This window comes from Asterias rubens, chromosome 4 (genome assembly GCF_902459465.1).
Source record: "Asterias rubens chromosome 4, eAstRub1.3, whole genome shotgun sequence".
NCBI lineage: Eukaryota > Metazoa > Echinodermata > Asteroidea > Forcipulatida > Asteriidae > Asterias > Asterias rubens.
This window is the reverse complement of record NC_047065.1, coordinates 18250001-18322089: the sequence shown is the minus strand read 5'-3', so window position 1 is coordinate 18322089 and position 72089 is coordinate 18250001. Positions and strand designations below refer to the sequence as shown.

At 39.0% G+C, this 72089-nt stretch overlaps 2 protein-coding genes across 3 annotated transcripts; both read left to right on the top strand.

Moving 5' to 3' along the window:
- The first annotated feature begins 17965 nt into the window (after window positions 1–17965).
- On the top strand, window positions 17966–34344 carry LOC117289753. Its single transcript, XM_033771018.1, has 6 exons — window positions 17966–18016; window positions 20974–21076; window positions 30389–30560; window positions 32663–32789; window positions 33277–33396; window positions 33563–34344. Exons 2-6 carry the CDS (start codon window positions 21005–21007, stop codon window positions 33891–33893), a joined length of 822 nt encoding a protein of 273 aa, XP_033626909.1. The 5' UTR covers window positions 17966–18016; window positions 20974–21004; the 3' UTR covers window positions 33894–34344.
- An 11648-nt stretch (window positions 34345–45992) lies between these two features.
- LOC117289443 (zinc finger CCHC domain-containing protein 14-like) lies at window positions 45993–69803 on the top strand. Of its 2 annotated transcripts, XM_033770574.1 has the most exons (14): window positions 45993–46563; window positions 48413–48620; window positions 52862–52935; window positions 54090–54161; window positions 56413–56479; window positions 57747–57822; window positions 58287–58429; window positions 59699–60682; window positions 61159–61228; window positions 62252–62555; window positions 63072–63160; window positions 64604–64815; window positions 65708–67312; window positions 67940–69803. In XM_033770574.1, exons 1-14 carry the CDS (start codon window positions 46066–46068, stop codon window positions 67984–67986), a joined length of 4449 nt encoding a protein of 1482 aa, XP_033626465.1. In that variant the 5' UTR covers window positions 45993–46065; the 3' UTR covers window positions 67987–69803. The 2 variants fall into 2 exon arrangements, with proteins under 2 accessions (XP_033626465.1, XP_033626466.1); XM_033770575.1 differs by lacking the exons at window positions 45993–46563; window positions 48413–48620 and adding an exon at window positions 52549–52619.
- Window positions 69804–72089: the final 2286 nt, after the last annotated feature.

The following is a 72089-nucleotide window of genomic DNA, read 5'->3' as shown; positions in this document are numbered from 1 at the left end:
TCTCGGACAAATTAATTACCAAACGTGTTCAGTGCCTTCAAGAGTGATATGTTGCACAGGCTGATCTTATCGGCTGATCTTTGGAAGGGTCGTCTGATGAAAGGTGCTATAAGTGCAGTTTGGCTCAGACCTGGGGTGCATTTCACAAAGAGTTATGGACTAGTCTTATCTCGAGTTAGGACCAGTTACTCGTCCTAACTTAGGACTATCCATGCAATTTTTATACTCCAAGGACTAGTTCTAAGTTAGGACTAGTCCTAACACTTTGTGAAATCGACCTCTGGTCATTTTACTGTATGCACGCTTAAAATTCACATGATCTTTTAAAAAAACTCAGCCTGAAAGTTCAGCCTAAAGTAATTGTAATTAGGCCCTGCATGTAATTTTCAAACGAAGTGTGTTTTCTTTTAACATGACTTGGTAAGCACTCTTAATACAAAAGAAGTGATAAGATCGTGAGTCAAACCTTATGGATAAACAATATTGTAAACTGTTAAATCTAACACGGTCGGCCATTTTTGGGAGTCAAATTTTTGACTCCCATAATTGGCCGACCGTGTTAGTCCGCGACGTAAAAGGAAAACCGTGTAATATCGAGGCATACCTGGGTGGATCATTATATTTTACTTTTAAAACATCTTTCCAACCATGCAATCCATAACAAACGGTTTCAAGCGCTTTTCAAAGACCAACTCGACCGATCCAAGGCAACGTGTTCCTTTAAATCAGCTCTACATTTATGTCAATAATGCACAACAATTGACAACACAACAAACATGAACAGGTACAGTTATCAAGTGGAAATACATGAATACATGAGCGAAGGCGGGGGCAGGAAGCACACAGGGGAGGCAGGGAGTAAATCATGGATAATGGGGAGAGTACAAGATTATTATAGAGCACATGATTCTTAATAGCAACACACACGTTGGTTGGTGATTGTGTTTTGCTTAGCAACAATGTGTTGAGTTAGTCTCCTAAGCAAGTCTGACGAGTGACCTTTATGTATAGAGAAAAACTATGCTAGGGTTGAAACGTCAGGTCTATAACTAGTTTTTCCGTTCATATCAAGATCTTTTTGGTTTGAAGCATTTTGCAAGAGCTGATTCTATGTTTTCTTTGATATAAATGAATTATTGATGTGTATGCCCTGGTAATAAACGCCTGGTACATTTCGTGAGGCTTAATTGTGACATTTATCGTCTGTTTTATCGGCATTTTTGACGTGTTTGTACGCCCTGGTGGTACTATAATATCAATGCTGGTTCATAAACTACCCTTTGCATTGTACTATTTTAGTGCAGTTTGCAACAGCTAGTTCTATTCTCTTTTATTTAAATGTGCCATTTATCGGTGTTTTTATCGGAATTTTTGATGTTTTTGTATGCCCTGGTACTTAATAAACGCTGGTACATTTCGTGATGATAATTACGAGATAATACTGAGAAAAAATAGTTGCCAATTTAATAGTGGGCCATCGTAATGCACTGTTTGCGTTTACGCTTGACGAGTAGAACGAATGTCATATCCAAGTTTAGTACGTTATACGTGTTTTAATTTGTAAGGAAGCGTTAATGACACTAGACACCCATGGTAATTGTCAAACACCAGTCTTCTTACTTGGTGTATCTAAACATATTTTGTTATGCACAAAATAACAAACCTGTGAAAATTTTAACTCAATTAGTCGTCGAAGTTGCGAGATAACAATGGAAGAAAAAAAACGCGATAACTTATCGAATATATTACGTAGGCCCTACATTAATGTGACGGCAGACGCTTCCATAATAATTATTACATGGCACTTTTTCGTTTTAAATGCATGGATGCGTGTCACGATGACAACGCATGCATGTTTTAAAGCATTTTTCATCGGTTATTAAGGGCACTGGACACTATTGGTAATTACACAAACCAATTTTAAGCATATACGTACTTCTTAACGAGCAATGAAGAGCTGTTGATAGTATAAAACATTGTGAGAAAACCCTCTGAAGTAACGCAGCTTTTTTATAAAAAAGGAAATTTCTCACTAAAAAAATACTTCAGGTCGAGAGCCCTTTTATAGGCATCTGAAAGCACAACAATTTGCGCAACAATACTGTTCGTTTGCAACTTCGACGACCAATTGAGTCAAAATGATCAAAGATTTATTATTTCATGCATTATGTTGGGATACAACAATATTGTCTTTGACAATTACCAATGGTGTCTAGTGGCTTTAAGGGGGTTTGTTTTGAATTTTCTCGCCAATATGTTAATGTCTTGGTATTGCCTGGGTTGATGTATGCATGTTTGTTCTAACATGTAAACATTTCATTTAAAGAGTTTATCCCATTTTTGAGATATCGCCGGGAAAAAAACGAAGCGAATTTATCAAGTCCATACAGGTTTTGATTGGCATTAATTTTAAAAGTGAACCAAACGTGTAATCTTCAATTATTTTAAGTGAGATCATTTTTAAAGACACTGGACACTATTGATAATTGTAAAAGACCAGTCTTCTCACAAGTTGGTGTATCTCAACATATGCATAAAATAACAAATCGTTGAATATTTGTACTCAATTGGTCGTCGAAGTTGCGAGATAACTATGGAAGAAAAAAACACACTTGTCACACGAAGTTGTGTGCTTGATTTCGGGACCTCAAATTCGAAGGTCTCGAAATCAAAGTTTGTGGAAAATTACTTCTTTCTTTCAGAGGGAGCCGTTTCTCCCAAAGTTTTATAATATTAACCTCTCCCCATTACTCGTCACCAAGTGAGGTTTTATGACATTTTGAGTAATTACCAATTGTGTCCACTGCCTTTAAGTGGAGTTGTCTCTCCTGTACACACACACACACACTACCAGCGACAAGACAGTGATACTAATTGATTTGTAATACTTACCCAAATATGAGGTAGTCGGATTGATGATCAACAGAAGGTTTTACAGAAGGCTCAGGAACAAAGAATGGTAAGGAAAGAGTGACCATCCACACATCGCCACCACCACAATCAAAATAAGGTTTAGTCCAATACCCATCAGACAGCTTAATCCGTGGTGCAGCATTCCGGACACCGTTGCGTTCAAATGTAAAGTTAGACTCAATGGTGTAGTTATGAAAGTTCCGATGTGGGTTATAAAACCAAACTGCTTCGTATAGCACGTAGTCATAATTGGTCGAGAGGTCTTTTACTTCAGTTGATCCGTCCGGAGTGCGATAGGCATACGGGCAGAATAACTCATAATCACGGTAGATGAGGGCATCGAACCCTATACCAGAGCCAAAGACTGTTGTTGGGTTGTTATCAACATTCCCGATGACAATAGAGTGTAAGAGGTCCACATCCCCAACTTGTTGACCGTGAATATGGCCGCCAGTCCGGGACAGTAGCGTCAGTAAGTTGGCTGATCGTACAGCTACGGTAGCCTCAGTGGCCCACCTCTCTTTATCATAGTCCAGATCGAGTGTAGGTCCAAACGAGCAGTTACCCTCCTGTGCAGCCACTGCCTGGACGTACTCCAAGGCCTCCGTAACCGAGTCTCTGTTATGCCGTCCTGTACTCCGTGGAACACTCGAAGCCACCTGGAGCCAAGACAAGATGAAGACTGTTACGGCAGACAGATACATGATGTGTAGTCCGTTCATCATTACAGCCACAACGTGTTTTACCTCTTGATCAACAGTGATGATGCTATATACTGTACATAGAGCGACCAGTGATGACAGTTTGACCAATTTGACAATATTGTTCTCCTGTCCACTTTCAACTATGCTGTGTTGAACATCATAGCACACCCGGCCTACTGCTAATGGCGTAATATAAAGTATTACATAGGGGCATAATGGGAAACTCGGCAACGTCACTGATTTTGACTACGCAAACATTAATTAGATTCTTCTTCGAACAATGACAGATTTATGCATACCCATTAACAAAATGAGATCCTCTATTTAAATAGGGACTTGGTAAAAAAACACATCGATTTAGATACGGTTCTTTTTGTTTTGCGCAATTTCAAAGGAGTTATCACGGCGCTTGGAAACTTTGTCGTTTATTTCATTCCATAAACCATCTCAGCTCCCTGAGGAGTATGCAGCCTGCACCGACAAGCATGCGCACTAAGCTCCATCAATCCCAAAAACCATCTCTGCCATCACTGATACAAACCATAGAGGAAGAGAATCGAATAGATAAGTATCTTGCTCTTGTTGCTCGAGGGGAAGCAAATGTCATTGTAGGGATTCGAACTCACACTCTAATGACTTATAGCTACCAAAACGTAAAATAGATATCTTGTTTTGTTATAGAGTAATGAAATAACTTGCAAGTAAATCAAGACTAGATGGAATACACGTGACGTCATTGGCCGCCATCTTTGATGACAGGCAATGGAAAGGTGCATGTGTGTGCGCGCTGCGCACGACTCTCAGCCTATAGGGAGGTTAAGCTGCACGTTACGCGAGCAAGAACGTGAACGTGAACGTCAGAAAATTGTGTTGTAAAAATCTCACGTTTTTATTATACGTGAAGTTACCACTATTTTCTCACGTCAGGTTCGTACGTGACGTCATACGTGCGCGTGAAATAAGCCCAAGGTGGTGACCTCACCTAGAAACGACACAATTTTCTGACGTTCACATTCACGTTTTTGCTCGCGTTACGTGCAGCTACCTCCCTAATCATAGCCTTTCTCACGTGCACATTTCATCCAAGGTGGCGGCCAATGCAAGGCGTCTGTATAGAGCGTGAATGTTTCATTGTACAAACAAAATACTGACTGTTTACTTTGCTTCGTGACATTACCAGAAATTTGTGAACTGGACCATCCGATGAGGGCGCTGTGTATTTGGTCACGTGGTGCAGGGCTTAGCCAATCAATGAAAGGAAATGGCGGCGCCCACAGTGGCACACAGAACACGGGGAAAAATAATAAACTTTAAAGCTCTAATTAATCCGCTCCCGAATCTTTACCTACGAAAGGAGATTATTATCAAAAGAGGACAGAACTTTGACGAATTTTTGCCAATTGCAAGAGTAATCTCCCGCCGAGGAACTTCATCACAGGTTTGTAGTTCCGTTCGTTTAATTTAAAATTAAATTAAACTTTTTGCTCGTGATCATCGTTGACTTTTATACTACTAGTACTAACTAGTTAGTTTTTGCGTGTGTGTGTTTAGTCATGGTCAGACAATGATGCCGATCGGCGATGTTCAGTTAAAATACTGAGATTCTGATATTTATTTATTCATTTATTTATTTATTAATATAGGATAGGCCTATTTCTTTGTTTATAATTTATTTATTGATTGAATGATTGGTTTTGGTTGTTTTTTTTTTTTTTTTTTTTTTTTTTTTTTTGGGGGGGGGGGCATGTTACAGCAAGACTTGTTCGTTGCAGCAAGAGAAAATGTAAATAAAGTACACCATTGTTTTTATTTTGATCTTTGCTCTTTCAGAATTTTGAGTACTTGGTGGAATGGGGTGGATGGCCCATGTCAGCATGTTCTTGGGAGCCAGAGTGTAACTTGACACCAGATGTTGTGCAACAATATTCCTGCCCTGACGTGAGTGACGATAGGAGACGAATAGGACTCGATACATTGGCGAAAGTGCTTCAAAAGTGTCTACGTGGACTTGGAGCAGAAACTCATCCTGTGCAAATGGACATTTCATTAGATGTCTTCAGAAACCTCTTCGGCAAAACCAATGCCCCTGCTGCTATGGTTAAAGGGTACAAACAATATCAAAAACTCAATTTCAGTGACATTGGTCTATGTGTAGGCTGGGATCATCCCGTGAACAAAGATTTGTATGGACGAACCCTGGTTTTTCCGATTTTGATGCGACCCGTTTTACAGTGGTCCAAGGAAAACTTTCACATCACCAGCAGTGGAGATTTGAGAAGAATTGCACCATTTCCAATTGAGAAAGTCATGTTGAGGTGTTGTACAGATGCATTCCGACTAAATGCACCATTGCAGCCCAATCCATGAAAACTTAAAAGGAATAACATCATTTTGTGTTTGAACAGCTCAAAACATGTTCACTTATTTATTTATTTGGCTTTGCTTAATTTGTATTACCATTTCAATGTATGTTAGGTCACATATGCAACCATTCACTAAAGGGATATATTTGTTGAAGTTCTTTTAAAGCAAGTGCTGTGTGTTAGTATCCGAGCTCTCTATTCATCAGGACAATTCTACAGTAGTATGTCACTCAGTAAACCAGTTCTCAAGACTGTTTTCAGTCCTCGTTATCAAAATAACTCATCCATAACAAATTGTGAAATAATCTTATATTCCATTCCAAACATGCAAAACTTGGTTTAGTATTTGTGCTGGATCTGTTCTGGGTTATACTGAGTTATTCAGTAAATTTTCACAAGAGAATTACAAACTTGCACTTGACCCTACTCATAAAAGAATAGGGGAGCTGTTGCGCAGAAGGTGCCAAAATGTTGCCAACAAATTGAGAAACAAAACGGGAAATTCCCGAATTGCTTTGCTGAAAAAAACATTGATTGTGCACATCACCATATCAGATTTGCTTCAAGTCACTGATACAGTCAATAGATTTTCCCAACTTACTCAAGATCTTGAGGATGCGAATAAAACAATTTCTGTGTTACAAAACGAAGTGAAAAAATTGTACAAAGAAATATTGGACCTAAAAGCCGAAAATGATCTCCAGAGCCAACAGCTAGTGGAAGAAACATTTAGAAACACAAATCTCATGGAAACAAACAAGGCCTTTCGAAACTATGTAGAGAAATTGTGTGGCATTTCAGTCAACACAGAACAGGAAAAGCACAAAGAATTCAGTGAAGTCAGTAGGTCATATCAATTGAAGGTACTGAGGCAGATAAAATCAAGAGCCCAATGTGCGTTGTGGTTTTTGGACTGTTTTGGCCTAAAATTAGATTTGATCACGTTAAAGGAAAACACTGAAAATCAACATGATATAAATTACAACCCGACTGAAACTGAGCAGGATGTGTTGAAAAAAGTACTCTATCTTTTAGACAGATTCTATGTATCTGATGCATGTTATCATGAGTTAAGTGTTATTTGCAAAGGCTTGCCAAAATCCTATTTGGTAAAACAACTCCGGAAGGACATGAACACAATATGTCATGTCCAGAAAACACCTGGTCCAGAAGTAGGTGCTGAGATAGACGTTGAAAATGAAATTGTTTATGCAATCAAATCATTCTTGGCCGCACATCCAGAAATGCCAAACAAACCTTCATTCACCGTGAAATTTTGTGGTGATGGCACCAATGTTTCTAGAAATGCAGGTATGTGTGTATTTAGTTTGTCATTGTTTTCCCCAAATGTTGATGAAGAAACACTAGGTACACACCATGCGGTAGCAGTAATAAGAGGCCACGAGTCCTATGAGTTATACAAATATCCTCCTTGGCAAATGTGTGGAAATGTATTAATTCATTACATGAAAGGGGTACAATTGACGTTGATGGGGAGGTATTCCTGTTAAATGTTTGCTTAGGGGCATATTACAAATTTGTTCTGATGGTGTTGGGCATGAGTAGTGCCACATCAAACCATGCGTGCATATACTGCAAAATTCATACGAAAGATCGTTGGGATGTGTCTAAACCAGAGGACTTTTATTCCAGGTATACAGAAGTTCACAAATTAGAAGATTTGAAGAAATGTGCTCCTAAAAGTATTTTGGGGTGCAAACAACAACCATTAATTTGTCTTCCTCTAGATCATGTTGTCGTTGACGAACTTCATCTTATGTTGCGGGTGACAGATCGCCTGCTTGAAAATCTTATCCAAGATGCAGTTGATTGTGACGCAAAGGAACAAATAGGTGCTGCTGCAAAAGCACTTGCTAATGGACAGTCACACTTAAATGGTCTCCGACATGCTATTCAATATTGTGGAGTCACCTTTAAAATGTGGGAAACAAAAGACAAAAATGGTAAAGGCACTGGCAATGTAGAATTTTCTAGTCTTGTGGGAGCAGAGAAGAAAAAACTCCTTCTGAACCTGCCCGAAAGCCTACAAAACAGAAATGTTTTGCATCAAAATACACAGGACACAGTAGTGAAAATATGGAAACGATTCGCTGAAGTATATTTTGCATTATCAAGTCACTACAAGGAAGCCGATTCTGTTCCAGACTTGTTCTCATTAGCAAGGGATTGGGTAAAGTTATTTCTCTCTCTTGAAGGCAAAAGAAAAGGATATGAGCGAAAGCGAGTAAAGCCTTACATGCATATATTATGGTATATCATGTACCAGCCCTTTCAAAAAAGTATCTAGGTATCAGAAAATTTAGTGCTCAAGGGATGGAAAAATTAAACGACATTGTGAAATCAATCCACCACCAACACTCGAACAAGATTGAGGCTTGTGCGGATGTTGTCCGAGCTTCATGGAGACAGAGTCAGCTCAGTGATCGGAAACGGTCACCTCGAGTTTAATCCAAACAAAAGCCTGAATATTGGAAGCATGAGATTTTTAAGAAGCGTAAGAAAACTTCACATTCCTTGGGGGTAAATCAAGTTGAATCTGGTACTGGCAACCCTATCCGCCAAAACGAGCGTTGACAAGTAAATCCAAAAGGTTTCACCACATAAAAAAAAGGCTGATAAATGATGCAATGTATTAAAACATTTATTAAGTCTTGATTTTCTTGCCATTTTCCCCTAAAAACTATTATTAAATTGAAATGTTGTGCTTCACCAGTTTATATCTGAAAACCAATATTGAATTGTTGAAATTAATACCAACAAAAGATTGTTTTTCTTTTTCTTTTAAATAAATTATATTTTAGCGCAAGAACATTACAGTTACTTGAATAAGAATACCAGCCGTACCATGTCATGTACATTGTACATACTACAATCTGTAACTGGATTATGCTTGCTTTGCTTTGTAGCAAAAAATAAAATGATGTAGGCCTAAGCAATATTTTCTGCTTTGAAGCAGCCCTATAAAATTGGACTCTGTTCATGTATCTTAATTAATAAGTGTGCAATTAAACAATGTTTTTTGCTGAACAAATTGTTCAGACATTTAATGTTTGTTTTGTTAAGACATTGTTGGGTTTGTTGAATTGTTGAATACATCTGTTCAGGTTTTGAAATTAACATGTTTTGTCCCATCGTTAACTCGGTGTCCTGTGTCTTTTACGATTTAAGCAGTGTCAAAATACCGCCCCCCCCCCCCACCTTGTCATGATTTAACATCAAGGTTATCATCGGTCAACCCAGTAGGCCTATTTGTAATAGGAATGTGAAGGGATATGCCCCGCCCCCCATAACAAAATATTTTACGACAGGGGTGAGATTTCTCAGGTTGTTACCTAAATCATGTAAATGCTGCTGTTTTCCGCATGATTATTTTTACTAGGTTCTTGAAAAACTTCAACTATCTGATCAGCAGGACTACATGTAGCTGTACTTTATTTTGACCATGTCGGGATTAGCGCCCTGCATACGGCCGTGTCCGAAACGGTGACTTCGGCTAGAGCTACGGCTAGATCGCGCGCGTCTGCCTATTCTTCAACACTGGTAGACGCGCTGATCTAGACGTAGCTGTAGCCGAAGTCGTCGTTTCGGACACGGCCTGAATGTGTGATATGATGTCTGACCTTTGAACCTTTGTAAGTCGATTTCTTTTCAATGATGACCATGATATATTTTTAGACCAAAGGTTCAGATTGCACTCTATCTACGGCTGTTTGATGTAGTCCACTGGCATGTGTAAACCTCAAGTTACATGTTTTTTAGTATCGAGGGTTGTTGCTGCGGAACGGTTAGCATGGCGCTTTGATGCGCTTTGGGGTCTAAAAAAGAAGAGCTCTAGTACTTCACCTTTGAGCATAAAGCCCAATTTTCAACACCCTAATGTACAATGATGAAGTTTCTTTAAACCGAAAAAAAATATCCTGTGAATACGACTTACAATATTGGCCTCTACTTACGCTAATTGCAACAACAAACCGAACAGTCGTTGATATGGCTTTGTTTACTTTAAAAAGTGTAATTTCAAGTTTTACTTTGTTCTAGCCTGGTTTTACTGCGGTTGCATTGAAACTCGCTCGTAAAATTTCAAACATATGATGTACAAGTAGTTTTTTTCTCCGATTTTTCCAAACATTTCGAAGGAACTTCATGAAACATCTGTCTTTCACATATAGTTGCACTTTGTATTTTCAGCATCTAAAGCGACCATACGGTCGTTTTATGTACACACGTTGTGTAAACCCAATGGGGTTGTTTGAGGGAAGTCGGCGCATGCGCAGAGGTACAGTTCACAAATTTCTGGTAAGTGAAGCAGCATTTACTTTTACCATACAGTAAGGACATAGACTGTCTTCGTTGCTTATTCTTGTGCTCATGTTGTTGTGCACGTATGCATGGTGATTTCAACTCTAGTCCCCCACAACTTCCCTTAATGCGGTTCATTAGTTTCCACACATTTCCGGTATAAAACAATCAATATTTTAATGGTGACCGCGAATAATGCGCTAAAGCTCCCACTTGTTTCACCCAATGATAAACAGCGCATAGCTATCAATTAATTATGGGTGACCGCGAATAATAATGTATTGTCCATAATTATACGTCTACTTCGTTAAGTTATTATTATAATATCGAACAGCATGTATTGTTGGTAAAACCAATAACTAATAAAAACGAAGAATTGTTGTTAAAGGCGCATTAATTTCCAAAGCAAACAAAACGCGAAGCTATAAGTAAGAATGACAGTGTCTTGCAATTAGACGTGTCGGGGACACAAGATGAAAAGTCAGCAACCATCTTTATCATAAACCAATCTAAATCTTCACTACATGGCCTTTTTTTAATTGAGATCAGTCTTTTCTTCATACAAGCTCCGCCCGCTGTGAGATAACCATTATGATTTAAAAAATGTAGGGCTGAAACTGGATTCAAAGGTTGGAAAAAGGTTGGAAAAAGGTTGGAAAAAGGTTGGGCAGCATCCACTTAGGCATCATTTTAACCTTCGTCAAAACGCAAATTAATACGATACAATACAATACTCTTGTGAAGGCCCCTTCCTAAAATAATCGTTGTCGCTTTAAAGGGCCAATAAAGGATGATCTCAATATATGTCAACTTTTACCTTTTTATGTCACAATAAACATCGGAGATGCCGGTTAATAACCATTTTACTCTCAAAATTTGCATTTATTAATAAATATCTCGAGTCAATAATGCACACGACCGCACGGCTTTTTCAGCCGAGAGTCAAAAACGGCTCATCTATTATAATGACCCTGGACGCCAGTGACGAATTTCCCCTATTAGTTTTGAACACAGTTCTCCAGCCTTGGCATTTCTACTCCAAATAGCCGCCTCTGACGTCACGATTCCTTTGTCGCACGGGTTTGTTTTACCCCACGTTTTTCAGAAATTTGGCTTGGAGCGTTCTGGAGAAAACCCATTTTTACCATGTTTTAACGTGAGGTAAGAGACTCGTTATATTTTTTATCTTCCCTGGATGGACTGCAGCTGTTAGAAAACTGTAATATCTATATATTTGAGATCATCCTTTATTGGCTGTTTAAGATACCCGGCCCGTCCCGTCCCATCGTGAAAAACAGTAATTTATATTAATTTGCATGTAGATCCTAGAATTGTCGTGGCCTATAGCGGGAGAGAGCACCGGATTCAAGCCCTGACGTTTGATCAGCAGAGTGTGGGTTCCAGTCCCGGTCGTGACACTTGTGTCCTTAAGCAAGACACTTTAATAACCATGCCATTATTGATTCGTTGGGAGGTAGTGCTTTCGGCTTTACCAGTAACCAGTCAGGCTTCTGATGGATGATATACAAGCCTCCCTGCATTAGGAATGTAAAAGTATCCCTGGCACACAAGAGTACGTAGGCCTATAGGTGTTAAAGGGTGGCTGCAGTGTTGTTTTTTATTCATTTAAACGATTAAACATGACTTTTTAAACCTGACATATTTTTATATATTTTTTATTAAATGCGCAAGTATTTTAAACATGGTTTTCAAGAGACTAGGGGAACCCACCCCGCCCCTAAAAGGGAGCCTTCGGGCCCCCTGGCTGTGTGCATATAGAGACGTGTGCACTGTGAGGCCTGAAACCTAGGCGCGTGTAGTTAGGGACCAGACTCTTTTTGCCGACGATATTAATAGCCCACACAATGAGGTTGCATTCACAGGCCTTGTGTGTATTGTTGTAAATGTCAATTTGGTTTTGTCAAATCATTGTAATGTAATGACACTTTCGACAAAACAAGACTCCCAGGCCTGTTTTTAACGATGTCAACCTCTACATTACATACAATTAGTAACACTCTCCTTTCATCAGCAGCACCCAAACTGATTTCAAATTGATATTACTTTTGTTTACTCGCACTTTCTGAAGGTCAGCATTTTATTTAAAAACTCTTAATATTGTTTTGTTTTCATCCCATGTGCAAGCGGGACTGAGACCGAGTGCAGTTCTTTAGAAATGACGTTAATATAGCCATGGAGGAAGAAACAGACCGGGTGAATCATAGGCCCTTTTTGAAACTACGACTTCGGCTCCGGATTCGGCTCAGGCTTGGCCCCGCAGTTGTTTTGACAATATTGCGCGTGCTTCGCGTATACGCTCCAGGGCTTCAGACGAGAACGGGAGACTGTGTGAAGCCGAATCCAAAGCCGAAGCCCTGGTTTCGAAAGGGGCCCATCATGATGTATTTCATGCTACTTCGCTGCGCTCACCACGGCATGAAAAACAGCTTTTAATAACGATGTATAAAACAAATTGATTGAAGAGTTTTATTTAGACAGATTGGGATTGGGACTCGAGGCATAACGATATGCAGCTTATTGTGGCAGTGGCCTACCTTTTACAGCTTATTTACCTGCGTTTGTGGTTTATGTGACATTTTTAATAATTGTTATTAAATTGTTATGCTGACATGATTGCCTTTTATTTAGTTATAAAGATTGTAAGCAATTTTGCTTAAAATGTATGAGATGACATCCAGCCACAAAAAAATGTCTATCACATGGAGTTTAACTGTCTATAGCAGAAGCACCCTATTATACAACTTATGATGGTAGCGTACAGTTTACTTATTCGTGTTATATTGACCGAAATGAGAGTCAAAAAGTGCTTCTTTTTATATATATTTTCATGGGGGATTGTATAATCATTTTTTATTTAGACACTCAAAATAAAACATTGGATGCCACTGAAAAAAAAGCCTTTGGATCTTAACTCGGAGAAGACCGATTTCAAGAGGGTCGCATCTCTGCATCTGGCCTTGTTTAAGAGAGTCCACAGTCTATTGTTTCTAAGGAAAGAAGCTTTTAAAGGATTTACGGTTATTATAGGACTATGGACTAATCAACTGAAAACGCAGATAGTTCTCACCTTAAAAATTTTCTTTTTTACTGGTGGGTCTGTGGGGTCAGCTAATGTCTTTTTGAACGAGACCGGACAGAAACAAACGGTGCCAGATTTCTTTTGCAAAGTCACCGTCGCGAGTTTGTAGTTGGTGCAAAAAGTATGATTATTTCGCTGCTATCTGGTGGCAATAATCGCGAATACCGTCAGGTATGAGGGGCCGTTTATGACTAAATGAGCAAACCCATATATATAAGAACAAAACCATATAAAATATAAGAGCAAAACTATATATAAAGGAGCAAAACCATAAAGACTAAGAAACCGTACCCAGTCTCTATCCACTTCAACAGCCCCAATCATAGTGTCATTGATGTTGAACTTCTGGTGATTGAAGCTTGCAATGGTGATGACACACACCGCAAGAATAGAGAATCACACTGGATTCACCAACTCAAGACAGTCAAACCCTTTGGACTTAACATAAACACTGGTGTTAAATAACTTCTCATTACCCTCCACTTCACTTCTGCCTAAGAACTCATATGTTGTATATATTCTGTACATAAAGTATAAATTCACCTAGTTTAAAGTTGTTTTTATAAATTCATCACTGTAATTATCTGATGTAAGTAACCCCCCCCCCTTTTTTTCCACAGGTCCCTCATACCTATTTTTAAATTATCATACCTTTGATCTTGCTATTCTTATTAATTGACCATTGGTAGTTGCATCATGATGCAACTTGCTCTCTAATCCTACCCTTTCATGTCTCCCTGCATTGTTGTCGAACAATACATTTACCACTTTTATGGTCCAGTAACCCTTTCTTTCATTCTAAACATCCTTTGTCCTCGCCACTTCACTCCTATTGGTTCATAGCCCCAATATTGTTTCTGAAATAGGAACTTTGATTGGCTGTTATTTTCCCGCTTCTTTCTGGATCCTTTCCTTAATCCCTTTCCCCCTCTCTTTTTCTATAAATGGATATGTATTTGTTTGTACTTGTCTTATGCCTCTGAAGAAGGTCCGGATTGGATCGAAAGCTAAGGCCATCTACCCTATTCATTATATAGGAGCAAAACCATATATATAAGAGCAAACCCATATATATAGGAGCAAACCCATATATATAAGAGCAAACCCATATATATAGGAGCAAACCCATATAGGAGCAAACCCATAAGAGCAAACCCATATATAAAGGAGCAAACCCATATATAAAGGAGCAAACCCGTATAGGAGCAAAACCATATAAGAGCAATTACCAATATATTTAAGAGCAAAATAATAAATATATAATGATCAAAACAAATATATAGAAGACCACCGAAAATATATAAAGGATCAACGGCAAATATAATATATAAAGGACAAAAAACCTCAAATATAAATGACAAACACAAATATATTTAACAGCGCCCTCTATATTGGACGTAGTTTCATATATGGGTCATTCCATGTCAGACCAACGCACTTTTTTACCTCATGTCTTCCGATTTGATAAAAATTGCTGTGCTTGTAGGTCCTAATGAGCAATGAATGCACACCAATTTTCAGCCCGATCGGACTTTCCATGCGGTCAGGGCAGAAACCACTAAAATCTGACATTTTTAGGGTAAAATACCACCTGTTTGGTAAACAATAATTATGTCATAACCATGTCAATTTTTATCACATATATGCAAATTTGGTATCAAATTGATGAAAATTGCATGCTCAAATCAATTCTTTCATCAAAAATAAATTTTCTGAAATGTAGGTCACTGTACTCTTTAATATGTTATCGTGACCTTTGACCCCGTTTTTGAAATAATGTATCATTCCAAAAATCAACGAAATAAAAATCATTTGATAGAGCATGTCATCCTCTATCAGAATCCTCTAAGAAACAACTGGGCTCTTCAAAATTTACAACTTTAAGACTGTTTTTGTACAGTTGGTAGGTTACAAATAAGTCAATTTATACATGTACTTTACTTTATAAATAAACAAAAATAAAAAACTTTCCAAAGTTACTAAAATTGTTATTGGTTTGGGATTTTTTCATGTTGAGGGCTGATGTGGTCTAACCAGAATCATACTTTAAAATACCAGCAGTGACGCACCCAGGATTTAATTTGGGTTGTGGGTGGAGGGGGTGGGGGGAGGGGAGGGCATTTTTTCGAAACAAAATTCTTTCCAAGATGGTAAACAAAAAATGTCACCATGCTGCAACTCTGACTTCATCGGAAGGTTAGCATGCCTTTTTGTGTGCTATACGGTTAAATGGAAATCGCACAGTTAGCACAAAATCTGCTGCTGAGCAGCTCTATTAAAATGGGCACTGAAGTCAGAGTTGCAGCATGGTGAACAAATTGTTCTTGAGGATTTCTCAGAAAGTTACTATGCATTAATTTGTTGTTCAAGATTCATCACAGGGGGTTAAAGTAAGACTGCATAAGTTAGGATCTACTGAAGAAAGGCAGACAGCTTCTCCATCTCAACCTTGATGTAATCTCTAACTGGGATCACTAATAATCACAGAAATGCACCCGAAAGGGGGGGGGGGGGGGGTGGGGGACGATGGGTCTGGGGTATTGATCCCAGACCCTCCAAGGTATTCAATTTGTTTGTTTGATTTGTTTTTGTTTTACAATCTTCGAAAGAAATTTTTGGGGAAAATATGGCCCACCCCAAAAAAATAATAAATCCTGGGTGTGTCACTGCTGATAGTTTAAATTCTGATTCTGGTTAAACCACATCAGCCCTCAACAAGAAAAAAATCGCAAACCATGAACACTTTAAGTAACTTTAGAAACAGAAGAGTGAGGTTTGTTGGTGGATTTATTATGTAAAGTATATAAATTGACTAGTTTGTGACCTAACAACTGTACAAAAAAGGTAATAAAATTGTAAATTTTGAAGAGCCCAGTTGTTTCTTGGTTGATTGTGATAGAGGAAGACATGCTCTATCAAGAGATTTTTATTTCATTGATTTTTGGAATGATACATTATTTAAAAAACTGCGTCAAAGGTCACGATAACATATTAAAGATTACAGTGACCTACATTTCAGAAAATTTATTTTTGACAAAAGAACTGATTTGAGCATGCAATTCTCATCATTTTGATACCAAATTTGCATATGTGTGATGAGAATTGACATGGTTATGACATATTTTTACCAAAAAGGTGGTATTTTACCCTAAAAATTTCAGATTTTAGTGGTTTCTGCCCTGACCACATGGTAAGTCCGATCGGGCTAAAAATTTCTGTGCATTCATTGCTCATAAGGACCTACAATCACAGCAATTTTTATCAAAATCGGAAGACATGAGGTAAAAAAGTGCGTTGGTCTGACATGGAATGACCCATATATAAGACATGTGCACCAATAATATAAGACATACAGTCTCATAGAAAGGACGTCAACAGCCGTCAAAGGTTAAATCGGAACGAAAATCACCGAGCCGTAAATTCAGCCTCTGTCTGACACTTGGTAATCATTGCGCACGTTTCGCTGGGAATGGGAATGGGAAAGGGAGGGGAGAGGGGGACCGACACGTCGCAGGGGCGTGACTGGGGCGTGACCCGGGCCGGGCTAGCTGGAATGGGCAGCCGATCCGATCTGATCAGTGTGCATGCTGCACGTACACCGACAGCGATTCCTCTCTTCAATACTTTCTCCATGATACTATAGTGTAAAAACAAATTAGGATAACAGGAAAATTGTTCACAATCAAAAACTATAAATCAACTATCCAACCTTTTTACACCGTGTGTTCGAAATATTAAAAGTTTTGGTTTTACGTTACGCTGTGAGGTATTATCTTCAAATTTTCTGAAGCAGCACTTTAAAGGAAGAAGACGAGAGATAGTCCGCCATTTACTTTGCTAATGTATGGACGACATTTGGAGCGACGTCATATGTTTTCATTACTTTCATTGGTTCTTATTCTTATTCTTTATTTTGGCCATTAAACAATACACAAATTAATTACAATTAAAGACACGCCGTCGCGACGTGTCGGTCCCCCTCTCCCTTTCCCATTCCCAGCGAAACGTGCGCATGATTACCAAGTGCCAGACAGAGGCTGAATTTACGGCTCGGTGATTTTCGTTCCCGATTTTAACCTTTGACAGCTGTTGACGTCCTTTGTATGAGACTTTATTATGGGTACACATGTCTTATAATAATATGAAACTACGTCCAATATAGAGGGCGCTGTTAAATATATTTGTGTTTGTCTTTTATTATTTGAGTTTTTGATCCTTTATATTTATTTTTGCATCGATTATATTTTTGCCGTTGATCTTTATATATAATTATTTTCGGTGGTCTTTTATATATATTGTTTGCTCCTATATATATATGGTTTTGCTCTTATATGGTTTTGCTCTTAAATATATGGTTTTGCTCCTATATATGTGGGTTTGCTCTTATATATTATATGGTTTTGCTCTTATATATATGAGTTTGCTCTTATATATTATGGTTTTGCTCCTATATGGGTTTGCTCATTTAGTCATAAACGGCCCCTCATAGTCAGGAGAGGGCGCACTTAATTTGCAGTCTGACTTCCGCCACACTTCTTACTATGAGTGAAACGTGTTGCGTGTGATGATGACACTGGTGCGTAGACCAGACTGGTTGCTGTTGTCATTGGATTCAGGTACGCCGTTTTATTTTTTAACTCTTGATTTATCAGTTTGACTTCATTAAATCATACCTCCATGGTTAAATCTTTAATTTTAAACAAAGTCCCTTCTCCTTCTACTCATACCCTTTCTTCTCATTGCAATCAGTTAATGTGTGATATAGCCTAGAGCCTCCAGAATCAGAGACGAAGCTATCCCTTTTTTTAGTACTTATTTGTATATATATTAATTATTATTATATGCTCACCGACCACGGAAGTAGAAATCAACCAAGTTTAAAGGAACACGTTACCTTGGATCGGTCGAGTTGGTCTTTGAAAAGCGTTTGTGACCGTTTGTTATAAAATGCATATGGTTAGAAAGATGATGTAAAAGTAGAATACAATGATCTACACAAATATGCCTCGAAATTGCGTGGTTTTCTTTTTACCTCGTCCAATAACACGGTCGGACATTTATGGGAGTCAAAATTTTGACTCCCATAAATGGCCGACCGTGATAGTTCACGACGTAAAAAGAAAACCGTGCAATTTTGAGTGATACTTGTGTGGATCATTATGTTCTACTTTTAAAACATCTTTTTAACCATATACATTTCATAACAAACGGTTTCAAACGCTTTTTATAGACCAACTCGTCCGATCCAAGGCAACGTGTTCCTTTAATAATCAGTGTTTTGTGTTCAGACAACTCGTCTGTCGGACAACTCGACCTCTTACTTAGTTAACTCGACAGTTGAGACAGCTCGACCGTTCGGACTACGTTGTTGTTGTTTTAACCGCTTATGAGTCAACTCGGTCCAAAGTCAACTCGGTCCCAGTCAACTCAGTCCCAAGTCAGCTCGGTCCCAGGTCAGCTCGGTCCCAAGTCAACTAGGTCAAAGTCAACTCGGTCCAAGTCAACTCGGTTCCAAGTCAACTCGGTCCCAAGTCAGCTCGGTCCCAAGCCAGCTCGGTCCCAAGTCAACTCGTTCCCAGTCAACTCGGTCCCAAGTCAGCTCGGTCCCAAGCCAGCTCGGTCCCAAGCCAGCTCGGTCCCAAGCCAGCTTGGTCCCAAGTCAACTCGGTCCCAGTCAACTCGGTCCCAGTCAACTCGGTCCGTATGGTTGATGAGAAGTAATTGTATGTTTTCTTTGAATTTGAAAAAAATAATGAATGTCCTTAGGTCAAAGTCAACTCGGTCCCAGTCAACTCGGTCGCAAGTCAGCTCGGTCCCAAGCCAGTTCGATCCCAAGCCAGCTCGGTCCCAAGTCAACTCGGTCCCAAGTCAACTCGTTCCCAGTCAACTCGGTCCCAAGTAAGCTCGGTCCCAAGCCAGCTCGGTCCCAAGCCAGTTTGGTCCCAAGTCAACTCGGTCCCAGTCAACTCGGTCCCAGTCAACTCGGTTCCAAGTCAGCTCGGTCCCAGTCAACTCGGTCCCAAGTCAGCCCGGTCCCAAGCCAGCTCGGTCCCAAGCCAGCTTGGTCCCAAGTCAACTCGGTCCCAGTCAACTCGGTCCCAAGTCAGCTCTGTCCCAAGCTAGCTCGGTCCCAAGTCAACTCGGTCCCAAGTCAACTCATTCCCAGTCAACTCGGTCCCAAGTCAGCTCGGTCCCAAGCCAGTTTGGTCCCAAGTCAACTCGGTCCCAGTCAACTCGGTCCCAAGTCAGCTCGGTCCGTATGGTTGATGAGAAGTGATTGTATGTTTTCTTTGAATTTGAAAAAAATAATGAATGTCCTTTGACTTTGTACATAAAATGGGATAAGTGTGCACCGATGATGTTCAGGGTATAATATTCGATGCCTTCAATAGCTACCCATTTGTTTCTGTATTCAACACTCACTTTTGAAAATTACCGATTGTGTTGGCAAATAAATTTCTACAAAAAAAAACCAATCTCTTTGCTTTGCTTGTTTTCTGTATGGCTCTCAACAATTCATTAATTGACAAACATTAATAATTAAATCCTCTTTGCTTTCTTTTCAAGTAACTTACATTTAAAACAAAATAATATAAAAACAGTACGAATTACATTTAAATTATTAAAAAATAAAGAAAGAAATTAATGTTTGGTTAAATTATAAAGACAACTTTCAAGTTAACTTATAAGAATAATAAATAATATCAAAATCTACTAATTAAAAAACTAAAATTAATGTTTTGGTCGAAAATAAATAACAAATAAATATAAAATTATTGTTCAAATAACTTGGGCTGTGCTCCCTCCCTCCCCGCCCTCCCTCCCGCCCGAGCAAAGCTGCCCTGTCTTGGGACCGAGGTTGACTTTGGACCGAGTTGACTTTGGACCGAGTTGACTGGGACCGAGTTGGCTTGGGACCGAGTTGACTTTGGACCGAGTTGACTGGGACCGAGTTGGCTTGGGACCGAGTTGACCGGTACCCGTTCTAACCATGGGCGGAAGATGTTGTCCTTGGCAGACATTACCTTTCAAAAATAATTAAATTCACAAAAATGACAATTCATAAATAATAAAGACTTTTAAATAAAGTATTATTTTTTATACCAACGAACAATATATAAGTTAACTTTAGATCAAATCAAAGGAATACACAATACGAAAGTAAGAAGTGACTTGGCTGAAGGTACATGTATTAGTGACTCAGCTAATAGTCACTTCGTACCTCGCCAATGGTACGAAGTGAACAATATTTGGTTTCGTACGGTATGAATTTTCCCGAAGGTACGAAGTGTCCAGGGTACGAAGTGGGGATAACTTTCCGTACGGCGCCATCACTTTTTCACTCATTTTTACAAAGGGCTATCTCATAGAGGTAAATTAGAAACCTTATTATTTCAAATTGATTGAAAAAGTAGTGGGGCCATACAGAAACTTTTCCATGGTTCTATACTTATATCATTACTTTTAACAGTCATGAGCATGGCATTGAAAAAGGAAAAGTAATGTGTACCGGTAGCAAGACTTTTTTTAAATTAAATACAAATAAATCAAATCACCTGTACCAATGTTTCAGTTCGCTTGGAGTTTATCTACACTGTATAACCATGCCGCTGAAGAAAGGAAAGAAAAAGAAAGGCAAAGCTAAAAAGAAAGTCAGCAAATCGGAGAGGGCCAAAGTGAGTACACTGTCGTGTGTGTGTTTTATCCATCCTAAATGTTACAAACTTAAGATAGGTTATTTTACTAATGAGATTGGTTGTTGCAGTTTGATTGGTTGCATCAAGGCATAGAGCAAGCCCCTGGTCCTTGCTCTATGATCAAGGTATGATAAATTTTTGTTGAGAAAACAGCCAAAAAGTCGCCAACCCAAAGTCTTATATTTCACAAAACTGAATTAATCCACAATCTTTTAGCGAGGTGAAAGCGGGTGAAGTCACCGTAGTCAAAGGGTTACACGGCAGGACTTGCAATCAAATGAATCCCCCAGCTAACCGCTGATTATACAATGACTTGAATAAATATTGTCGTCTTGTTACTGAATCACAAATTTTTGTTTTGTGCAATTAATACTCATAGACGTTAAAGGCAGTGGACACTATTGGTAATTGTCAAAGACCAGTCTTCTCAGTTGGTGTATCTCAACACCATAAAATAACAAACCTGTGAAAATTTGAGCTCAATCGGTCATTGAAGTTGCGAGATAATAATGAAAGAAAAAAAACACCCTTGTCACACGATGTTGTTTGCGTTACGATGGTTGATTTCGAGACCTCAAGTCTCGAAATCAAATTCGTGGAAAATTATTTCTTTCTCGAAAACTATGGCGCTTCAGAGGGAGCCATTTCTCATAGTAGACCAGCCAAACTTTAAAAAGTGCTCTAGAAAAAAAACCCGGCATAGTTTGTTGATGGCTGGCATCCATGCTAGATGTATGGATCATGGGCTCGGGAAGACGATTAGAGTGGATGCCCAGCTTGTTTTTGAATTTTAAAGTTCATTTTGGGGTAAAAAGGTCAAAAATCAATATTTTCAAAATTTTTGTCAAATTTAATCACATTTGATAGATCTATCCATAAAATGTATTTTAACTTTATGTTGATACTACAAACCTGTGTAGTTAACGTATAAACTTTGACCTTGTACACAAATGTATAGCAAAACGAAGTGTAAAAGTGTGATTATCTTAAAAAGGGTACATTTGGAGTACACCAATTGTTTTTGCACTCCCCATCCTCATTGGTGCATATATTGGTTTCAAACAACTTTTTTTGAAAGGTAAATATACCCAGGCAGTTTTTGAGAAAAAAAAACATTTCAAATACCAACTTCATGTGGGGTCTTAACGACTCATTTTAAGGTCAAAATTTCAAAAAAGGCAAAAAAATTGAATTTTTGAAATTTTCACAAAATTTGACCCCAAGTGATAGATCTAACCATAAAATGTATTTTTAAGTAATGTTGATATGAAAAACGTATGTAATTAACGGATAAACTTTGACCTTGTACACAAACGTATAGCAAAGCAAAACGTAAAAGTGTGATTATCTTGAAAAGTGTACATTTTGACTATATACCAGCATTTTTGCACTCCCCATCTCAATGGTGCATAAATGTTTCAAACAACTTTTTTTTTTTAAAGGTACATGTACCCAGGCAGTTAAAACAAAAATTCAAATACCACCTTCATGTAAGGTCATATTGAGGTCAAAAAGTGACCAAAATGTCAAAATTTAATTTTTTTGTTTTTTCGCCAAATTTTATCCCAGGCGGCAGATCTATCCATAAAATATAGTTTCATTATCAAATTGACATGCCAAGTCTGTGACATTATGAGTTAATCTTTTGTCTTGTACACAAACGTATAGGAAAATGAAATTTTAAATTACAATTTTCTCAAAAAGTGCGTATCTTGAGCATAACACAGTGTTTTGCACTTCCTATAATTGTTTGAAAACAACTTTTTTTGAAAGATCAGTCTACCAAGGCATAACAAAAAAATCATATCAAACTTTCCTATGTGGTAAAATGAAACAAAAAAGTACTTGTAAATGTATGCTATTCACGCAGATTAGTTTGTCAGCCTACGGGTGTCAGCCTGCTAAGGTGTCCTCAAAACGTCATCTCTCCTAAAAGGACCATGGCTTCCAGAACATAAAGGAACCCCCGCCTGTACTATTCCTCATCTTTCCAGTAGACCCTTGCCCTTCTCTATGAAAATGTCTGACAAGATCTTGAGATTAGCTTTGTTCAATAGCCCATACCTGACGTGTAGGAGTGGAACCTGGGTCTATCGATGAACTTTCGAATTGGCTTTTTCTTTCCCATTCTCTTTGACTGTGTCACTGCCTTGGTGGAGCCCTCTCCAAGCGATCAAGACCACGTTGTAGGTTCCAGTGGCAGCATTGAGCCATTGAGCATTGAGCAGTTGCAGCATTGAGCAATCGTTTTGATAGGCTTTTGTACCGTACATAATTCATTTGGTTGAAACATTAATATTGTACAGATCAGAGAAAGTTTTTGCGTCACTAAAACCAAGAGTTTCTTGAAGCAGATGGTGCTTCCAGATGGACATTATATACTGCGTTCCATGATCTGGAGTTGATAGAAGATCACTTACCACATCAACTGGTGCATGTCTTTGGTTGGCAAAGATACCAGTGGTATCTCTCTAACAATATCAGAGTCTGTGTCATCTTCTTCGCCAAGGTTGGGTTTAGTCGGAACACATCAAATCTTACTGTTTGTTATGAAAGCTTCTAAACATCATCAACATCTCTGTCTTCTTGAGGAGTTTTATATCTGCCAGATGAACACATCCCTAATGATCAAAGTGACTGTGGTCATAGATGATGGGGATGGCAGCATTGCAGAAAAAGCTCCCAGATTGGTGATCAAGTATCTGTTTTTTCGAGTACTGTGGATCTCAATCTCCACCATCTCAATGTAATGAGACCACTGTTGGGAGTTGGATTTCTAGAGTGCTTGTGGAATTTGTTCATGAGCTCATGACTAGTGTCACTCCTTAGAAAATCTGAAAGCTGGCCTACTGTGCTTTGGAGAGTTCTGCTGTGTGATTGCCGCCCCTCTAATTGAACTGTTAACCACACTTTGGGCAAGTTTATCACCTTCCACATTCTTGTTTAAACAATTTTAACCAACCAAGATTCAAGCACAGACCGTTATGTGCCACAGAGCCTTGCAGGAAGTAGGCTTTGCCTTGAAGCATGGGCTCAGTCATAAATTATTGGATTCATTAACTGTTAACACCCGCCTCTGTCCACAAGTAGGCCTAACCAAGCCCAGTACTTTCCATGTGTTGGCAATCCTTCAGAAAGTTGAAGCAGACGTAGTCCTCCCTTGAAAAAGTTTTAAATCTCAAACTTTGGACTTGCCAGTTTAAGTTCATTTCTTCCTGATGTGTATAGTGGCCGGGCAACTGTGATGGTGGTATGTTTCTGACCTGTGTTATGTCCATAAACTGATTGATCAAAGTGATGAGAGTGTCATTGCTGTCTGCTAGTGCCTGAAGAGTTGTGAGAATTCTTTCATCAAAGAAACTTGGCATAAAAGTATCTCAAGCTGTAGTGGTTTTGGTGTGCCTGGTTATACATAGCTCTGGAGTTAGCTTTGAATAATGGCACTCCAGATAAGAAAGTATACAACGTATCACTGCACAATACTCCATGTATACCCCCATACAAATTATATGCCTAACTAGGATAAAACAACATTTTACTGCAAAAAAGAATGTTCAACTCTGTTAATTCACTAATAAAAGTTGAGTATTTAACTGCGTACATGTACATTGTACTTGGGAAGATTGGGAGCAAAAATAACTTTGATATCAGACATGCATATTTTGAGCTCGTCAAACTATGCAAGTACTATATCAAACTAATTGCATGAATCAGCATACGCATTTCTTGTTTCAATTTACCAATGCGGAAGGTATAATATGATTTTTTTAAAACTAAAAACTGCCTTGGTATATTTACCTTTCGAAAAAGGTTCGTTTAAACTGTTATTATGCAGTGCTGGGATCTATAAGGTGTTCAAACAAACATTTGGTATGCTCAGGATATGCACTTTAGGAGAAAATCGCACCTTAAGATTTAATTTTCCTACAAATTTGTGTACAAAACAAAATGTTAACTCTTAATTTCAAAGACTTGGAATGTCAATATGATGATGACAATGAGTTTTATGGATAGATCTGCCGCCTTGGGTAAAAGTTTGCGATAAAATTTTTAAAAAATTAAATTTTGACATTTTTGGCACTTTTTGACCTCAATATGACCTTACATGAAGGTTGTAATTGATTTTTTTTTTTTTTTTTTCAAAAAAATGCCTGGGTACATTTACCTTTCAAAAAAAAGTTGTTTGAAACATATTTATGCACCATTGAGATGGGGAGTGCAAAAAATGCGGGTATACTCAAATTGTACACTGTTCAAGATAATCACACTTTTACGTTTTGCTTTGCTATACGTTTGTGTACAAGGTCAAAGTTTATCCGTTAATTACATAAGTTTTTCATATCAACATTACTTAAAAATACATTTTATGGTTAGATCTATCACTTGGGGTCAAATTTTGTGAAAATTTCAAAAATGCAAAATTGTTGCCTTTTTTGAAATTTTGACCTTAAAATGAGTCGTTAAGACCCCACATAAGGTGGTATTTGAATAATTATTTTTTTTCTCAAAAACTGCCTGGGTATATTTCATCATACTCATTATCATAGCCGTCCTCCTGAGGTAGATCCCGGAGATGGCTTCCCAACTAAGAGTCTCCATAGGTCTCTGTTCCTTGCTAGGTGTCCTGCTGCTGCCACAGATGGTATATCAGCCTCTTCACAGAAGTGCTTGATGTCTTCCAGCCATCGTTTCCCTGGTCTTCCTCTGGGTCTGTTTCCTGCAATGTGGCCTTCTAGAAGTATTTTGGGTGTATCGGCCACTGCCCATTCTGTTCACATGCCCAACATACTTGAGTTTAGTTTTCCTAATTGAAGTTGGAAGATCTTTACAGTAGTGAAGCAGTTCACGTACTCTTGTGTAGCGAAGTCTGTCCCTTCTTGTGACCCCCAGTATTTTCCTCAAGCAGGCCATCTCGAAAACCCTTAATCTCTGTTCATCTGCTTTCTTCAGTGTCCATGTTTCGGAGCTGTAGGTGGCTATTGGTAGATTAAGCTTGGTTGAATTCTTGATGTCTTTGGATGTCCATATAGAGTTCAGCTTTTGCATGGCCCCCATGGCAAGTCCAACTCTACGCTTGATGTCATTTTCACTGGTGGGGATTTCTGAAATCACACCCCCCAAGTAGATGAAGTTTTCGACTTGGTCCAAGGATTTACCATCTATCTGGATGTTAAGCTGGATCTTATCTCTGTTAAGGACTTGGACTGCAGTTTTGCTTTTGTTTATTGTCAGACCAAACTTTTTGCTGAAGGTATCAACCTCTGAAACTAGAAACTGGAGGTCTTCTTCGTTTTCTGCCAGAAGTACAATATCGTCTGCAAAACGAAGATTGTTGATGTATTGCCCTTGCACTCTTGCACCAATCTGTTGATCTTGAATCGCAAGTCTCAATACCAGTTCCAGGATGATGTTGAAGAGTTAGGGGACAGTATACATCCCGGCCGGACTCCTGTTGTGGTAGTTAACCATGAAGTGAGTTCCCCATTAACTCTTACAACGCTTTGGGATACACCGTAGAGAGCTCTTAGGAGATCTACCGTTTTTGATGGGTAGCCCAGGTGTCGCATGGCTCGCCTGAGACCCTCCTGCCAGACTGTGTCAAAAGCCTTTTGATAATCGATGTAACAGCAGTATAAAGGTTTTCTTATCTCATTATACTTTTCTGCTAGCTGTCTTAAAGTGAAGAGTTGGTCGGTGGTGCTACGTCCTGGTCTGAAGCCTGCCTGTGATTCAGCTAGGATGTTTTCTGTTTGGGTCTGCATTCGTTTGTGTAATATGCTGCAGAAGACTTTTCCCGCCAGGCTAAGGAGGCTGATTCCCATGTAGTTGGAGCAATCCAACTTGTCCTTTTTCTTGTAGATGGGTACAATGATGGCTCTCCCCCAGTCCTGTGGAATTTCACCTGTGTCCCATATTTTGTTGCACAGTTTGTGTATGATTTTAGTGCCTGTTTCTCCTGTTGCTTTTAGCTCTTCGGCGGATATGCCATCAAATCCTGGGGCTTTGCCTGTCTTGAGGTGTCTAATGGCTCGGTGAACTTCATCCAACAGGATATATTTGGTTCTTCTCCTTCTGGGATAGTTGGGATGGATTGAAGAATTGAGGTGTCCTCAGGGCTAGGTTTATTGAACAGATCCTCAAAACTCTCTTTCCATCTTTCCTTTAATACTTCGTTGTCCTCAGTGAGAACTTTTCCATGTTTGTCTTTGATGCTTGCCATACCAGTTGTGCGTTTCCCTGTGATTGTTTTAATAGTGGCGTAAATTTGCTTGGTCTTCTTAGCTTCATGTGCATCGTCTACTTCTGTACACAGATCTCGCAGCCATTTGTCTTTGCACTCTTTTGTCTTGCGTTTTATTTCTCTGTTTAGATAGTTGTATTTGGGTTTCAGCTGCATCTTCTAAGCGTTGCAGTTTCAATATCCTTCTCTGTCTGCTTAGCTCAATCACCTCGGTAGATATCCATGGTTTCTGTTGCTGTGGTCTTTTCTTACCGAGGATTTCATTTGATGTTTCATTGATTGATTTCTTGATATCATTCCAGAAGACATCGATCCCAACATCCGTCCCAACATCCGTATCTGGGATGTCTAGAAGAGGCTGGAATCTTCCTCCTATTGTCACTTTGTATTTGTCTTTTGTCTCTGTTGACTTGAGTTTTGACACTTCAAAACGTGGGCATTTGTTTGCTTTTGGTTTAACCTTCAACTTGAGTTTTAGATCAGCAAGCACCATCTGATGGTCTGATCCAACATCTGCACTGGGGTAGCTGCGTGAGTTGTAGATGCAGCTTTTCCATTTCTGCTGAATGAGTACATAGTCAATTTTGTTTCTTGTTGATCCATCTGGGGATTCCCATGTCCACTCACGGCTAAATTTGGGTTGTTTGAACCTGGTGTTGGATATGCAGAGATTGTTGGAGGCACAAAAGTTTAGGAGTTTTTCGCCTCTTGTATTCCTCTCGCCACACCCGAACTTGCCTAAAATACAATCCCAAGGCTCCCAATCGCTGCCGACTTTTGCGTTGAAGTCTCCCAATACTATAAGCATGTCTTGTGATGAGGTTTCATTTATGGTTCTTTGTAAATCCTCATAAAACTCATCAATTTCTTCTTCTGAATTGCTGTTATTTGGTGCATACACTTATATGATTGTTGACACTCCTACTTGTGTGCGCAGTCTTGCCGAAATTATTCTCTGTGATATTTGGTTATATCCTAGAAGAGACTTTTAGGCATTTTTGTTTAAGACTATGGCCACGCCTGCTCTGTGGATAGATTCATTGCTTGAACACAGAAATTTGAGACCATCTTGCATGAATTCACCTTGTATTGTGAAGTGCGTTTCAGCAATACCCATCACTTCCCAGTCAAAATTGCTGAGTTCATTAATAAGTAGTTCTAGGTTACCAGTTCGGTGTAAGGTGCGCACATTCCATGTGCCTATTCCGACTGACTGTTTAGCATTTAAATATGCCCGTTTCCCAACAGGTTTATCAACAGCAACCCGTCGAATTGGGGATCGGTATGTTGCTCCCCCTGATGATGGAAGATCAACATCCCTTCCAATACGCTTTGAAGTTGATGTGTCATCGTGCTCTTGGCTTACAAGGCCCTGGGGGAATTGTGGCTGGTTGATATCAGGGGCTTTAACCCTGGTGCTGTTGCTTTGACTCATCATGTAGTTGGGTTTAAGTGGTCTTTTTATACCAAGGCAAGACGAAGGACCTTGACTTCTCTCCCTGCAGGTCGCTACCAGATGGAGTCGATAGGGGTTTTAAATCAGAGTTTTCCTTCTCCTAGGTGAGCTGCCAACCAAGGCTGCGAGCCCCACCCGCCCGAGTTTGAAATCAGATAGGCTGTCTCCTAGGTGAACTACCTCCCATGGCATGCATGGTTGACGAGTTCCACCTACCCGGAGCAAACTGGTTTTAAGGCGCCAGAAATTCGCCTTCACACCTCTGCCCACTGTTCGCAACAGGGATCGGCACGTGAAGCCGGGCAGATAGGAGTTTGAATTAGGAGAGGCTCTTTGAGACGCTGATCATGTGGGACATTTTCAGTGGATGAGGAGTGGCTCAATACTCCTCACCGATCCAGATCATCCTAAAACCTTTGACCCCTTGGGTATATTTACCTTTCAAAAAAAGTTGTTTGAAACCAATGTATGCACCAATGAGGATGGGGAGTGCAAAAACAATTGGTGTACTCCAAATGTACCCTTTTAAAGATAATCACACTTTTACACTTCGTTTTACTATACATTTGTGTACAAGGTCAAAGTTTATACGTTAATTACACAGGTTTGTAGTACCAACATAAAGTTAAAAATACATTTTATGGATAGATCTATCAAATGTGATTAAATTTGACAAAAATTTTGAAAATATTGATTTTTGACCTTTTTTGACCTTTTTACCCCAAAATGAACTTTAAAATTCAAAAACAAGCTGGGCATCCACTCTAATCGTCTTCCCGAGCCCATGATCCATACATCTAGCATGGATGCCAGCCATTAACAAACTATGCTGTCCAAAGTGTAATTTCATACTTTGGCTGGCCTACTATCACAGTGTTTTATACCATCAACCTTTCCCCATTACTCGTCACCAAGAAAGGTTTTATGCTAATAATTATTTTGAGTAATTACCAATGGTGTCCACTGCCTTTAAACCAATGTTTGTATGAGAGAGATTGTTTGTTGCCAGCTTGGTTTTTATATCCACTTTTGGGAACTTACCAAGTTCCCTTGGTGGAAAGATAATCTAAACAAACAAATGAATTGCATCTTTGGCCGCAGTAATCGCGAACAGAAAGCATGCATGCATGAATCTTTTCTCAGATTTAAATGTTTTTTTTTTTAAAGAAGTTACCAACCATAAGGGTCTAAGACTTTAAAAGATTTTTTTTTTTCAAAAATGGTTTACCAAAGTCTGATTTTTTCATCAAGTAAGTTTTTGTGGTCATTAATTTTAGGATGTTTTACCAACTACGATTCTACCTGACAGCATGTCAAAGACCAGTATCCACACTTTGTGTGACTTAACATGCATCAACACACCTTTGAAGGCTTTTAAGATAAATTGGTCATCAAGGTTACTAACAAAGTATTGGGAGGAACACATCTTTTCTCTATTTTATAACATCCAGTAAGATCAAATCAACTTTGTTAGTCATTTCTCAAAAAACTAATTTGCGAAAATATTTCAAGTCACCATGACTAACTACTATACAAATTTTGCAAAGTTTTGTTGTTGTTCTTTTGATAAAGTTTTGTTGTTATTTTCTTTTAGGAGAAGCTAGAGAAAGCATGTGACCTGATGACATCAAAGACTGATCTTTATCAGAATTTCCTTGATCGTATGGATCGATGGATTGCGTGTAATAAACACAAAGCTGTAGAACTCTTCAAAAGATTTGACCTCAATGGAGATGGCGTTTTGACCTTTGACGAGTTTAAATCAGGTAAAAATGCCTACATTGTAATCCCTACAAAAGACTAATTAGGCCTATCCAACGTTTAAATGAAACAAATCATTGAAAATGTCAACAGTTTTGTTGCATCGGAGCAGTGTGATCACCTGAGAGATTTTGTTTTAAAAATGCGGTCTTTACGATGTTAATGTGGGAAATACTTAGAAATATCAATTAGGAACTTGACCTTTACTTGAACCTTTTCTGTGTTACATTGTAGATGTAAAAAGGCAAATTCTTTTGGGCAGTTTGTAGTTGCTGTTGGCATAACTTTTTACCACCACTTTGTTCTGTATAGAAAAGGGTTCCAATAGACACAATCAGGGACCAGAGTCATGTGGCTCATAGTGTGGGTTTACCATGTTATCAAACAATCAAGTAGTCTTGGTGCAAGACCTTTCCCATTATCCTTTCACGCACAGCGCGGCCACATCAACCACCCCTATACACTCACCTGAATAAGCCTACTCACAGTCGGGTGAGTGTATATGGGCGATCGATGTAGGCGCTGTTGGTGAGACGTTGGCTGCGCTGTGCAGGAAAGGCAAAGGAGAAGTATCTTGCACCAAAACTAAAAATCAAGCAAACAACCTGTGAGTGATGGGCATCTTGGGAATGCCTGGTTTCCACCAACCTAAAATCAAGCAAACAACCTGTGAGTGATGGGCATCTTGGGAATGCCTGGTTTCCACCAACCTAAAATCAAGCAAACAACCTGTGAGTGATGGGCATCTTGGGAATGCCTGGTTTCCACCAACCTAAAGCAGCTAAGTACTCTTGGAAAACAGCCATGTTCCACGCACACTGCGCATTGCTTGCTTGGTTTGAAACAGCCATGTTCCACGCACACTGCGCATTGCTTGCTGGGTTTGAAACAGCCATGTTCCACGCACACTGCGCATTGCTTGCTGGGTTTGAAACAGCCATGTTCCACGCACACTGCGCATTGCTTGCTGGGTTTGAAACAGCCATGTTCCACGCACACTGCGCATTGCTTGCTTGGTTTGAAACAGCCATGTTCCACGCACACTGCGCATTGCTTGCTGGGTTTGAAACAGTCATGTTCCACGCACACTGCGCATTGCTTGCTTGGTTTGAAACAGCCTTGTTCCACGCACACTGCGCATTGCTTGCTGGGTTTGAAACAGCCATGTTCCACGCACACTGCGCATTGCTTGCTGGGTTTGAAACAGCCATGTTCCATGCACACTGCGCATTGCTTGCTTGGTTTGAAACAGCCATGTTCCACGCACACTGCGCATTGCTTGCTGGGTTTGAAACAGCCATGTTCCACGCACACTGCGCATTGCTTGCTTGGTTTGAAACAGCCATGTTCCACGCACACTGCGCATTGCTTGCTGGGTTTGAAACAGCCATGTTCCACGCACACTGCGCATTGCTTGCTGGGTTTGAAACAGCCATGTTCCACGCACACTGCGCATTGCTTGCTGGGTTTGAAACAGCCATGTTCCACGCACACTGCGCATTGCTTGCTGGGTTTGAAACAGCCATGTTCCACGCACACTGCGCATTGCTTGCTGGGTTTGAAACAGCCATGTTCCACGCACACTGCGCATTGCTTGCTGGGTTTGAAACAGCCATGTTCCACGCACACTGCGCATTGCTTGCTGGGTTTGAAACAGCCATGTTCCACGCACACTGCGCATTGCTTGCTGGGTTTGAAACAGCCATGTTCCACGCACACTGCGCATTGCTTGCTGGGTTTGAAACAGCCATGTTCCACGCACACTGCGCATTGCTTGCTTGGTTTATTTACAATGTACACCCACTATGAATGAGCTGACCATGCGATTGTTTCTACTGACAACTTTTAACCCTACACCAAGAGTTTTTCTTTGTGCGTCTATATGCATGCATGCACTTCTCCATTGTATGACCTCAGCAATGGCAGCAAACCTAAGGGGTCAAAGATGCCACCCTCGTAACTCTTTTTTCAATACACAGAACACTGACTTCATAATGAAATCTAACGATGTGTCCCATTTGTTTTGTTCAAACCTTACATTTTGTATTTTGTATTTCTTTTCTATTCCAATCATCTTGGTTTATACTCCTGGCAACTCCACCTGTAGGGATGCTGGATCTAGACGCTCCGTGTAACGCGTTAGAGCTTCATGTATTAGCCAAGAGGCTAGACAGAGACAAAAGTGAGTCTATCGACTACGTAGAATTCTCCAAAGGCTTGAACTTCACAGATGAGTAAGTGGTGACACTTTTAAGATCAATGTTTGACAACCAAACATCAGCAGGCCCAAACTCAAAAATCGTTTGGCATGTGCTGTATTACACATTGTAAAGAACAATTCAACATTAATCAGATCCTTGCATACATAAAGTCACTTTCATTTTGTTCCACTTGGTACATTTCATTTGAGACAGTCGGAGAAAACCCTAAACATCTGACAGATACTGCAAGATATTCTTCTAGCTGGTTCCCAATGATAACTGCTGCACTTTGGAGCTCCCTACCTGTATCTTGTTTTCCCACAATCTTGAGTTTTACAGGGTTGTGAACAGATATCTCCTCTTCCTTTGACATAGCTCGATTTTTCTTGAAACACCTCACTTTGAGGTTTTGCCTGAGGTTGTTTTCCTTTTAATTTCATTGAAGAGCAGATGTCCAAATCCACTTAATGAGCTTAATTTGTGACAATTTTTGTTGAACCTATTATTGTTTGCTTTGCAGGGATGAGGAGACAGAAAAAGGCGAACAGCCCCCTCAGTTGACGATAACTAAAGAGGAGCTACAGGAATGTCCATGTTGCAAGCTTGGTCTGTGGAGACCACAAGTTGAGAAAAATCCAAAGTAATTATCTTGGTACTTTCATCATTCCAGACAAATGAATGCAACAACCCTAGTTAATAAATGAAACAGTTTACCTCAGTTCCTTTCAAGATTTTTGTTTATTCTGGATGATTATATTTGTAAATGGATTAAAATATTTGTCATCAAATGTTTGTTTAAATTGCAGATATGTTTACATCTTTCTGAAGTTCGTCACATTTGACAATGTCCGTTCCTACCCTGGTCACTTCAGTGTGGTAGTCCACGCCCATCTAACAGTCTATGGCCTGATTGAGATTATTAAACAGCGTATGGATCTAGGCACAACTAAACTAAGAATCTTCTCCGATAAATCAAGGGATTCATCTTGTCTTCTTATGCCAGATAAGACCCTTCAGCAATGTGGTATCGAGGGTGGAACACGCTCCAAACCTGAAGAGACTGTGCTATATTATGATTATACCACAGAGTTCCATGACTGCCCTGTTCTGATGTCGGATTTTTACTTCATGTCGTAGACTACTATTACTAGAATGTTGACTCTACTGTCCACTGTACTGCCATCTACAGCTTGAGTGTCGGCCTTCCAATACTTCAACATGGCACAAAATACTGCCTAACTGCCTTCCTACTGTCTGACTATCATCCACTTTGATGTGGAACATAAAATATGCCTGCCTGCATAACACAAATACCTTTTCAAACCAATATCAACCTCTACTCTCACTGGTACCCATTTGTACTCCTTGATGAAGCGAAGCAATTATAGTGAAATGTCTTCCTCAAGTGTAATGATCAGGATTTGAAGCCACTTGCATGTGTAATGGTTTGCATGCAGGCCACTAACTTGAATAAAACATGCATTTTCGACTTCGATATCCAATGCACGAGCGAGCGAGCCTAACACATTTACAGGTGTTAGTGGAGACTGAGAGGGCATAGGCCCTTAGCCATTTTGGTTTTGCAGAGGGCACTGGAAACCCTTGATGGTGCACCAAGGCCAATACCAGGGGCCTCAAGGGCCTCCATTTACCATGCCTGAGGCTGACGAGTTTTTAGAGCTTTCCTTTACTTATTTTAATGTGTTTTAAAAACAGTCTCCACTGAAGCCTGTAAATGTGTTAGGCTCGCTCATGCATTGGATACCAAAGTCGAAAGTGCATGTTTATTCAAGTTAGTGGAAAGGTGTGATTGATGTGCTACTCCCTAAGAAGATATTAAAGCCAGTCCCCGTGTTACAGTTAGTGAACTACATTTACAACTTAGAAACAATCGAATACAAAATAAGCAAATTGTTGTAGAGATTTCCTGAGTCGTCCAAATTTCCTATGGTCAATGTGGCCATTTGTTGTAATTTAAATGTATATACATGTATTTTGTTGTAATGGCTTTTTCAAAGTTAAGTCTAATAGAACTTTTATTTAACTATTTTTGATAAGAAATTTAGATTTTTCTCGAAATTAATGCAATTTTCATATGAGACGATGAGTTGATTTATGTACATTTGTTGTAAATATTGTGATCTGTTTTGTAAGCAATAAATAACTTTTACAATTGTATAAGTAACTCCAACCAATACATTGATATGTTTGCATTTATTCTTTGTATCAGTTTTGAAGTTTCAATCAAAGGATTAGGAGGTCTAAAGGCATGAGTGTGACGGAATACAGGTTGAAGTCCTTAATTTCAAACTAAAAGACAACAGGTGGATACGTGGGAAAAACTGGTGCTTATAAAAAAAGGGTAACTCCCAGTTCACGCAAAGTGGACGAAGTTTAGATCCAATAAATCAGTTTCAAACATGTACGGCGGGCTGTGTGAATTGTTATTCTTTATAATATTGATAAATACAGATGTGTACACCTGATGTTTTAAAAAAATTATTGAGGGGGTGAGAGTTGGCATAACAAGCTCGCGAGCGCATAGAGTCCAGAGTCCTCCCCCCTCCCTATTGAGGGGGTGAGAGTTGGCATAACAAGCTCACGAGCGCAGAGAGTCCAGAGTCCCCCCCCCTCCCTATTGAGGGGGTGAGAGTTGGCATAACAAGCTCACGAGCGCAGAGAGTCCAGAGTCCCCCCCTCCCTATTGAGGGGGTGGGAGTTGGCATAACAAGCTCACGAGGGCAGAGAGTCCAGAGTCCCCCCCCCCCTCCCTATTGAGGGGGTGAGAGTTGGCATAACAAGCTCACGAGCGCAGAGAGTCCAGAGTCCCCCCTCCCTATTGAGGGGGTGAGAGTTGGCATAACAAGCTCACGGGCGCAGAGAGTCCAGAGTCCCCCCCCCCTCCCTATGTTGCCGTCCATGTACCAGAATCGAGGTTGGCAGGATATGGCATAGAACCACAACGAGTTTACCTTTATCACGGTTAGGCCATCTTGGTTTCCTTCTATGTGACTCAATGCGACCAAACCGAGGCTGGAAGAAAAAGTCTGATCCTTCCATATGACGTGAGAGTTAGACCTGCCATTTCCACTGATGCATACAGGATACCTGACACAAATCACCATAGCATGATAAAGGGCTACGACCCGAGTTTTGTTACACAAACATTAAAAAATTGTTTTGAATTTGTTGGAAACGGGACGCAGATTGTTGACTTTTTTACACAGTCATAGACCTTATGCACATGACGTCATTTCAGTTGGGCGCCCTTACCTAGAGGTCAAAAGGAGGGTGTTCATTGGCCAATCCTGTGCGCCGCGCGTACAAATCTGTGCGTTTCGATTGTTTCGTCACCGTTTTTCCACTAAGATGGCCGCTGGATGACGTCAATGCATAAGGTATATTCTCTCTTAACAAGATCGTGGAAGGGTCTTTATATATGCGTCATCAATGGATTGGGCATGCACAGCGTGCGCGTTTCATCAATAAATAAGCGCGCCCATTTTGAATTGTTACGTAGTTTGCACGTGTCATATTCTATGCTTTGTGACGAAAGCTAAGCAACAACCAGCACCAACAGTAAACTGCAAACAAACCTAAAATAGAACGTTACAGTTCTAATCTTGTGAGCGAATAGCGAGCATCGATTGCGAATCTTTCTTGATAAATTAAGTTCAAAGCAGTTTATTTATACGAATTATATTTGTCTCTGTGTGAGAGAAACTTCACCCTTACATCGGTGATAATGTCCAACCCCAAACCGGTAAGTTACAAACTTTCGTCAACTCTTTGAACGAAGTCATAGACACACCAAATTTGTTTTCCGCTTATTTGTGGTGATATGACGCAAACATTGAATGCTAACTTTTAAGCGTACAATATCCATATCAATGTTTTAGTTTTATTTCATGTGGGCTTTGTTTCTATGACATCACGTTGTTAAGTTTAGTTTGATTACATAGCGTATGTTTTGAACATCACGTCGTATCTGTTGTCACTAAGTTTATATTGGCGAATTATCAATTGAATCACTCTGAATTGTTCAAACAGCTGGCTTGGATAGTTTTTGTTGTCAAGTTACTAGTAAACATAATAACCCAATCATCGAGCGAGTGCAACAGAAATTACCTCTTCAAGGGTCTGGGTACTTTATGTAGGACAAAAAAACACAATCATCCACAGAACACAGTTTGATGATAATGATAGTAGAAAGCGTACCTAAAAATATTCCTTGCTGAGATGCTGTAGTTTTCGAGGAATGAGTAAACAGTGTAATGAAATAGTTTTCGTCTCGGTGATGATGAGACGAAAGTTATTTTAGCATGTAAAAACGTATTTTCATGACATTGTTTTACTCTTTTCTCAAAAACTACAGCACCTCAGCATACGCTTTCTTCTATCATTATCGCCAAACGGTGTGAGTTTATATAATGTAAATCTGTGGAAATTGTGTTTTGTGTTACAAGAAGTACCCAAATCATTTAACGCATACAATTAAAATGCATGGATCACCCCAACAAATATTATCAATCGGTTTATAATGGTGAAGCAATATCGGCATCGTGTTGGTTTTCGGATCCGACTAATGTTTGCCCTAGTTCGGCATATTAACCACATTGGTTTTACGCTGGTGATTAATATTGTGGTTATTATGGAAAACATTGAGTTATTTTGGTTTGTAGCAGGTACGTTGGCTTTAGGTTGGCGGTCTTGATGTTGGCACGTTGGCAAACGTTGTTTGGTGTCAGCACATAGGCCAAATTTCATAAAGCCGGTATGCACAACAACTTGATAAGCACAGCAAGTCATTGCTCAACAGAAACAACCTATCAGTCAAAATTACTAAAGTTTAGTTGTTGTGACTGATGCCCATTTCAAAGAAATGTGTCAAGCAGTGTTTTATGCTTAGCAGCTTTATGAAATTGGGACATGGTCAGTAACCATATTAATCAGTAGCAACTCGTTCACCCACATGAGACAGTAAGCATCAAAATTTCGTGTTTTCTTGCAGAAATCCGGTTCCAGCCAAGGCTTACGTGCATGGCTGCGGGAATACGTGCGGCCTTTGGCTGATTCACGTGTGTCCCATACGAAAGTGCAGGTATGCTTATTAAATGAGCTGTTCAACAATAATTGCAAGCCCAAAATATAGATATCAATTGCTCCTGTTTTCGACCTTAAGTTGTACCAACAAGAAAAATACCTTAGTTAAATTTGTTATCAAAGAATTCAATTGTTATGTTAAGATTCGTCCGTGCGGAAAAAAAAGTGGTATTATCAAAGGTTGTATTTGTTTATTCGGCATGTTCAATGTTTTCAGGTGCTTTCTAAGGCAACGAGAGATCCGTGCTCAATTCAATCTGCCCAGAAGAGAAATATCAAATCTCCATGGAAACGCATCTCTGATATTAGAGGTGAAGTCAAGGGCAACGCCACGAAGCTGGAGACCTTTGAACTTTCCAATCAAAATAGCGGGAAGGTGAGTGGCCAAAATAATATGATAGATTAAGAAAAAATGAACTTAATTAATTCATTCTGCTTTCCAGTCACTTCTGTTCTTCTTGCCTAATCTACATTAACAAATAAATTACGAGAAAATATTGTAGTAAATGTTTTCTTTCTGTGTTTTCCAAGCAGAAAACATCTAATGATCCAGTCTGCTCTGGTAAATCGTCGAGGAATTCTCGCTCATTTCGTCGTGCATTACTTGGCAGCAGAGGCAACCGACGTACGGCCAAAGTAGCACCTCTTTCTGTCGACAATTCTGAACAAAACGGAACACTAGTAAGTCTTAAACAAACTATAATTGATTGGGAAATATCTTGTGTTATTGGATTAGAATTAGAGTTATAATTATTTCATTGTCCGCATATTAATACAGAATTTTAGCTTCCATCCATTGCGGAAATTATAAGAATAAACAAAATTAGTATTGATATTGTGCATTGTGTAACTGATGATCTCTTTTTATTTTCCTTTGTCTGAACAGAAAACATCTAATGCGCCAACATTTTCAGGGAAACTACCCAAGGAATTTGGGTCATTACTTCCGAGATTTCCAACGAAAAACCAGAGTACGGGAAGATCAACCCCTACTCCAGTCAGTGCGAGCAAGTACTGCATGAGCAATGACGACTTGGCACAGAAACGAATCACTCAGGATCTTATCCTGTGTGACCTTCGTGAACAAACAACACTCAAGAAACCCACCGAAATTCCTCTGTTTGAACTTGTTGGTAATGGTTTGTTGTCAGGTAAAAATGAGGCGGGAAAACGCGAGGAAAAGAAGCTGCTAGGTAAGAAATTTGAAGCAGCAAAACGCTCTAGAGGTCTTAAGAACCAGATTAATAAAGGAGGAAGGAGAGGCACAGGTCAAAACGAAAGGAGCAACATCTCACTTGACCATGGTGACAATAAAACTTACACTTCTCCTGGATTTCTTCTGCATTCTAAACCTCGAAGAAGAGCTACATCGCCCAGCAGAAGAGGGCGACAGGTACAAGATGTAGACTCCATTCAGCGGGAGCCTCCTCCATACAGCTGGACAAGTAAGTCCTCGATGTACGACATCTGGAAGGGAACTAAAGAACGTGAAGGCGGCAATCAACTGGTAGATGGGGACAGCGAAGACAGTCTCACATACTCAGGGATGGAGCAAGAAGTATGGAGTGCTGAACCATTTGGGTGTGTTGGTAGATCTCTCACCATGAAACCAAAGTGGTTTGCAGATTTCAAAAACACCAGATATGCGTCAAAGATGTATAAACCCAAGACTCGCCGAGGTCGTGTAGCAAATGAGGCCACTGGTAATAAAGACTTCGACTTATTGAGTCATGATCAATGCAATGACAAAGTAGACACTGTACGCGGGGCACCAGCGATAGCACAAAATCAACCATTAGGAGATCTTAAAGTCGGTTCTGGAACCGAGAACTTTGACATCTGGAGAAATAATTTCGAAGAAAACAAGACTCCTGAAGAACTTATTCTCGAAGAAGAAGAGGACGGTAGACAATATTTTGTCGGCTCCCCGTGTCAGTCCCTAGTACTCGATACTTGGTACGGCGGCGATAGATATGAGAACACAATATCTGAAACAGTAGACCGAGAAGACAGTCTCAAACCATTATCAGAACATAAACATCAAGAAACCATGACTGGTAAACCATTAGATCTTGTTAATCAATCTGACTTTGTAAACCAAGGATGGTTCATCGACCACAACAGCAAGAATGACGAGACCAACATGATGGCTCGACCGAAGACTAACCGCGGTCGAGTGGTGAAAGGGAGTGTTGATAAGAACAGTCCAGCCAAAGAGTTAGAAATATTGACTCGTGAAAAATGCGATGGCCACAAAAATAATGGTCCTCATGGCGGAATCGAAGCACAAAGTTTACTTTTAAGAGACCAAAAGAAGCAATTAAATGTCGACATCTGGGAAAACGATGTTGAAGATGGTGAGGATGAGGCTCTTGAAAAGTTTGTTTGGCAAGCAAATGACGCAACGTCTTCAGTCCTCGGAAACGGTGACCAGGTTTCAAAGTTTAACTCAGAAGAGTCAAAGACTGATGTAAATACCTGGGAAGAAGAAGATGATGTGCATGACATTTATTTGGATGAATGTCAAAAAGAGGAGGAAGAAGAACAGGAGCTGACAATAACAGAACTGGAGAAGTTAAATGAGAACCAGAAGGAGCAGTGGGAGCTGGCTGCTCTTGGCGAATGGTCTCTGATCTGCCACGATGATGAAGATGACGAAGAATCAACCACTCGTTACTTCATGATCAATGATGAATTGCAGAAAGAGCAAGAGGTGGGGGAACATCTGATGAAGAGTATCATCTGCGAGTTTCAAGATCTTCAAGTAATCAAAGATTTCCAAAAGATGCTGACAGTACCCGGATGCCCAAAGGAGCAGATACCACGATGGGCACCAAGTGGAAAGCTGTTTCAATGGGAGATAGACATGACACTTATGGAAACATACTACTTTAACGCGGGAAAGATCAAGTCAAGCTGTCGTATTGATGTAATGTCATGCATTTTAGAATGAAGTTCTTACGATGAAACATAGGTGCTGAATGAGGGAGGAGAGATTGTTAACACGCACGAAACAAAAACATAATACTGCGCAGTCATTGAATGTTTGCTTATGTCACCAAGGTTTTGGCAATGTTTAGATAATACGGTTTCCACTTTTAGTGGAGAATTGAAAACCTGTGTCATAATTAATGTTCACTTACAAAATAATAACATAATTTATGACAGATAAAAACAGGGTGTCAAAACTCGAAACAGGGTGTGCACAAGACACACATTATCATCTGGCCAAATGATGATGGGTACAAGGTGTGGCACAGATTACCCTCAAACTGTGCTAACAAAAAGTGGGATTTGAAACTTTGCATGGTGGAAATACATCAATATTGAGGTTTTTAAAGACACCAGAATTCTCTCTCTCTCTCTCTATTGGCTATGTTGTGGTGGTATAAGAGCGGGTTGTTAACAACTCAACATAATATGCAATGCTAAAAAAAACAATAGTTGGTGAAACATAAATTTCAAGAGAATGTTGCAACACGCACCATCATCACCAGATAAAAAAGTAGTACTAATTAGAAACAAAAACGGAGAACTTACTTCTTGCGATTATTTTGCAAATGGATTCTCAATCAAGTATGTTTTTATGATACATATTCGGTACATATCCTTTAAAGGCAGTGGACACTATTGGTAATTGTCAAAGACTAGTCTTCACAGTTGGTGTATCTCACATATGCATAAAATAACAAACCTGCGAAAATTTGAGCTCAATCGGTCGTCGAATTTGCGAGATAATAATGAAAGAAGAAAAACCTTTGTGTCACGAAGTTCTGTGCTTTCTGATGCTTGATTTCGAGACCTCAAATTCTAAACTTGAGGTCTCGAAAACAAATTCTTGGAAAATTACTTCTTTCTCGAGAACTACGTCACTTCAGAGGGAGCTGTTTCTCACAATGTTTTATACCATCAACCTCTCCCCGTTACTCGTAATCAATTACGGTTTTATGGTGATAATTATTTTGAGTAATTACCAATAATGTCCTCTGCCTTTCAATTTTTCCAGAAAACTTGGGAAATGTGTTTAATTTTATAAGTTTTTCCGGCCAATTTCATTATCTATTCTAACCACTGCTCAATCAATTTCGTTTAAAATGAATACTCAAATGAATCAGCATTCAACAGTATGTGAAATTAAATTTTACCAGTCTAACTGGCCAAATCAGATACCAAATTTCATTAGGCCGTATTGACGTAAGACTCATTCAATTTCAAAGTTGTAGTCTTGAATTGCTATAATATATGAAACAATAATATGTCTGAAACGAACCTGAATGAGAAAAAAAAATGAAACGAAATTGAAATAACAAGCTAGACAGAAACCCTAGCTCGAGTGGATTAGGAGGAAATGCGTGAATTTGGCTTGTTAGAGAAATTAAATAATTTATTTTGCAGTATTGAATATCTATAAAAACCTATCATTTATTACTTTTCGCAGCCTTTCAAAAACATCTCTGGTGAGACAATTTCTTTATTTATAGGTTTTCTCGGCCAATTTCGGCAAATGAACAGCCAATTTAACCACCAAGCTATTTTATTTCGCGCGAAATCGAATGCTACTGAATAGGGTCATTCGATTTCGTTTTATGATTAGTCAAATGTAATGTTGCGTCATTCGATTTAACAAAATAATCATTCAATTTAAAATTCATCAAAGCAGCATTCAAATTCGCAGACGCTTCTTGAGGCGTGTGTGTCACGAAAAAGAATGACGATACGCTAAATTGAACAAAGTGCTAAAGGAATTTGACTTTACTCAAAACGAAATTGAATGACCGAATTCTGAATTTGAAACGCAGTAACAACTGAAGAGGCAAAACAGCTTTAATTCGAACGCACGAAAATGAAATTGACTGCTCATTTGCCGAATTTGACAGAGAAAACATATATTAACTTAAAACAAAAATAAAAATAGTATTGAATGTTTTTTTGTTTTTTTATGTGTTATCTTCTTACTAGTCCCGATGAATCTCGACGTACAGACCCATTTCCTCATCCGACGGTGTTGAAGCACTCGAACATTATCATTGTTACAAACCTGTTTTATTCCAATGGGAAAATACTAATATTGTACAACTAATTATTGTTGGCTTGGTTATTTTCTTTATCTGTCATCTTTCTACGACAAGATGGAATCAACTGTATATACAATAAATACGATTACAAACTGACTTTTGATTGTTATAACTGAGTCACTTTTGAGTTGAGTTGCTTTACTGTAATTATATTCTCGTTCAAGTAAACAAATGCAAGAGTAGAAAATAATTGTGTAAACATTAAAACAGACACATGTGTCTGTGCATTTTATAACAATATCTAAATATTGGAAAAATCAATTGGAAGACAAGTAGCAGTGAAAAGGCATAACATAAAAGGTAATGAAAAATCCCACAAAGATATTTAACCCTTTAGTCCCTGCACCGCCCGAGTTTGCTGAAATCCAACTTCTCAAGATTCTTGTAGTAAATTACTGGAATCGTAGTTCAAATTTTAAAAGACAGCCATAGCTTAATGTGTATGCACAATTTTTTACCCTTTCGGTAATTATTCTAAAAGTACAAGTTCTCATGGGAACAATAAATGCCTCTCGTTAAACGGCTACGGTAATTTTTATGGCGAATATTTTTGTGCACGGATAAAATGAACACAATAGCTTTTCAAGGCTTTTGTCTGGCTCAATGCTCATACTGATTAAATGCGAAGGCGTTAATGTTCGACAATATCATCATAAATGATGAACAGTTTCCTGTTTACTAATGAGCGTTTTATTTTTCGTAAGAGCTAAATTATTTCATCATCATAAGCTTCGACAAGTCAACTGTGAAGGGAGAATTAATAACGATCTATAACAACTAGATATATTAACAATTAATGCGTAGACCTACTAATGACTATCGAGTTTTCTTTTGATGGTCCTTTTTTTCTACAAACACAAGCTAGCGAGGTTTCCTCGTACCGCATACAGTGTATCGCTATATGCGGCTGGGCGGTTCAGTGGCTAAATGGTTAAACATTAAAAATGGCAAAGAGAAAACAGTCGTCTTCAATAAAGGTACATTAGTTTACCGCCAATTCTGTCTTGAAAACAATACATTTTTGTGTACATAAAGCCATAGCTTAATGTGTATGCACAATTTTTTACCCTTTCGGTAATTATTCTAAAAGTACAAGTTCTCATGGGAACAATAAATGCCTCTCGTTAAACGGCTACGGTAATTTTTATGGCGAATATATGAACACAATAGCTTTTCAAGGCTTTTGTCTGGCTCAATGCTCATACTGATTAAATGCGAAGGCGTTAATGTTCGACAATATCATCATAAATGATGAACAGTTTCCTGTTTACTAATGAGCGTTTTATTTTTCGTAAGAGCTAAATTATTTCATCATCATAAGCTTCGACAAGTCAACTGTGAAGGGAGAATTAATAACGATCTATAACAACTAGATATATTAACAATTAATGCGTAGACCTACTAATGACTATCGAGTTTTCTTTTGATGGTCCTTTTTTTCTACAAACACAAGCTAGCGAGGTTTCCTCGTACCGCATACAGTGTACCGCTATATGCGGCTGGGCGGTTCAGTGGCTAAATGGTTAAACATTAAAAATGGCAAAGAGAAAACAGTCGTCTTCAATAAAGGTACATTAGTTTACCGCCAATTCTGTCTTGAAAACAATACATTTTTGTGTACATAGTTAATATAAAAATGTTTACTTTATATATCTCTTTCTCCCGGAAAGGAGCAGCACCCTTTAATCAGTTAAAGTCAGTTGACACCATTGGATTGGTCTTACCCAAAATAATTGTAAGCATAAAACCTTGGTAACAATATTAATGGGGAGCTGTTGATAATTTAAAACATTGTGAGAAACGGCTCCCTCTGAAGTATAACATTAGTTTGCGAGAAAGAAATCATTTTCCACGAATTTGATATCGAGACTTCAGAATTAGATTTTGATGGCCAATCTCGCAATTTTGACGACCAATTGAGTTCAAATTTTCACAGGTTTGTTATTTTGTGCATAGTGTTGAGATACACCAAGTCAGAAGACTGGTCTTTGACACTATTATTGCCAAATGTATCCAGTGTCTTTAACAAGAAAACAATGATCACGGGATTAGTTAGATCTTGTAGTTTACAGCTGTGACCAAGCTGAAATAATCTCGTGTTTGTAGTTATATGTGTTTCCCATTCATACAATGCAATACATCTGCCCCAAGACAGCTATTATACAGCATTGGAGTGTGTGATTAACCAAAACAGAAGAAATCGTTTTTTGTTCATAAAAATAAAATAAAAATGTACAATCAAAGCAGACGCATAAAACTGTAGCACAAACAGCCATCTCCCTGTGACTGTGGGAGAGTCTGAGTGGATCCTCTCCCGTGTTCGGGAACAAAATAATTTACTCGTTTCATTGCCGCGGATCAAATTCAATGCTTCCGCCTCGGTGAGTCTGAGGAAAGTGATACGCTTTCGCATTGAAGTTGGGCCAATTTTTACTAACCAAGTAAGTGGAACGGTTTGGCAGTAAGTTTTGCTCCCGACTCACTTCACGACCCAGTCAGCGCCACCGGAAAGTTTATTGTTTTTTTAAATACCGCCCTCGCTTGTCTTGTTCCAGTGAACAACAAGAACATAAGTCAAGGCAAAGTATAACATTATTTTACTTTCCAAGAAAAAAGAACAGCAGGTTTATTAATACACAATTGCTCTTATTGCCGTTCACTCAATTTTCATTTGTTTTATTATGTAGGCCTACGTTTGTATTGTATCAAGCAAAGTTTTCAAGAAAAGTAAAATCTTCTAAGTCAGCAATTTACGGTATAATGGCCAGTCGAATGCGGCAAGTTGATTATCTGAAAAGGGGTGTCAATATTTTCTTTGTAAATGAACTGGAATAACTTTTTAATCATTACTTTCAAATGTTAAAATTAACTTTAAAATAATAGTAAACATATAGAAAGATAAAAAATGTTACTGTTTTTATTGATGATTATGATCAAATAATTTCACATTATGTTTCCCCTCAATATTGTATTACACCTATAGAGACGATACCACTTTAATTGCAGTTCCCGGATGATGTTCTATTATTAGCACTAAAAATAGTAATGGCGGCTTGGATCTTCGGAAAAGTTACAGATTGACAGTGATTTTTAGGCGAATTCTGGCTCGGGGAGACCAGTTCCACATCAATATGGTGTGCAAGAAGGAGGTTATTAACTGGTTTCGGGACCTCAGTGCCTGTAGGAGGATAGAATTCTTGTGTGCTTTGATGGACTGCTGTGGTCCTCTGGAGCTGCGATTCTTGGGAACGTACATTGAAGAACTTGGCCGTCGTGATTACGACCGTCTTCGCGAGATGGAACTAAACGCAAACGACGTCAACTATTTATCGAAATTAATCAACATCTCAGATATAAGGATATTGGATAAAGTACTAACAAGCCTGGCGCTTATGTCTTCAAGATGTAAAGATGGTGCAAGGGTGCTTTTTAAAACTCTGAAGGATCATACGGATATTATTTTGAACAGAGCATGCCCGAGAGAGCCGTGTTCAGAAACACATGAAAAAGTGGTTTTATTGGCTGTAATGGCGCTCAATCATCCAGCTTTTACTTTCAGTGAAAAGCAGGCTTTAAGATCACAACTATCAGCATTACTGCAAGCAGTAGAGAGTAGTGTTCATTGTGAAGTGAGTTCTTATAATAGTCAAATCCAGCTGTCAGTCAGTGTTAGAACTTAGAAGTCCATTTTTTAATGTTCAGAACTTTTCAATTTATTTTTTACACATAGTTAGCTGACCCTGGCCATCATGCTGGCTGGCCATGCTGTCATGTGCTGTCGTCTGGCTTTTTGTGGGTGTCAGTTTGTGTAGTTACAATAATTGTAGCTCCGGCGAGGTAGCATTACAATAGACCGATTGCGCCCCGTGCGTCTTGTGACCTTTAATTTTATGGTGATAGTCAGATAGTGCCTTTTTTTAGTGAATAGTGGGTATTGGATGTAAACAAACACGGCATACTGCATATAAACGTGCGTTAAAAAGACATGATTACTGTTGCAATTTTTGGCTCAAAAAGGACTAAATTCACTGAAGAATATTCCGGAGTTTGTAACATGAGACCTTACCGGTGGCTGAACAATGCCAGTAATGGGTAAACACAGTTCCACCAAAAAGGAAATTCCAGGAGAATGTTCACATGATGTCATGTGTTTGTGCACTGAAAGTGTGGTTTTTACATTGCCCTCGTAATGATTTTGCTGCCAATATTTTCAATTAAAAGCTCATTAAGAAGCTGCATATCCCTTTATTTTCACCCTCAAAATATTTCATTAGAAGGGGTACATGTAGCTGTTAGCAGTGAGTCGGACAACTTCGCGATCTCCCTTATCACACCCAACTTCACGCCGTGCACAACGCAAAATCCACGGCGCGTGAGCTCGCTCAAACCCCAGTAATTTATGTAGTCTAACTGTACTCTCAAAAGAAACCTTTTTTTGAAGCTGTGTTTTTCTATTAGGCCTACCCACTATATAGGTCACGTGATCACATGTAAAAATTGGTAGCGCAATCGGTCTATTGTACTACAGTTTGTGCTGCCTTGCCAGTCTTTCATACACACGATAGAAACACATTACAAATGTTGTTAGGAAAATAATTTGCCCAAGGTTTTTAATCCAACCGTCATTCAAGTTCAATCATATAAAGTGATGACGAAAAATAATGTTCCAAAATGTTATCTGATCATTCATGTCATTGAGCACCAATCGTTGGTAGTAGGACTTGGCAGGTTCAATCTGCTATTGTATCCACGATAGCGGAATGAACCTCGTAGATCTAGGAGTAGGGTAGAAGTGGCCCGAGAGCACTGATAAATATGATAGAGGGCGAGGCCTGAGGGCCATTCCTATCTCAAGAATGGCGGGTATACCGAGGGCATTTGACTTTTAACTCCACCTTTGACATCATGGATGAGCTATGTTCCAGCGCTCGGATAACTTTCCGTATGGCGCCACCACTTTTTCACTCATTTTTACAAAAAGGGATATCTCATTTAGGTAGTTTAGATACTGTTTTATTTTATATCGAATGAAAAAGTGGTGGCGCCATACGGAAGCTTTTCCCTGTGCTCCACTTATTCCGATGTGGTGCGATATTACGTACATGTAGCAATCATGCTATTGACTCGTGCAAACTAAATTTGGAGGGATGGAACACGATAATACATTAGCATGATAAACTTGGGGGTTCAATTATAAGCAAACACAAATCGTGCTAAAGATTGTTTACATTTTGTACACTATATTTAGCACAAAACAAAACAGCAACTACAATGTATGTTGAGAAATGTACACAACATGCCTTCTCATTTTGTATTCTGTTATTTTTTTTGTTTGGGGGGGGCAGAGGAAAAAAAACAGGCACGCAAATCGCGTGAATCAATTTGCTTGCTTGAACATGGGGAGAATCCTTTACCTTTGCTAAAATGAAAACAAGACAATTGTGCATAATTAAAATTGTTTTACCCTTTTTCCCAAAGGATGACGCTGATTACTCAGTGAAGGATATAATTTACGAGTACAAGGAGCCGCAAAGTCAAGAAATATCTGAAGTACCTGATCAGCAAATTCTCTCCAATGAGCAAGATGCTAATGATGCGGTAGAAGACAGACAGACGGATAGTAACAATGACGCTGTCACTACCTTGGAGAATGATAAGAACTCCAGTCAAGATCAAGATAACCCAGGTATGAAGAAGGGATTTGGATTGGAACTGCCTCTAGCCACAGAGCTACATTGTAGCTCAGTGGTCTAGTGGTCACACTGTACTCTAGCAATGCAAACGTCCTGGGTTTGAATCCCACACAAACGATTTACCTGTAGATTTTTTCCTACAGAACTCGGTAAAGTACTACAATGTACTCCTGTACAGTGATATACACATCGATTTGAGGGTAACAACAAATTATTGTAAACATTATTCTTTAGAGAACTGTGGGGTCCACATCCAATGCCTTAAGTTAAACTTGTTGAGTTGTTTCATATTACATGTATGTGCATTCAATAATGGGCCATATTTTTGACCGCTTGAGGGCGCTCTCAATCACTTCCGGGGGTATATTCATTCGTACCCAAAACAGATATGAAAGACCGGAACACATTAACAACACAGACATCTTATCCATCACGGACAATAAGACATTTGAAGGAGCCGTTACAACCCACCTCTAAAGCAACTTCAAACTACGGTGCAACAAAAGTGACAGAACGCCTATTGAAACTGTGCACGACAAATCGCATATACCCCCGGAAGTGATAAAAATACTCTTGAGGGCGCCCTCACGCGACCAAAAATACGGCGCATTACCCTTTGAATAACGGTTGGAAAAAGATAGAGATGCCAGAACTAACTGCTAACAGTACATTGTACACTACATCATACTACATATTATGTACATTGTACTTAGGTTATGATAAATGTCGGTCAGGTCTAAAGTTGTGACAAAATTCAACAGGATGGACTTGTTTAACCTCTCAATTAACTCGTCACTGTAATAGTGTGTAATAGGGATCAGGAGATTTCTATTAATACTTTCAACATTTCCTCTTTATCAGAAACCACTCATAGTTTTTCATTCAGTTGTCACAAAGCATTAAAACCAATACACCATAAAGTTGGAGACAGGCTACAGTACATGTATGCTGTCTCTAGAAACTGAAGTCAATAAAGTCAAGTCGTAGAATTGTGTTGTTGTATACTCTCTCCTACAAGCATTGCTGTCCAGGAGAGCATGGTATTTCTATTTGTGCTCTGCTTGTGCTGTCAAGATGGGGGTATTTTCAAAGTGTTGTGAAAGTGATTGGAAGCTCTCGCTTTTCTTATAATGTCCATTAAATTACCTACATAATATGCACATTGTTAAAAAAATAGTCTGAACTTAAAATACTTGCCAGAAAACAAAAAATAGTTCACACAAAAAGAGAAAGTAAAGGTCTACATTGTATGTAATTGATGTAAACACACCAGCCAATTGTAAAACTATTATACATACATTAGGGCCTTCACAATCATGTTTTTAAAACATTCTCAGTGCAAATATGGGACACTTGTTTGTGCCTTACATATAAAGTACTTGTGTTTTTGTTTTAACAACTAATTGCATACTTTACACTGTTCGTTTTAAATGTAAATCTCAGCTGTTTCCTGAAGTGTAAAGGGCTTTTAATGTACATTATATAATTGTTGCACTCTGTGGCAGGGTCCATGGCGTTTTGTACACCCGAGGGGGGAAATGGCACCCGAGGGGGGAAATGGCACCCTACATGTAGGCGAGGCCGAGGGTGCCATTTCCCCCGAGGGTGTACAAACCCATGGACCCCAATCACAGCATGCAACAATTGTTTTGTTATACCTTCTGACCTTGGTAACATTAATATTCCTCTTCTCAAAGTTCTGTTGTTATCTTTAAACATTATTACGACGGAGTATTCATTGTTTAATAAGCAGACGAACAAGAAACAATTCCTGAATGTTCCCTCAAACCCGCTGGTATTGCGTACACAGCGCTGGAAATCGACCAACACTGGGAACGATTAAGGTGATGTACACCGGTGTACATCACTTTTCAAATTACCCCACCCTCGAGCCATGTAACATGCGTTTTTGTTGCACGTTGACGTGATTGGTTCTCGACCATTCAAACTTCACAGTTTGTTACCGAGGTATAACAAACTTTATTGTGTTTATCAATTGGGTAATGTTAATCACACAGCCTTGAATGGATTCAGGTGGTACCTAAAGGAAATAATTAGGGTTAGTTATAATGCAAAGTGTAAGTAAAGGTTGAGCTAGACAGTTGAACTTTATCTCCTTAAGTAATTTATACAGTATTGGACCCTGGCTTGTTGTACAATGTACTTCTTGTTTACATTTTGTACACAATGTAGTGTACAGTACAGTATTGTACAATGTACAGGTATGTACATACAGTTGTGTAGTATACACAGATGTACTATGTGTGCACATTGAAGTAGCACTACTGTACGCTACTCATTGATGCATGGTCAACATGTACATAGGCCTACTAAACTGCACCAATTAAGTATCTAAACACTTACTAATGGTCAGATTTATCAGAAATTGAATTAGTATGCAACAAAATAGTTAGTTAATTCGATTCACAGTTTTCTTCTGCGCATTTTGACACCTACCTGTATTGTGTGGGCTGCATTGTTGTTTGGCGTATTTATGGGCACTTGAGTGGCTTATAAGGTCGAATTTCAAAAGTTGCAAAAGCCCCTATTCACCCAAATTCCAGAAGGGAACTAGCACAAGCATCACACACTGACAAAATCAAGACAATGTACACCAACTTGTTCTGAATTTATTGCAGTAGCTCCTCTGACTTCTAACTTCACTGCTTACAGGTTCTCTCTGTTTTTATCTTATAAACTCAAACTGCTGACTTTAGATAGTCCTCAATGTCCTCCATCACTGTCCTGATACGTCTTCTCATACTCCCATAAAGACCTCTTTGGTCAGTTCAGCCATCGTATCGTTGCTTTGATATCTTGAAACGCCTTTCCATCTCTCACCATATCAGGAAATCTGGCTTTAAACCCATATTGGTTTATGCCTTCCATCTCTGACCCCTTTGCTTTGTTACTGACAAATGTTGGTGTTCATCACAATCGAATTATCTAAAACACGACAAAGAAATTATTTTTAAAAGGTCGGCAAAAATATTGCTGATCTTATTCGTGACAGAACACCGCTCTTGCTTGAATAGAGGCTTTTGCAACTTTTGAAATTTGACCTCAAGCCACTCAAGTAGCCATAAATCCACCAAACAACATCGTAGCGCAACAGGGGCATCAAAATATGCAGAAGATAACTGTGCATCGGATTATTTACTTAATTTTGAGGTTACACTACTTGAGGTTCCGATATATCTGACCGATTGTAATATAACTTATAAGTGTTTAGATGGTGCAGTTTACACTTTAAGATGACGTCACGTGACCGGTGATGACATCATCATGACATCATTGCTTTAGGATTATCATTACGTCACTACCTTCCATCCCTGAAAGTTTCATTATGCAAAAAATTGCGAGTACCGAACATGACAAATAAAAAAAATAACGATCAAAAAAACGTTAACGAAAACAAGAGCTGTTTCACTGCGCTCTGCTACGAAACAGCTATATAAAAAAAAAGGTTGAAGACCCTCCATTCACTGACATTCACTGACAACACTGTGTGATTGTGTTGATTTAACACCTCACTGGATAATGGGTTCACACATTTTACCACTTGTCATGTAAAAAAGTTCACACTACTAATCCTATGCACATCTCATTCCCAATTAGAATATTTCATTGTCAATAATACTGACAGTTAGGAACTAGGTTGGTTCTAGTTTTAATTGAATGGGTAATACAAGCACCTGTGCACAGATTTAGCCATTCATCATGTTCATAGTGAACAGTATGCTTGTCCAGATAATTTCACTATACATGTACATTGTACTCTACACAGAATGCTCTGCCCCGCTATGGATACATAACAATACATGCAGCGTTCCCCCTTAGCATTGTCCGCTGACCAATTAATACTTAGTGCAGAATGTAGTTTGAACTGTACTTCAAAACTAAACTGTTTGATAGGGTGTGCTTCGGGTGCCATTTCCCCCCTCGGGTGTACAAAACGCCATGAACCCCGTCACAGCATGCACCAATATAATGTACTTGTACATCAAATCAAATAATTGCAGTATTGTACGCTGTTTAACCTGTGTCATTGTACCTTAATGCTCTTCATTTTGTAATGTGAAAGGACACTGTGAGAAATTGTTAATTTGTCAAAGGCTCAAAAAGGGCTCTGTTCACAAAAGTTTTGTTTCCAGTTGTTACATATTGTTTTTCTCCCATGGGTAGGCTTTTGGATGTAGTTTAAATTGTTACAATTTCTTGTTTTCTCATGCAGTTTTCATCTGCAATATTGAAGGAAAAGGTCTCAGGAATAGAACTTCGGACAAACGATACGAGTACAAATTCATGGTAAGTTGCAAATTGAATTTATTATAAATGAACTTTAGCGTCAATGTCATTATCCTAGTACCCTAGTAGATCAAGGTCATGGGTAACATTGTTATAATGTTCAATGTAGTAGCAAGGCATAATAGTCAATAAATGGATGATTCACATACAGAGCGCCCTCTACATTTTTGCACCAGAGAGGCTATTTTCCCTCAAAGCGCAGGCAAAACAAAAATCACATTCGCACCTCAGCACTGTGCATATTGGAACTTTTAAATGGATTACATCATGTTCGCGTGGGCAATATAAAAATAGAGTTTGCTGCAAACGCAGTCTATAATTGACTTTGATAAACCATGACAATCTTTGTGGTAATGCAAAACAGCAATAGCACTGAAACACACTAACCAAAAACCTGTTGACCTGTTGACCTTTTTCCATTATGCACTGACTGTGAAATAATCACAAACTATAGAGGGCGCACTTTGTTAGAATGGGGCGCATTGCCATCATTGCCTCTGTCTGGGTACAAATAGGTACAATTTGTGTTAGTACAGTTCATTGAATATCCTGCACGTTGGCATGTTGTAAGCTACATGTAGCTCCTAGTCCTACTTAAACTCCATAACCATGTATATTATGTGTACATCATCAGTTTTGGTACGGACGGACCATTCCACTGATTTCACATCTTGTCAAACATTACACCCAGGTAAAGTTTCACATAATGGTAACATTTTAATTAATGAAAACAAATAACTTAAACAAAAATTTGGAGAGGGATTTTGTGGATAGGATCAGCAATGCAGATTCGTTTCTCTTGAAAGACAATGTTTTACTTTGCCTTGATATAAAAGAACAAGTTCAGAGCAAAGCTTTCTAATTATTTTTTTTGCATGTAAAATTAATTTGTATAGCTCCAAATGCTCCATCATGCCATTGCACATGTTGTATTGTATTGTACTTTAAAACTGTGCCAACTAGTTTTTAACTCAGGTTTATTAAGTTTCGTGTAGCACGGTATTTAAATTGAAGTATAAAATTACACTAAATCACTTTGCCTGCACAAATATAATACTTAGTCAATTAGTTTGTCACAGCCATTAGTCTTTCAAATTATCTTGGAAAGTCCTTCATTATCATTGATTAATAACTGACTTGTAAATTCATTACAGGTTCACTGGACTGACAACAGCATCAGCAACATCAGTAAAACCCACGGCCAGCTGCTGGACTTCCAATGCAAGGTGAATCAACTTCACCTTTAAGTTGTTGTGACAGTGTCTTTAAGCGTAGACTGGTTAAAGGAGCTGGACATGTTTGGTATTTGTCAAAGACCAGTATTCTCACTTGGTGTGTCCCAACATACATTTACATCTACGCATAAAATAAAATAAATTGTGAATATGTGGTCTCAATTGGTCAGCAAAGTTGCAGGAAAAACATGAAAGAAAAAACACCTTTGTTGTACAATTGTGTCCATTCATATGCCTGAGAAAGGTGTCAGGTCTGACTTCTTTCTCAGACTCAAAAATGTTAGTGAGAAATTAACTCTTTCTCAAAAACTACATATTACTTTAGTGGGAATTCATTTCTCACAATGTTTTATACTGTCAACAGCTCTCCATTGCTTGATACCAAGTCAGTTTTTATGCTGTTGAGTAATTATCAAACTGTGTCCAGTGCCTTTAAGATTGCAGCCTGCTAACACCATTCTACCATTCTAAGTATTCCCTTAGGATTTAATGCACTGTGATGAGGACTGATGACTGTCCAAGTTGTTGATAAAAGTCTACTCTAGAGATTGAACATGAACATGGAAATGCTGGAGATAGAATGCAATGATTGGAAAGGTCATGTAATGGATGTACCGTGTACAATGTACTGGAAAACAATTACTTGCTCTAATGTTTTACTTTGTGATTTCCAGTCATTTATGAAGAGTTGTTCCAGTGGTCTCATTTCAGTGAACACATCTTTCATCCAATCTCTGAAAATTCATTACAAATTTACCATGTTTACATGTGTGATGTTATAAATAGATAAATTAACAAACAGGACAGATTGTGGCATTAAATTGTGAAGAATTAAAATGATGTGTTGAAAGGCAATCATAATAACGTGATAACGAATGAGAATTTCTGAGAGATTATCTTCAAGTTTAAAAGCAAACTTGATGGTTAGCTTGAAAAACGCGCAATAAACAAAACATACAGCTAACAGCTGTACATGTTAGGACAATGTGATAAAACAAGCTGTGCTACATTTGTTAGGTAAATATAAAACTCTTTTTGTTGGATCCATCAATCAGAATCAAGGATTCAAGCTTTCTTGAAGATAATACTTAAAGGAACACGTTGCCTTGGATCGGTCGAGTTGGTCTGTGAAAAGCGTATGTAACCATTTGTTATAGAATGCATATGATTAGAAAGATATTTTAAAAGTAGAATATAATGATCCACACAAGTATCACTCGAAATTGCATGGTTTTCCTTTTACCTCGTCGACAAACAGGGTTGGCCATTTATGGGTAGTTATGGGAGTCAAATTTTTGACTCCCATCAATGGCCAACTGTGTTACATGTAGTTCGCAAGGTAAAAAGAAAACCACACAATTTCGAGGCAAATGTGTGTGGATCATTGTGCTTAGAGGCTTTTGCATTAGGGGCTTTATAAATGTCTTATTATTATTATTATTATTTATTGTATTCTACTTTTTAAACATCTTTCTAACCGATGCATTTTATAACAAACAGTTACAAACGCTTTTCAAAGACCTGATCCAAGGCAACGTGTTCCTTTAAAGACATCGCTACCCATTTAAATGTATTCATCCTTGCTGATGTTTCTGTTGTCTTTACTTTTAATGCGGTTTCACTATTTCACAGTATGCAAAAAATCAGTGTAAGTGCCTGGTTTTTATTCATGGGGCATCACAATGTTACTGTGAGTAATGAAGGTAACAATTGTTGATGGTTGATGTTATTTGGGGTTGAATCGAACATAGAATACATTGTCTGCCTCCAAGGATTTTAACCAACATGGTTTAATGTGCAAGTACTCTACCAATTAATCTACATGTACACATGTAGGGCCTATGTTTATTTTTCCGTACATTAGCGGGCTCCCTGCTAATACATGACATTTACATTCACAGGGCTGTATGCTTCGTTTTTGAAAGGGCAAGGGCACTAAGGCATTTTCTTCTTGGTAAAAGGCACCTTATGATGAACTTGCAAATTTGTACTGGAGCATTTCAAGGGCACCAAGGCAATGACCAGGGGACACGGAGGCAATCGCCTTCGTTGCCTCCATGAAGTATCAGGCCTGCATTCATATTGGCCTCTTGCATCTTATTTCTCCATCATTACCTAAAGATGTACAATGTGTTATTGATGTGTCTTGAGATGCAAATGTCTTGAGATGCTTCTGTTTTGAGAAGCAATGTCTTGTAGTCTAATGCTGGTTAATTAATCATGACTTTTGTTCTCATGACAGCTTTATAAGCTCTTCCCTGAGGAGGCTGGTGAGCAACATCAAGATGGAATCCTTCCTTCTCTACCAGGTTTGTCAAATCACTACAAGTTATTGCCCTGATGAATTTAAACTACCCGGGTCCATGTATCTATTGACCTGATAAGTGGAATTTCAACACCACGTATTCAACACCCTGGTTCTACATATATTCTGTCTATTGCCCTTTGGCCTTGTTGTCAGCACAGATTCAACAATCTTGTCTATTGTCAATATTTTATTGTTCGCCCTGATTGAATAATTAAATGTACATATAGGTCTCCAACACTCTGATTTTGCAATCACAGCACATTTTTGATACCATGGAAATACAAATAAGTTAATAGTACATATATTTGAACCTTAAGTCATTTGTTTTCTTGAATTAACCATAACAATAACCTATTCACTGTGCATGTACAGTACTTCATCAGATAGCTGTTCAACATGTAGCCTACTGCTAACACACATTGAACAATTTCAATGGCTTTTGGTTTTGTCGGAATGGTTTTGATCTTCTAAATTTTCTAGGATTTGCAATTGCCAGCAAAATATCCGTTCCACTCTCTGCAGGATGTTAGAGTACAAAAGCTCACTTGTATTCCTGTCCAGCGAGTACATTGTTTGGTGTAGTGCAAATCCAGTATTCAGTACTTAATTTAGATACTGTCGTGACATACTGCTGCATGGCTGCACTGCATTATTGAAAATGCTTTCTCCTGCTTCGTGTCCAGTGTGTTCATGAACTAAATGTAGAATGCTATAATTTGCATTACTGGAACATTTAGGCCTACACGTATGTACAAGAGCAAAACAATATTAATAATATTAAAAATGGAATGTAAAAATGAAACGTTTTTCCCCAGCTAGCCAGACCTACTCTGTGTGTAACTGTGTACTTTTGCCCTGGTCAGTAACCAATTTAGTCATCTCCTCAGAGAAAAATTAATAATCAACTGTGGAGCGCACAAAGATTTCTCAAACACAAGCCTAGCATTTCACGGAGGCTGTTTCCTCCGTTGCCCTGGACTTGGCTTTTAAAATTGCCCCTTCCAAAGTTTCCCATAGACTTCAAGATTTTTCACTGGAAATACCTTTGTCAAAATGAAAGATTTACCCTTTTGGCCCTACCCTCTGCAAACGTTGATGAACTACATGTATTATGATTGATATTGAAAAACTAACAAGTTCATGTTTTCATTGATTTTCTGATAATGTAGTCATATTCTACATGTCAAACATGTAGGTACATGTACATGTAAATGTACAAGAATGTCTTTAAATTGACTCCTTATTGGCCATTTGATTTGTCGCAACAGGTAAACGAATGTTCAGCACGTCCCACAAGGGGGATTTAGCAGAGAAGATGCTACCTGAGATTGCACAGTATGCCAAGTAAGTTAAACTGGTTCAACTCTTCATCATTGCCAACAAAAATACACAAACAAACTTGCTAAGCACAGACAAATCTTGCTTAACAGAAACTGGTTACCAGCCAAAATTCAATAAGGTTTACATTGTTGTACCTGGTGCCCACCAGTATAAAAATTACCAAGGGTTAAAATGACAGACAATAGGACAACAAGCTTTACTGCGACCCACATTAGACAGTAAATTTATATTGTGATACACACATGTCGATGTTAGTTATACATGTACAGTACACGTAGGTGGTTGCCTTATGAGAGTTTCCCTACATAATCATGTATATAAAAACACATACCGGTAACTGGTATTACTGTGCTCTTTTTGTTTTATTAAGTTTGTGTAGGCCTTGCTTGTAGAAGCGAACATTTTAATTGAATAAATCTTTTCTACTTTCAACATTATTGTGTTTGTATTTGTTCCTTTTCTTTCAGACAACTGTCTGCCTTGCCAAAACACATCCTGCATTGTAAGTTGGCCTCCAGCTTCTTCCGATCATCCAGCGTTTCTGACAATACCACTTCTGACACCAAAAATGTAGCCGGCCTCACAAATCCAACAGCAGCTCAGGAACAAGGTATTTATCATGCTGACAGTACAGGAGTCTTTCTATGCATGCGCTACCATATCGCACCAATGCGCACAAGTTTCTGGTGGTAGAAATTGCAAGAGTGCACTTTTCGGTTTGACTGTATACAAACCATCTTAAAATGAGCAACAGGGGTGTCTTCTCTAAAAAAAAAAAAAAAACACAGAAACTAGGTTCAAACAATGGGAGAACAAAGACAATTCCACATTTACCAGGTTGACAACAACGTGTGCACTGTTAACTTTTACTTGTGTTCTACATGAATTGTAAATGTATTTTGAATGATCCAACCTCAAACTAAGATGGTTTAAATAAGAGAATAAAAGTGTAGCGACAAGTTCTTAAATGACCGTTTAAAACCGGCAGGGTCGTTGCCATGTGATAAAGGCCCGAGCCAAAGGTGAGGACCTTTAGCGCACGGCAACGACCCTGCAAGGTTTTAAACGGACATTTAAGAGTGAGCATACTCTTTTATTCCCATTCATAAATGCCCTTCAGTTAAAAAACAGAATTGAAAATTCGAGGTTTGAAATATTGTTTTTCAAAAACTTTGTGAAGAATCTGTTTGATGCACGTGGGTTGTGTGTACGCTCGCGCGCTTAGAAATCGATTATGCGCATGTGCTTACATAATATTACGGGCTGTTACTAATAGATATGAATTGCTTTCCGCGTGATAATCTTGCGCGCGCGTGCCTGCCACGCGAAAGCCAGCCGGTCTTAAACAGCTTCAGCTGTGTCTTTATCAACCGTTTAAACACCCCCACGTGACGCGCTCTCCACCAATAGGAGTAGAGAAACTGTCTGGGGTATTTACTGTATGAATACAGTGTAACGATCTGTATTCATGGTATTAAGTACAGAATAAAGTGCAGATCGATGGTATGCTTGTGTGTATATTGAAACTGTTCTTGGTTACATCATGAATATAAGTGGTCCTTTCACTATACATGTAGTTACATTTTGTTTTTTTACATTTGTTGTTTGAGGATGTTGGAAAGTTACATCCACTTGATGAGAGATACATGTAATAGATGCAAACGCTGATAGAGTCTACATGTATGTTGTTTGATTCAGTACATTCATATTGTATTGTATACTGTTTGAATAGCTGTACATGTACGACGTCTCCATTTCCCTTCCAATCCTCTACAAAATTGACACAAAGTGTATACAGTTCTAAATTTAGGACTTGCATTCAAACATGTACTGTAAGTACTTAAACTACATATGTATGGTTATTTTTCTTAAACTGCAGATGTGAAACAGAGTTCGAGTCCAGCTCAACTGTATCAACAAGTTCCCAAGCACATCCAACAGCAGCAGCAGCAGCAGCAGCAGTTCCCATTACAAGACATTGATCAACAGCAGCTACTCTATCAGCAGCAGATGCCGACCAACTCTCAACAACAACAGTACCATGACCAGATACTGAAACCAACGCAGCAGCAACTGACACCCCCACAACCACCACCCTATCCCCAGATGCAGATACTGCAGCAGGTGCCAGTGCAGAAGGTGCCAGTACAGCAGGTGCCAGTACAGCAACCTCTCACCCAGCATCAGCAAACCCTGCAGCAGTCGCCCGTCATTCATCTACAGCAGCAGCAAACAGACTCGCCTGTGCACCAGGGTCAACTCCAGCCTGGTCAACAGGCAATGCTTCCAAACCAGAACCAGCCACATCCGGTTTCAACCAGTCATAACCAGCAGTTGCCGCATTCTTTCAATCCTCACCCTGTGGAGTTCTTTAACAAGCAAGAGGGCATGCCTTCTTCAAAACCGAACCAAGTCAATATTCCACAGTTTGTCAAGTATTCTAAACAGCAGCCCCCGCCACAGCAGATTGCACACCAGCCTCAGCTGCAGCAGCCTCAACTGCAGCAGTCTCAGCTCCAGCAGCCCCAATCTCCCGACAGCCAAGCATCCCGACGTCCCCAGTCTGAACTCACTCCACCAACATCTCACCATAACTTAACAGCTTTAGTTAGTCAGATGCATATATCCCAACATCATCAAGTAAATCTGTCAACTCCTAATATTCCCCCAGCACCAGTCAGCAACTCCAACAAAAGCGGTGTCAGCGGTGGGATGGGCATTTGCAAGCAAGGCACAACAATGACTCCATCTATTGTGACTACTACAGCTAGCAGTAGCTCAGTCTACTATCACACGGTGACAAGCGTTGTTTCCATTCAAAGTCCACCTACTCAGCCTTATTCTACAGTTGCTAATGGTACAGGTATGGATTATCTTTGTTTCCCAACTCTCACATCCAGAGGCAATTGACATATCATTTCAACTGTGAAAAAATAAGCATTACCCGATACTTGCCTAGGTGCACTTGACCATATCATTGACAGAAACTAAACAAAAACTGACTCTATCGTTATTTTGTTTATGGTGAGATTATGAAACACCAGGCCACTAACTTTTGTTTGCATGTGCAATGCAGTTCTAAATATCTCCCTGATTGTTGTAAAACATCCCTCATTGTAACCTAATTGAATTTAGTTCTTTTTGAAGTCGGCCCCTTGGGAAGCTGTTTTCTCTGTGGGCAAACTTGCTTTGGATTGGACCATGTTCATTGTGTTGTGTTATTCTTGTTTACCCTCTAGGCCAACATGTATTGTCTCAATCCCGTTTAGAATCTGTATAAATGAAGTCAACATTTAAAACATTGTTGTTTTATGACCATGTGTGTGTTGTTTGTTGCAGAACGAGGATCCAATGCGCAACAGTTTAAATCAACCTGGACAATCGACAATTCAAAACAACTAAGCAACTCGTAAGAATGATTTCTTAATTCCACATCAGAATATTCTTGTCATTCAACCATTTGGTTTGACTGTGTAATTTGTAAACGTGTGATTCATGATACTGTTGCAGGCTGGTGTAGTTTATCTATCATTCTTAAATACCCCAGACAGTTTCGCTACTCCTATTGGTGGAGAGCGCGTCACCTGGGGGTGTTCAAACGGTTGATAATGACCAGCTGGAGCTGTTTATAACTGGCTGGCTTCTGCTGCTTGGGCGCGCGCATATGCCAGCATTATCACGTGGAATGCGCATTTCATAGCTATTAGTAACAGCGCGTGTCTATTTCTTAGCGCATGTAATCTATTTCTAAGCGAGCGCGCGTAGACTATTTATAAGCGCGCGCGCGTACACAAAATCAGGCACATCACAGAGTTTTCAATTGTCAAAGTGTCTATAATTGTATTTTTTTATGTTTTTTTAACAAAAGGGCATTTATGAATGGGAATAAAAGAGTAGTAACTCGTTCTTAAATCCCCATTTAAAACCTTGCAGGATCTTTGCTCGGGCGTTTATCACACAGCAACGGCCCTGCGTGTTTTAAACGGCCATTAAGGAACTCGTCGCTACCCTTTTATTTCCTTATTTAAAACCACAGTTGGATAATATTAAATGGTCAAATAGTAGAAGGGTTAAGGTTCATGTATGACCTCTGCATCACTTTATTTAGGGCAAGGTATTGGACAACAAGACTTTGTTAAGTAAATCTCCAATACTGTTTGTGCACTTTCAGTACCACTTCTACTTAAAATGTGACCTCTATTTTCATAATTACTCTTTACATTTCTGCAAAACAGTTGTGTGCACATTATGAGAGGCATATGCATGTGTACCTCTTGTTTTTATCACTTTCCAAACGACCATAAATGTACATTATAATTCTCAAGAATGAAAGTGTTGTATATTGGTTTAGTGATGACTCACAAGCTGTTTTTGTTCCAGCATAATCCTTTTGGTTGATTAATTCTTTGTTTGTCATTCTTTTTCACTCTAGATACCCCCCTCCTTCCAAACATTGTCCTCCTACGCCCACATACACTGCAAACCTGCAGCCCTACTCCACCCAGCCCCCTATCGTAGCATCCTCATCCCATTCATCTACCCCTAGTGCCTCTACCAATCGGTCCTGGTCTGCACCACCTAGTAGCAACATGGCCCCACCCTACTCGGGCCATACTTCAGGGATCTACACACAGTATCCCCCTAGGGACAATGTGGAGCCTTTGATCCATGAGTGGCTGAAGAAACAACGACTTCATAAATACGCAAAGTTCTTTGATGGCAAGACTGTGGAGCAGGTAATTATGGGAAATGTATGACAAATGTGCAAACCTTTGTATTACAATACTTTTACCCAAGTTATCCGGTAGTTAAATTTTGGGCGGGATTCGAGCCTTCGGCCTTTGCTTTGGTTCGAGTCACTCTTGAGTGATTTGCCGGTGGATTTTTTCACAGTACTGTGGTTAGTACTGAGCATACAGTATTTAATACTGTGTACGGGTAAAAACAAATTATATTCGTTATCCTCATTGCAGAAATTTTTCTGTCTGTTTTTTGTTTTAGTGTTAGCTACTAGTTGTTGTACATGTACGCGTGTATATTTGGGGGGTTTCTGAACCCTCTGTTCATGTACCCTCTGTTCATGTTTACATAATTAGTTGTTACAATATTTTTTCTTTTTCCTCCTCTTCTGCAATACATGTACATATATGTATACATTGATAGTGCTTGTGTGTTACACCAGTATGGAAATATTAACCAAACTGAGATTGAATTGAATTGAATTGAGTATTTGTATTTATTTTGTGTTTTAGGTGTTACAGTTGAGTGATCAGGAAGTAGATTCATGGGACATTGTGCAAGGAGCAAAGGGTAGGATTAAATCACAGCTTGAGCAACTCAGGTGAGTGCATGACGTTAAAGGCAAGGTCATTCTTTGGTAATGACCCACCTAAAACAAATTGTGTCATTTTTTCTGTAATTTTGTTACAAAGATGGTATGTCGAATTCTATTTTATTATATCAAGGTCTATTTGATTATACCTATTGACCCCTTGCACGCACATCACACACGGCGACTGTCCCACACACACCATGTTAGTGGGCAATAGGTTTAGGTGTCACACGCTGCGTCGCCTAAAATGCAAATAACCCAGAGTGACATTGCCTACCAGTACGATGCATCCAAGATTATCATGATGATGCACTATTGGAATTGGGTCAGTTCATTTGATTGTACTGGTTCAGATTTATAAACATGCATTTAAGTCTTGTAAAGATTTGCAAGGTTGTACTGTTGTATTTTGCCTGACTTTTATCTGTGTAGATTCTAACTCTAACCATAGACAAGCTTGTGGATCATACACGGAAGTCTTGAACCAAATGTTTTCCAAACTCCCATTCCTGATTCCCTTGTTCCCCCTTTCTTTTGGCAGGACAGATGTATCCCCACACTTTGATTTCATGGATTTAGGCACGAGCGTGGTGACCTGTCTTTTTTCTTTTTCTTGTTCTTTCAAACTGTGCATTTTAAGAAATGTTTTTTGCACTTTAATTATTTGTATATAAAGGGCATCATAATAAACTTTGAATAATTAAATTATTACTATTCCCAAACTCCCAATTCTCCTATCTGTTGACAGGACAGCCATACCTCCATACTGTGATTTAGGCACTAGCCTGCTGACACGTCTTGTTTCTTAATCCTTCTCTTTTATTCTGTGCATTTTAAACCCTTTTTGCTCTTTGATCATATTTATGTAAAGGGCGCAATATCAACTTTTTATGTAAAATTATTATTATTCTTTAATTCTGTTGACAGGACATACTTACTGTCACCATGGTCACACTGTGATTTCAGCCAGGCTGGTCACGGTGACCAGTCTTGTCTCTGAATAATTTTCTTCCATTCTGTGCATTTTAAACCCGTTTTGTGTTTTTTTATGAATTACAGTGTAAATATTACTTTAATCCCAATTCCCTTAATTATAAATTGGAATGTTTTCATGTATTTTAGTTTCATCATATATGTTTCTTTAGGGTTGCAGTACTTTTAGGTACTCTAGATTCTGTAGTCTTAAGTATTAAAGTAAAATTGACACGTAGGCCTAACTAAATAATAATAATTATAAAAACAGAACCTGTTAATGAATTACAACTTATAATTGGGATCTGGTCCAACTACTCAAAGCCTTTGAGAACAAAGCATTACTAAGTACAGTATAGCATTACTTAGCAGAAACGGGTTACCAGCCAAAATTACACAAAGTTTACATTTTTGTGTCTGGTGCTTATTAAAGGAATTTCCTGCTGTAACAGCTTTATGCAATTTGGCCCGTGATTACAGGCAAAATGGCTTAAGTGGATTGAACGGCATGAGCCAGTTGATGAACCATCCACCACCACCATTCTACTACCAAGGACAACTCTATCAACCACCATACAACAGGCAGATGCTTAATCAACTCTGTATGCCTCCTGTAGGAAATGAAGGAACGGGTTCTGAAGGATCCAGTTCCCCGTCGAGTCCAAGGGACAGTTCCGATGAAAATGAGAGAGGTACATTATTTTTTATATATTCATTCATTCATTCAAGCTTAGATTTATTTCCATACTTCATGAAAACAGAGTACGAACAATGTTTTTTAAGGAATAACCAATAAACAAAGCTATTTAATGAGGGTGAGAAGAAAAAAAATATAGTATGGAGGCATCATCTGGAAGCCAAGGCTTATGGAGGGATGCCTGGGGACAGACAATAAATGGGGACAAGAATGACTAGACAGATAATTAGAACAAAGACAGACATGATGAAGACAACAATGATGAGAAAACTAATTGCAAAATAATGATAATACCAATAATAATAATAATAATAACAAATCAAGTAATAATAAAAAAGCATTTGCTGACAACTAAGCAGAAGTAAAATGATAGTGAGAAAGCAAACTATGTCAAATACTGGGAGAGGAGAGCTCTTTTATAAGCGCGGTTAAAATCAACCCACAGATGATGTGGTCTACATGAAATCGACTGACTTAAACCATTCCAAAGACGCGGCCCAAAGAAACAAAGTGTTTTTAAGTGGAATGATATAGATAAGTTTATGTCTGTGCGATGCATTGAAAGGGGGTTTACAAAACTATCCAACTATTACTTAGCAGTTTAAAAGCATGTACATGTGCAAATTGCATTCAAGACCTAGAATGCAGTTTAAGTTTTGGATGTGGCATTATACATGGAGGTACATGTACTTGTGTAGCTTTTAAACTATCATAAGTGGGGGTATTAGCTTGATAGAATTGATCCCTACAAAAAAAGGGAAACATTTTGGGTGTTCTTAATAAGTATCATGGCAGGGAGTCTCAAAAACAAATGATATCTTTATTTCTGCTGAAAATCAATACCTAATATGTATCTTATACATTTGTTCTCTTTGTTACATACATAGAATCGGAAGGTAGTGAAGGATCGGTGTTATCATCCCCTGAAGCTAAGCCACTAGCTGGTGTCAACAGAGAGCCCATCAATCAACATTATCAACAGCTGACTACCCAAGACAACAGTGGCTCTCAAGGAACTATACCAGCTCAGCAAATCCAACCTCAGTTCGTACCCCAGATGTCCCCACTTCCTGCTCCTCATGGGAACCCACCCCAGCCAGGAGGTATCCAAGGAAGCCCTCTTTCAAACCCACCAATCAACATGACCTACAACTTCAACACCGTATGCCCTTCTCCCAATATTGAGCTGATGCCAACTGCACCTGTTGATCTGAGACGCCTGATGGATGGAACCCAGAGACAGACAGACAACAGACTTACCCCAGTCCCAATGATGGAAATGAGTAACATTGTAGGCCAATCAACAGGAAAAGGTGGAAACGGGACTAACGCTCATATCGGTGGCAGCAGTGGGAACGGTGGGTCCAATGTGAACATGGCAAGACATCAAGTGCAACTTATGGCTTATCTTGGTGATCCAAACATGATGGGAATACCACCTCCAAATATACCCCCATCATTACCTTCTCACAACCAGATGGATGTCGGAGCCAACATTTCTTCTCAAGTGGTCAAGCAGCCGCTGCAACCATCACTGCAGCAACTGCAGCAACAACAACAACAACCACAGCAGCTGCAACAACCACCCCAGCAGCTGCAACAACCACCCCAGCAGCAGCAGGCTCTGCAGCAAAACCTACCGGGACTACAGTACTCTGTCGAGTGCAAAGACTCCAACATGTTTAAAATGCCGTCCATTGTAGTACCTGATGTTGTTCCAACATCGACTGTCTCTCCTGGCCCAACCATTCCCTCAACTGTACCAGTGACCCCTAGAAATGATGTGCCACCACCCGTTGTCTCCAGCACAAACAGCCCTAGGTTATTACCCAGTCCCATCAACATGAACTATCCAGTATCAAGGGCAGGCTTTGTTCCTCCAAATACGCCAACAACATTTGCCATGCATCTAGGACCAGATCAGTACCATGCCCCAACCTCAGTGACTTATGTAACTAGTATGGCACAGACACCTGCTGTTACGCTGCCGCGTAGCTATGACACCAACGCCAGTAACTTGTTGTATAATAACAACAATCAGACGGGTTATTCCTCTAACCCAGGATGTACATCCTGCGGCTGTAGTGGTCAATGTGGTACCACTGGTGGCCATCATGGTCCTGTTCATCACTTTCCTATACAGAGTGCCTATCCTTCTAATCATATTACTTACCAGAATGTTCCCAGCTACTTCCCTAATCTACCCGGAATGGCGCCTCCAGGGAACATGATGCCGTCGCCCATTCCTGGAAGCCCTCGATTCCCCGGTGCGTTTATCCCGTTCCAGAACCGTCAGAATGAGATGGCGTATGGGGGTAATGGTCAGCTAGGTATGATACCACCAGGTCAGATGTACCTTGGTGGAATGAACTATGGCCATAGAGGGAATCATAACAACCATGGAGCTAAGAAACTCACTTGCTATAACTGTGGTCGAATAGGTCATCGTGTTGCTGAATGTCCAGAGCCTACTATGGATTTTACCCAGAATAGTAAGTTACCTCTCAAACCAAAGTCTCATTAACATAATATAAGTCAGCACTGTAACTAAGGTGAAATGTTAGGGGGCACAAAGGGGTATACCTTTTTTATGGGGGTCATTTTGTTCCTCATATCTGCCCTCTCATGTACCCATTTACCCCTGGTTGAAGAGAAGCAATTATAGTTTAAGAAACTTGCTCAAGAATACTAGTTTCATAAACAGGATTCGAACCTAAACCCTGACGACTCGGCAACCAGAACCCGAGTCTGATGCACTGAACCACTTGGCCACAAAACGCCAATATGAAAACTAATTGAAAACATACAGTTTTTTTTTGTCTAAACTGAAAATAAACATGCCCCTCACCTTATTCCGTTTTACTGAAACGAAACATTTGTAGGATGAAAGCCTTTTGGCCTACAGTGTCCAGCATTTTCTTGAAGACAATCAGAGCATACTGATCGAAGTGTTGAGTGGTCAACCATCATTTCTTTTCAGAACCATCATTTATAAGAGATTTACACATCGTGCTACTGCAAACCTCACCTAACATACTCCCACCATGCAAAGTTTCAAACCTAACTTATTATATGGCCCTTTGTTTAACCAGATAATTTTCTACTATCTGTTTTTGCAGGTTATCGACTGGATTGGAAACCACCAGAGTCTAATGATGACAGCTAAAATCAGCCAGCCGCTTGTTAGCCTTCAAATATTGTACATCAATCAGAAACAACTCTAAACATCCTTACTGTCAAGTGGTAGTACAACAGACCAGGTAAACTGTAAATATAACTTGCTGCTGAATATTCATGAGTCAACTTGAAAAGCTTTGATTGGTTGAGATTTATTAGGGTTCTGAGTTATTCATAACTCTGCTTTTAAAGCTTCAAAGTTCTTTTACAAGATGATGAATACAGAAGCGTTAAATTGGCTAAGAGTAAACAGGGGCCTTGAAATCCTGAGTTTTGTGTAAGAAGGATGAATAATTCATGAGACGATGAATCATTCATGAGATGATAAAGAATTCATGAGATGATGAAGAATTCATGAAATGTTGAGTAAGCTACAATATTTTCTAACAAGTATCAATGATCCTGTAAGGATAAAGCATTACGTGAAGATGATTTTTACAGAGATACATGTAGGTCGACGTTGTATTTTATAATTTGGGACAAATTGCAGTTGGAAAAGAAAGAGGCTGCATATTTTAAAAATGTTTTAAACCTGAGTCAGCTTACATGGCAAAGGATGTAGGTCACCAGCTGTATTAAAAAATCACCTCAAATTTTGAGCGTTGAGCGTTGAGCGTACTTGTAGATATTGAGAGTTTTTTTTTTCTTATCAGCTCAGAAAAGATTGAGAAGTCGAAGATGTAAAATGTTATTCAATGATCTTTAACCAGTTTCTCTATTTGTTTTCTTCTCAATTTCCTCAGTTTTCAAGGAGGCAACGTCGATTATCGCAAAAGATGAAAAAAAATTGTACAAAATACCAAAGTGTGTTTTTTTCCACCTCAAAGTGATTTTTTAAATTATTATTGGAAACATTGGGGTTGTTGAAACATAACTGGAAATCGTTCACTTACGCTGATAAACAATTTAAGGTATTTTTATGGTTACGGATGCGTGGTGTATGTTGTGCATTGTTCTTTTGATGACATTGCTTAAAGATACCTCTTGAAACTTATGTTGGTTGGCATAACCATATTAAGATGGGGAATGGCAAAGTGATACATACCAATAAAGACAAACAAAACGACAAGCACTTGTAGAATAAGCAACCAGCATTCCCACTTTATAATGCTCGGCCAGTATTATGCTCGGCCAATATTGATCTGCATCAATTCTTTACCTTTTTTTCTTAAGATATTCATCAGTTCTCAAATTCACTTCAAGATGACATTGATATATCTGATTCAAAAATGATCAGAATTCAAGTATTTTTTAGGCAAAATAACAAAACAGTAGCCTGAGGCCAAATAAGATGAGACACTTTGTGTATTACCTGCTTGCCTGTCAGTCTGTTGCCTGTTGGCATGCCTGATGGCTTGCCCATGGGAGTTTTACATTTAAAGTAGATATTAAAAGTGATATTCTCCACCAGCTTATAATAATATGGTAGGAAATTATGTTTAAAATTGAGTCAAAAAGCTGGGCTCCAAAGTGCTTTAAAATTGCTGCAAGATATTATTAATGTACAGTAGATATTTGGTTTATGTTTCATTCATTGGAACTTTTATTTTTCTCTGGTTGGACAGAGACAAGATTATTCATTTGTTTTTTAGTATTATAAAAGGAAATGATTAAAGGACACATTGTGATGTCATTTAAGAACAGTATTCACATTCTATCTACCACTGCTATACATGTTGTGCTCTCACTGCATGCAGTACGGGTTAGGTTTACAGGCATGTATGTTTCGTTTTGGAAAGGGTAAGGGCAGTGGCACCAATGCATTTTTTCCTATGGAGTCCTTGGTAAAGGGCACCCTGTGAGGACATTTTTTAATTCTACTGGAGCATTTCAAGGGCACCAAGGCATTGACCAGGGAGCATGGAGGCAATCGCCTTTGTTGCCTCCGTGAAGTATCAGTTTCTACTGGAGCATTTCAAGGGCACCAAGGCAATGACCAGGGAGCATGGAGGCAATCGCCTTTGTTGCCTCCGTGAAGTATCAGATTCTACTGGAGCATTTCAAGGGCACCAAGGCAATGACCAGGGAGCATGGAGGCAATCGCCTTTGTTGCCTCTGTGAAGTATCAGTTCTGGGTTTGTTTACTGAAACACATAATACCATCAGTTGAAATGTTGTATTATAAATCGCTGACCATGTACATAAGAAAATCAACTCCACACTCTGTGCACAGTATAGATTTAATGGCAATCTCGTGATTGCAATTGCAGATATTATTATAATGTGTACTGTACATGCTGTAGGAACAAATGATTTTGTTTAAGTTTTTAGATGAAGGGATTATATCAGGATGCTCTCTGTGAAGTTCATGAAAGTTTTCTGTCTACATTCGCAAGACAATCAGGATGCTCTCTGTGAAGTTCATGAAAGTTGTCTGTCTACATTCGCAAGACATTATCAGGATGCTCTCTGTGAAGTTCATGAAAGTTGTCTGTCTACATTCGCAAGACATTCAGGATGCTCTCTGTGAAGTTCATGAAAGTTGTCTGTCTACATTCGCAAGACATTATCAGGATGCTCTCTGTGAAGTTCATGAAAGTTGTCTGTCTACATTCGCAAGACATTATCAGGATGCTCTCTGTGAAGTTCATGAAAGTTGTCTGTCTTCATTCGCAAGACAATCAGGATGCTCTCTGTGAAGTTCATGAAAGCTGTCTGGCTACATTCGCAAGACATTCAGGATGCTCTCTGTGAAGTTCATGAAAGTTGTCTGTCTACATTCGCAAGACAATCAGGATGCTCTCTGTTAAGTTCATGAAAGTTGTCTGTCTACATTCGCAAGGATGCTCTCTGTGAAGTTCATGAAAGTTGTCTGTCTACATTCGCAAGGATGCTCGCTGTGAAGTTCACGAAAGTTGTCTGTCTACATTCGCAAAACATTTTAAAGTTACACCCACTTAATAAGAATGCTCTCATTTGCATACATGCGCAATTACATTTGTATATTTATTTAAATTAACATGTCATCAGAGTTGATTGCTTTCCTTCAAATTGTGGGTATTATTGAAATGTGAAGAAACATTGACTCAGAAAATGTCTTTAAAGTAGTGTCTTATGTTTTAAGCAAGTTTGAAGGACTGGTTGTAAATATTTTAAATACATGTAGTCAAAACGAAGTTCTTTGTAACTTTCCTTTTATTTTTATTTGGTCAAGCTCCAGTTGTAATGCCTTGTGGTTACTATGAGATTTCCATTGTGTTTTGATAGCGCCCTCAGTGGCAGACATGTACTTCAACTACACTGTACATGTACTACACGTACATGTATACACATGAAGACAGGCACTGGCCATACAAACCCAGTGATTTCATTGGATAAACACATCATGTGCGTTGACACACCAAACACCATTTATGCCAGACTACCTTTTTTTTATATCGAGCTCAAAGTTGGTCAAATGTACATGACCAAAAAGTTATAGAGGCCGTTAGGAATTTGGGATTGTTCACGCGCTTCGAAGTGTACGGTCAAGTATTGTAGTTTGGCATGGTTGCTCAGACTATGTACCGCCCTCTATGGTAAACTGAACATTGCTTATTGTGTTTAATGGTTTGACAATCACTGAATATGATGGTGAATCACTTAAGAAACGTGTAGCTGATGGATGAAGTTGCACTTGTGACCTATAATGTATTGTGGTCAAGCCTTAACTAACATTGGTACAATGGATACATTGCTTGTTTTCTTTTCCATTAATGTATTGGCATGGAGGTACTTGAAATCCCTAACAAGTAACGATTTCCCTTGTACAGCATAGCAAAATGCTTCACAAAATGTTTCCATTGCTACTCAACAAAACAGGATTTGTCACTCAATTTAGCATTCATTGTGCACAAAATTAGTCCAAGTTTTGTTCCCTGCCCTATCATTGAAACCCATCTCTCAAATCATAGAAATAAAAACCAACAACTGTAAAGTGTGAGTCAAAAATAAGTTGACCGGCATTGGTGATGTTTTTCAAAACAAACAAATGACACTCAAAAGTTCAGTAAAGCATATATTTTTAACAAGCACTCTCTCTTGTTATGTTAGAGGGAAAAAATTAACGAAATTGATCATTCCTAAGAGGTTTTTAGTTATGTCATTTTGCAA

Coding starts and splice junctions, on each gene's coding strand:
- LOC117289753 (XM_033771018.1), top strand. CDS start 21,005: ATGCCGCTGAAGAAAGGAAAGAAAAAGAAAGGCAAAGCTAAAAAGAAA. Junction 21,077..30,388: donor GCAAATCGGAGAGGGCCAAA/GTGAGTACACTG, acceptor ATTTTCTTTTAG/GAGAAGCTAGAGAAAGCATG. Junction 30,561..32,662: donor CTTTGACGAGTTTAAATCAG/GTAAAAATGCCT, acceptor CTCCACCTGTAG/GGATGCTGGATCTAGACGCT.
- LOC117289443 (XM_033770574.1), top strand. CDS start 46,066: ATGGTGTGCAAGAAGGAGGTTATTAACTGGTTTCGGGACCTCAGTGCC. Junction 46,564..48,412: donor AGAGTAGTGTTCATTGTGAA/GTGAGTTCTTAT, acceptor TTTTTCCCAAAG/GATGACGCTGATTACTCAGT. Junction 64,816..65,707: donor TTCCGATGAAAATGAGAGAG/GTACATTATTTT, acceptor TTACATACATAG/AATCGGAAGGTAGTGAAGGA.